General features: G+C 38.3%; 3 protein-coding genes and 1 long non-coding RNA gene across 6 annotated transcripts in view; 1 reads left to right on the top strand and 3 right to left on the bottom strand.

The window, feature by feature from the left end:
- Window positions 1-6,156: 6,156 nt before the first annotated feature.
- On the bottom strand, window positions 6,157-15,646 carry c17h14orf28 (chromosome 17 C14orf28 homolog). The gene is made up of 6 exons (XM_056477022.1): window positions 15,526-15,646; window positions 13,158-13,395; window positions 12,776-13,062; window positions 10,030-10,119; window positions 9,682-9,822; window positions 6,157-9,234 (listed from the first exon to the last, which is right to left on the bottom strand). Exons 1-6 carry the CDS (start codon window positions 15,591-15,593, stop codon window positions 9,051-9,053), a joined length of 1,008 nt encoding a protein of 335 aa, XP_056332997.1. The 5' UTR covers window positions 15,594-15,646; the 3' UTR covers window positions 6,157-9,050.
- Window positions 15,647-16,643: 997 nt separating this feature from the next.
- fsip1 (fibrous sheath interacting protein 1) lies at window positions 16,644-58,110 on the top strand. Of its 3 annotated transcripts, none has more exons than XM_056477029.1 (12): window positions 16,644-17,073; window positions 25,322-25,385; window positions 25,976-26,124; window positions 27,652-27,709; window positions 27,788-27,942; window positions 28,463-28,535; window positions 28,647-28,739; window positions 30,696-30,811; window positions 34,098-34,202; window positions 43,088-43,228; window positions 52,285-52,410; window positions 57,873-58,110. In XM_056477029.1, the coding sequence occupies exons 1-12, from the start codon at window positions 17,017-17,019 to the stop codon at window positions 57,960-57,962; spliced, it is 1,227 nt and encodes a 408-aa protein (XP_056333004.1). In that variant the 5' UTR covers window positions 16,644-17,016; the 3' UTR covers window positions 57,963-58,110. The 3 variants fall into 3 exon arrangements, with proteins under 3 accessions (XP_056333004.1, XP_056333003.1, XP_056333002.1); XM_056477028.1 differs by having other exon boundaries at window positions 25,958-26,124; XM_056477027.1 differs by lacking the exon at window positions 25,322-25,385 and having other exon boundaries at window positions 25,958-26,124.
- LOC130244079 (uncharacterized) lies at window positions 20,521-22,155 on the bottom strand. The gene is made up of 3 exons (XR_008839199.1): window positions 22,101-22,155; window positions 21,590-21,657; window positions 20,521-20,591 (listed from the first exon to the last, which is right to left on the bottom strand). It is a non-coding gene; the product is annotated as an uncharacterized LOC130244079 (long non-coding RNA).
- A 6,992-nt stretch (window positions 58,111-65,102) lies between the features above and the next one.
- The window catches only part of LOC130244060 (thrombospondin-1-like), a 29,789-nt gene continuing 28,154 nt past the window's right edge, over window positions 65,103-66,737 (bottom strand). Inside the window, exon 23 of the mRNA XM_056476342.1 lies at window positions 65,103-66,409. Within this exon, the coding sequence (XP_056332317.1) occupies window positions 66,402-66,409 (8 nt within the window). The 3' untranslated portion in view covers window positions 65,103-66,401. The remainder of the gene's footprint in view (window positions 66,410-66,737) is intronic.

Raw genomic sequence — 66,737 nt, 5'->3', positions numbered from 1 at the left:
CAAACCATTTTCTACTGTGTAAATAATGACCTTGCGTTCTTTGAGGCAATAAGACTCTGCGTGTGTGTGTGTGTGTGTGTGTGTGTGTGTGTTTGTCAGCAAACAGTCACTCACTCCAGCGTGTCTCTGATTAGCAATAACACACACACACACACACACACACACACGAGTGCTGCGTGTCTGTTCACACTGATCTCAGACCTGCATCTCAACTTCACCACCGCACACGTGAGGAGAGAGAGAGAGATCTCGGCTGCGTTCCAATCCAATTGGAACTCACTAACTTCCCTCTGATGTCCGGCATTGATTACGTCACACAAGTGTCCACTACTGGCGGAGGTTTAAATGAAACGCCCTAAACCCTTGAGCACTTGGGAACTACACTGTTGTGATGTTGCATTCTGGGACACACAGCGGCTGGAGTGGACATATGAAGCAGACTCGCTCCCTAGGTCAAAATCAAGGGATTGAGGTCATGTCAATGAAAACTTCCCTCGTTCCCTTGATGAAGTGGAACACTTAAAATGGCTTTAGGGATTCCCCCGAGGGAACGAGGTGTGTGTCTGAAAGTGAATTGGAACGCAGAGAGGACAGTGAGGAGGAGGAGGAAGATGATCATTATTAATATGATGAAGATTATAATCAGTGTTGGCTGTAATCATCATTTACAGATGATCTAATTATTAGCATTAAATGACTTCTGCTCTCAACAACTGAAGGAGGACTGTTTATCTCCCTCGTTTATCTGTTATTTATAGTGTACTGGTCTTAAATACTGCACATACGTTTAATTATAGGGCCACACAGTGGCTCAGTGGTTAGCGCTGTGGCCTCACAGCAAGAAGGTCACCGGTTTGAGTCTCGTCTGGGTCAGTTGGTGTTTCTGTGTGGAGTTTGCATGTTCTCCCTGTGTTGGTGTGGGTTTCCTCCGGGTGCTCCGGTTTCCCCCACAGTCCAAACACATGCGCTATAGGGGGATTGATCAACTAAACTGGCTGTAGTGCATGAGTGTGTGTGTGTGTGTGAGAGAATGAGTGTGTATGGGTGTTTCCCAATACTGGGTTGCAGCTGGAAGGGCATCCGCTGTGTAAAACATATGCTGGAGGAGTTGGTGGTTCATTCCACTGTGGCGACCCCTGATGAATAAAGGGACTAAGCTGAAGGAGAATGAATGAATGAGTTCATGTATAATAATAATAATAATCCTTTATTAATCAGAAGCAGAGGAGCAGATACATGTTGGAGAACACAATGCTTTTATTTATTCAGAGATTTGCATAGAGCTCTTCAGTGTGGTGATGTCACTGGGCCATGACCATTTCCTGCTTGTTGTCCCACTGTTTCATGACTGTAAAACAGGGAATTTAATGATAACTCGATGTTAAAGCTGCTGTTATTACAGTATTTCTCAATATGTGGGCCTTTTTGGATTCTACCAAACAATGGAAATGAATCATGTAAAACAGGAAATGCGTCAGGACCATTGTTATTGTTTACATCCCTCAAAATGGTTGAACCCAGTCAGGGGCGTGTTAAGTGTGTGCGGGATAGTTGAATAAGATCCTAAAGTTTGCGTTTATAATTATTAATCACCTGTTTCCACATGGTCTGTCTCTAAAAGTGAGGGGGACGGTTGCTACACCCCTGATCTCAGTCAAGCCTGAAATGATTGATACCCCTGGCCAACTCTGACCTAAAGTTACTTTAATTCATCCAGCAAGTTTGTTTCTTGACCCTAAATGACCCAGCTTTCTCCTGAAAGACAAGAGGATGATGTACAAGAGGCGTCACTGTGGAAAACAAACATTTCTCAGCTTTTATTTACATTTGAACTAAAAGTAACATGTGTGTGTGTGTGTGTGTGTGTGCGTGTGTGCGTGTGTGCGTGTGTGTGTGTGTGTGTGTGTGTGTATATATTCATTCATTCATTCATTCATTTTCTTTTCGGCTTAGTCCCTTTATTAATCCGGGGTCGCCTCAGCGGAATGAACCGCCAACTATTCCAGCAAATGTTTTACACAGCGGATGCCCTTCCTGCTGCAATAATTCTTCTAATTCTTAGTTTAGTTTTTAAATTTTTCACCTACAGCAGGTCAGATTCGACCAACAGTTGCACATGCTTATAAACGCGTGTCAATATGTGTTCTGTCTGAAGTGTGTGTGTTTTTATGAGTTGATATTTATGTGTATTTTTAGTTCTTTAAACTGTTAAAATGAAAGAGCTGAAATTACTTTTCAGACAAACTAATTAAAGAAGTCATTTAAATACAGCTGTAATGATTTAATTAATAATTCATCACTGATGTGAAGGGACTTACCCAACACTGACTATAATGAGGAAGAACACCAAATAATGATAATGTTTGTATTGGATATAATGTTTATAATGAGGATGATGATAAAGAAATGGAGTTTTATAATGATGATGAAGATTATATTCAATATAATGTTTATAATGAAGATATTCTATATTGTGTTTATAATAATAATGATGATGACTGAATACAGTAAGAATGCTGGGCTCCACATGATCGATTTGTGTTGAGACAACATCTATATATTACATTTTTTACACATGTTAGTGAATTGAACATAAAACACTGAGGCTGTCACAAGAAACAAACAACAAGAAATGTGTTGTTTCAGCTCATTTTAAATAAGGAAACAGAAAACATCATTTTTGAGTGTATTATAATGATGAAGATATTGATTATTATAATGATAATGAACATGAATAATATGGCGATGATGATCATGATGATTAAGATATTGATTATTATAATAATGATGATGAAGATATTGGATTATGATGATGATGAAGATATTAATTGTTATAATGACGATGATGAAGATATTGTATATGTTTATGACGATGATGAAGACTCCTCCTCCTCTTCCTCCTCATGCCTGTCTGCTCGTGTGTTTCTAATGACTGGGTATCTGGAGCGGTAACTGGAGCTCTGAGCACAGTGTTTGTTTTCCACGTGTTCTGGAGACGGTATAGCGAACTGTACTTCTGCAGATTATTTATGTGTGTCGCAGCTCAACAAATAAAGGCCTGGAAATGTTTCTGCACACCTGCTGTCTTTTATATTGGTGTTTTACAGGTGCCCTACGAAGACAATCTGAGTATATATCTAAACATAGTGGAATAATAAGAGATCAGATATGGAAATGGCCACACAGTGAGCCGCATTTCCTCATTCTCATGTTAATTCCACAAGAGTAAAACCCCAAGGCTGATCAGAACACAAAGCAGACTGCTGTGTGACTTACAGGCCACACCCTCATCATTTGCATGTACTTCGGGACCTGATCATAGACTGTAAAATATATGGACGGAGTATCCGTGACGTCACCCATAGGTTTCTGAAGAGCGCAAAAGAAGCCACAAGTAGGCGCGGCCAACCGTCGCCATTTTGTTCGCGCGTCATCGCACCCACGGCGGGATACCAAACAAGGGCAAAGAGGCGGAGAGTGGGCGGAGCTTGCTTAGACCTGGCAGACAGACTTTACTTTGGGAGAAACGCTTAATACTTTATTACCTGCGACTCGTTTGTGTTCTGACCACATGTGCTTGGCTGTACACTATATCAATAAAGTGTTTAGACTTTTAAAAACACTGTAGTAATACACTGAGCCAATAAACATTGCTCTTATGACGTTTTTCTACAGGAGGTAAACGCGAAATACTTCCAAACACTTCAGATGTGTGTGTGTTAGTAAATGCAAGACTATTGATAAAATCCAGCACAACACTGTATGATAACGCTTCAGATGACTGATCTAGAGCCTACAGCTAATCAATCTGTCACATTCTGGAGTGCTTTACGGGTCTAAAGAAAAATATTAATGATAAATGATCTTAAATCAAACAAATACATTTATAGAGATGGTATACAAGTATATAACTTTACTCACATGGGAAACGAGGCCACGTGAATGGTTTGTGAGCACAATTAAATGCACACAGCATCCCATATCATCTGATAATTGTAAGAAATAAGTCCAAAAGGCAGCTGACTGTGTAAAGCCACATAAAACAACACAAAAATACGATGAATATGCCGAGATCAGTGGCTAATCTGCCGGATTCAGCTGACGTGAAGTGACGGCGACCAGCGAGACCTAGCTGTCACTCAAGTGGCCACGCCCTTAATTATGCAAACTTAATATAACCTGATATAAAGGAAATGGATGAGTTCACGTGGAAAGATTCACCCCCCTCACAGTTGTCATGGAGGGTAATAATAGCTATATGAACCAAAATCGTTCTTTGTACCAGGCTGTAAACACCTTTTTTTCTGCTGTAAAGTTGGCCATTCTAACAGTGGGCTCAATTGCACTTTGCTCTATTATGGAGCCAGGACTAGCGGAATTTTGATGAATTGCAGTTTCAGTTACTTCCGTATTGGCCTCCTGAGGGAGAGCGGGAGGTTGCCGCTTGGACCTGATGAGCAGCCACATCATCAGAACAGCAACCATAACAGTCTCATATGTAGATCTGGGATAATTAATATGGACGCCTCAGGGTGTGTTTGGTGAGCCACGATGTCTCCTAGTGAGACAACAATGATCATTTTTCTCCTTTAGTCATTTTTAAGTGTATGTTTAACTTACTATGTAAGTTATGTGGGACTTTTATTCTGAAAACAGGAGGCTCAGATTGTTTACTATGCGTTATGATCTCACGAGACTCGTCAGGACGCCAAATGCAGGATTATGAGATTATATATTCATTCAGCTCCACTCTGAAGAGGCATAAGGTAGGTTTAAGTGTATCTTCTGCTAATTTACAGTGTTTATTGTTAAATTTGAAGCGTATGTTTGAACAATGCTGAATCGTGTCAAGAGGCTGATATTCATTCCTGCTTGTGTTTTCTTTGACATAGCTTACAAATACAACACATCTCTATCTGTCTTTTTTGTCAAGTTTAATTATAATTTAGCCATTATCCACAACAGATCTCATTAGCAAAATAGGTAAACGTTACCCTGAGGGCTTTATATTTGTCCGTGTTCAGCCTACGTCATGCTGTGGTGCTCAGTAGCTCATGAATATTTATGACCAATCCAAATATGGTCAACTATGGACTTTCTGATTAAAGGGGTATTTTATGGAGTAATAAATAAGCAAATAAAACAGATTATGGAGATTTTTTTAACTTCTCTACTATGTTTTAAGATCAAAAAATAATTTAGCTTGTTGAAGCAATGCAGCATGTGGCAGCTTTAACTGTCTGCCAGCGGGAGCGCTTTTGTTTACATCACTATATTGCAGTTAAATCCTAATCTAATCATGACAATCTATATGTCGTTGGAAAGATCTGAGTCCTCTGAATACATATTTTACAGCAGTTTTTTGTTTTATAGGAAGAGTAATAGATTAAAGCACATCTACTGTCACTCTACAACCTGTGGGTGCATTTGCATATATTTATCAACCATAATATATTATAGTACAAACATAAAGCAATCATAATAAACTATATATCATTTGAAAACTTAAAATGTCTAGTTTCTATATCTGGTAGCAGATTTTTGATAGATATTACTAAGCAACAGTTATTTATTCATTTGCAACAAGGACACTCATCAGAGTCGAAAAGCATTTCTTCGCTAGAGCAATCCACATGTGCAAAGTTTTTTAGAGGCTAAATTCAAATCAAACACCACCAAACTACCCATAATACTTTACAATTTGATGTCTACCTTACAAATATTGTCAAAAGGTTGAAAAAATCCAGTTATGTATTTGTATTCGCCCTTATATGACCGCCAGTGCAAACTGAATGTCACCTGGTGGTCATGTCTGGTACTGCAGCCAAACTACATACTACTGAAAGCTCATTTTTTGAGATGTCAACTTCAAATTCGGAATTTAATTACTTTGTGTTTTGTAAAACATATTTATGCATTAAAATAACATCTAAAGGTATTGTTTTATTATTTTCATAAACATAAAAGCATATAACTTCTGTTTTATTGAACTTTTCAGCTACAGTCCACAATCAAGTGTCTATAAATTGAGACCAAGCTCAAATCTGTGCAAGTGTTAAAGTTTGGCATTCACCTACACTGAACATGTCATTTTCATGTGTATGTTCAAAACGTTGCATTTTATTATTATATGAATATTACTCATTTTCTCCAGGCTTACAAACAAATATAAAGTTTTATTTGCAATGAAAACAAACAGCATCTGATTCTCCTCTGCTAGAAAGATCTTCATGTACACTGATGGAATGATTTCCACGAAGCATGTTTGTAATAATGTGCTTTTGACACTTGATCTTCAGGCTCTCTAACACAGATGAAGAACTGAATTAAACAACAATAATGCAGATTAAAAACTCAGATCACTTACAGTCATAAGGCCAGAGTCAGCAAAACATCTCTGATCAGCACTTTATCTGCAAAAAGTTGATTATTTATCATTATTTACAGACCTGTTTGAGTTTCTTTCCTCTGTTAATAAAGAAGATCGTTCATATAACTTTCAGACTATTATTATAAATGTTGAAGTGTTCATTTATTTACAGAAGAGGTAGATTGTTGGTTATTTAACACCTTTATTTAACCTGACGGATGCTATTGTTTCATGTATTAATCTCTTTATGGTGCTGATGGATTTTTGTGTGTTTATGTTTGTTACATTATGATACGAATGACAAAACATTTCTACATTTGGTAGAAATAAAGTAACTTAAACTACTGATTCACCCAGTCTTTGTGTTATCCTACTATGGGAGACAGTGGTTACAGGATTCCAACATTCTTCAAAATATCTCCTTTAGTGTTTAAAGGACAAAAAAGAAACGTAAACAGGTTTGGAAGCAGTGGATTGTGAGTAAACACTGAGTAAATGTTAATTTCTGTGTGAACTGTGACGAAATGTGGAGCCAGGAGCACAAAAGCAGTCATAAGTGTCAAATCTGGTATAAATGTACAGCAGGAGATCTGCTCAACATAGAAATGAAACATGATCCTCACTTAAAGGGACAGTTCACATTAAACCTTTACTCATCTGTCCTATTTGAGGGGCTTCCTGCTGTTGAACACAAAAGAAGATATCTTGAAGAATGATGGAAACCGGTAACCATTGACTTCCATATTCCATAGTATTTGCTTTTTTGTTTCTATAAAAGTCAATGGTTACCGGTTTTCAGCATTCTTTTAAAATGTCGCCCTTTGTGAGACTGTCATGAAACCTTTATAATCATGATAGGACACGATGTGAGTATTTGTGCATGCTTATGACAACTGTTATTAAGTGTCATTCGCTTAGTTATGCCATTTTAACTTGACATAAACGCATACATCACAACTAGGTTTTTGTTGTTGTCATGACAACTTGACATAAACGGATACATCACAACCGGTTTTTGTTGTTGTCATGACAACTTGACAAGCGCATACATCACAACTAGGTTTTTGTTGTTGTCATGACAACTTGACATAAACGCATACATCACAACCGGTTTTTGTTGTTGTCATGACAACTTGACATAAACGCATACATGACAACCGGTTTTTGTTGTTGTCATGACAACTTAACATAAATGCATACATGACAACCGGTTTTTGTTGTTGTCATGACAACTTGACATAAACGCATACATCACAACTAGGTTTTTGTTGTTGTCATGACAACTTGACATAAACGCATACATCACAACCGGTTTTTGTTGTTGTCATGACAACTTGACATAAACGCATACATCACAACCGGTTTTTGTTGTTGTCATGACAACTTGACATAAACGCATACATGACAACCGGTTTTTGTTGTTGTCATGACAACTTAACATAAATGCATACATGACAACCGGTTTTTGTTGTTGTCATGACAACTTGGCATAAACGCATACATGACAACCGGTTTTTGTTGTTGTCATGACAACTTAACATAAATGCATACATGACAACCATTTTTTGTTGTTGTCATGACAACTTGACAAACGCATACATCATCACCGGTTTTTGTTGTTGTCATGACAACGACATAAACGCATACATGACAACCGGTTTTTGTTGTTGTCATGACAACTTGACATAAACGGATACATACCAACCGGTTTTTGTTGTTGTCATGACAACTTGACATAAACGCATACATCACAACCGGTTTTTGTTGTTGTCATGACAACTTGACATAAATGCATACATGACAACCGGTTTTTGTTGTTGTCATGACAACTTGGCATAAACGCATACATCACAACCGGTTTTTGTTGTTGTCATGACAACTTGACATAAACACATACATCACAACCGGTTTTTGTTGTTGTCATGACAACTTGACATAAATGCATACATGACAACCGGTTTTTGTTGTTGTCATGACAACTTGACATTACCAGGACAGCAAAACTCCTCATAAATCTGTCTTAAAGGTGTAGTTACTCTGTCAGATCATTTATAATGATGTTGTTAATATTCAATGACTAATTCAGCTTGAACCACTGTAGTTGAGAACAAAACTAATATTAACGATGCCGTTATAAAATTCATGACATATTTATAATGGCTTCATGACAATCATGTTTATGACAGATCTATGACAATGTTTTGTTGTCTTGGTAACGTCACGTTGTCATGACAATGACAAAAACAGGTTGTGATGTATTTGTTTATGTCGTCATAACAACCAACGTCATCTTTGCATTTAAAATGGCATAACTGAAGGTACGACACTTAATAACAGTTGTCATAAGCATGCACAAAATCCCATTCCTATTCATGACGTGCCATATCCTGATTATAAAGGTTTCATGACAGTCTTATGAACACTCCTTTAAGTGGTACTGATATCTTTCAGAGTATGAGTAAATGTTGATTTGTGGGTGATCTGTCTCTTTAAGACGAGTGATGGATGTGTGCTGATTTCATGAAAGCACTTCTGCCTGTTCACACACACACACACACACACACACACACACACACTGATCCTGATATTCACTCAGAACTATTATAGTCCACGCACAGATTCTTGGATTCCAAGCAGAAAACAGTGTTGTAAAAGTCTAAAAGAGTGTGTGAAGTGTGTGTTATTTGTGTGTGTTTCTGGTGTAGACGAGTGAGGAGAGCAGCAGCAGCGCCGGCGGTTCACGCAGCAGCACCAGATTATCCGTGCGCAGACCGTCATAATGCAGCCAGCAGCCGTCCATCTGAAACACTGCAGAGTAATGATGATCGTCCCTGCTGAAGAGTGTAGCGCCTTCCAGAGAGTACCTGCACACACACACACACACACACACACACCTCATAATACACTCATTCTCAGATCTCATTCTGAGACGCACACATCTACTGTATATGAAACACTGTTTACTCCTGCTGTTAAAGAGGCAGTTCACGCAGACACTGATGTTCTGTCATTAAATACTCTCTGTGGCACGGTGGCTCAGTGGTTAGCACTGTGGCTGAGGACACATGGAGTGTTTGGAGGATGTTCCTGCTGTTTTCTGGACTCTTGCTGTCTGTGGAGGATCAGGAGCTCTCACACTTCAGCTAAGATATCTTCATCTGTGTCTGAAGATGAACGAGGAGCTCAGGAGACTGACACAACATGAGGGAGAGTCATTAATGACAGAATACTCATCTCTGTGTGAACTGAGCCTTTAAAAGGACACACACACACACACACACACACACACAGACTGAGGCTATAGCAGGTACCTCTGCTGGGAGAGCTCCAGGTGATAGGGCAGGTAGGACAGCTCCAGCTCCTCTGAGCTCCACATCTGCATGTTGAGGATCACGAACGGTGGAGGACCGTGACAGAAGAGCCTCGTGCTGAACTCACGCAGACCCTCACATCTGAACACACACACAGACACGCACACACACACACACACACACATACATGAGAGCAGGAGATTTAGCTTAAGGAGAATGCACACACACGTGCATGCACACATACACACAGGTACACACAAGCACACATACATGTGCATGCACGCGCATCCATGTACGCGCACACACACACACACACACACACATACACACACACGAGGAGGCACTCACTGGAGCTCCTGGCAGAGCTGTAGCCGCGGGCAGAAGAACTCGTCCAGAGCCCGCTGGATCAGGCCTTTATCTGGAAACTCATGAGGAGGCCTGAGGAGACCACACACACACACACACACACACACGCACACACACACACACACACACACACACACACACACACACACAAACACACACACACACAATAATACTGAGCACTGTGTTGACGAACTGACGGAGGGCTGAGGCCTTTTAAAATCAGCACAACAACATTTCACATCTGACACTGTGGAGAGCTGGAAACATGGAGAGATCTCAGTTATAAGAGCAACAGATAATAACTGGACTTCTAGATGATGTGTAAAAGTGTCAGAAGGTGGATTTCTTTGCTGAATCGTCACCAATACTGCAGAAGACCTACTGGAACCAGCATGGAGTCAAGATTCTCACAGAAATCAGTCAAGTTTGGTGAAGGAGAAATCATGGTTTGGGGTTATATTCAGTATGGGGGTGTGCGAGAGATCTGCAGAGTGGATGATCAACATCAACAGCCTGAGGTATCAAGACATCTGTGCTGCCCATTACATTACAAACCACAGGAGAGGGACAATTCTCCAGCAGGATAGCGCTCCTTCTCATACTTCAGCCTCCACATCAAAGCTCCTGAAAGCAAAGAAGGTCAAGCTGCTGCAGGATTGGCCAGCCCAGTCACCAAACATGAACATTATTGAGCATGTCTGGGGTAAGATGAAGGAGAAGGCGTTGAAGATGAACACAAAGACTCTTGATGAACTCTGGGAGTCCTGCAAGAAGGCTTTCTTCACCATTCCAGATGACTTTATTAATCAGTGATTTGAGTCATGTCAGAGATGTATGGATGCAGTCCTCCAAGCTCATGATGGAGTCAGACACAATATTCATTCTGTTTCCACTGCAGCATGAGCACATATTCTATACTGGACATTATTGAAGGTTCAGTGAGCAGACTTTAGTCTGAGCAGAGTCAGACCTTACTGTCCTAATCAAATCAGTCAACATCAAGACATGATCAGATTATATTGTGGGAAAATAAGCCTCATCTAGAGCAGCAGTTCCCAACAGGGGCCCACAAGGGGGCATCAGCGAGCTTTGTGGGGGGTCGCGTCATATTTTTAAAAAATATTAGCAGTGGACAATTAGGAGAAGGATCATGTTGCCTTGGTTCGTTTTGTCCCCTAGCTCAGTGGTCCTCAACCACCGGTCCGTGGATCACTTGGTTTTCAATGGTTAAAAAATGACCGTATTCTCTCGCTTACATCTCAGTCACTTGAGCACCAACATTTAACCCACAAGCAGCAAAATGAGTAAGAAAAACAGGCGTCTTTAGTAAGTTTCTTTGCTAAGGGAAAAAGGCCAAGTGAAGGACCCGCAAACTGCCAAGGTATGGATCTGCAGCCCAATTGTCAACAATAAGGTGAATCCACCATGGCTGTGCAAGAAGGTCAACTGATGGAGATTACAAATGACGGTGTCATATCGCGTATTTCTACAGTTTGCACAAGTTTGTTGTTTCCAATGGAGGTGCGTGACACGGTCGCACCAATGAACCCCGGGCCGCGACGCGAGCGCACCGCGAGTCACGTGACGAATTGAGCTTCAGGTTCAGCTTGTATGGAATGGCGGTAAGACTAATTTTCTCAGACAAACATAGAAAGACCCAAACACTGCGATGCTTTGTACTTTTCTCCATACATAAAACTTGTGTCAGAGTTACAGCAATGTTTTGTCAGTTTGTCGTCCTCTGAGAAAACGGTTGATGGACCGCAATGGCAACCTACGAAACCCATCCACCCCCCAAACTTATATGAGCGATTATATCATTACATGTGGAGGGGGGGGGCTCACAATATTTTCTAGGGTAAAAGGGGGTCTCAGTCAAAAAAAGGTTGGGAACCACTAATCTAGAGGCCTTTGCCTTTCATATAAGCCACTTCTGATACCAAATGATCAACTAGACGGCAAGATATTATTTGCTGTGCATGAAACTGGGATAGGCCACAAGACTTTAGTCAGGTAGTGTAGATTTCTGTGTGTTTAACACTTATGTTAAAGAGCCCCTATTATACACTAAAAAGGGTCATATTTTGGTTTTGGGGGTTTCCAACAACAGGCTGATCTGCATGGAAGGTCAAAATACTAATAATAATATAATCTGCGTTTATTTTTACCTAATTATCCCAGCGACTCCCATATGAATCGATCAGTGATTCATTTCTTCACAAACCCCACCTTTGCGGGAAGCTAATCTACGCTGATTGGACCGATGACAGCCTGTTGTGATTGGTCGACAGCGTTCAGTGTGAGACAGCTTGAAATGCCCACCACTGCTTATCAACAATATTGAAGTAGTCAGAGTGCAGAGGGTATGTGTGAGCATATCTGCCAACACTCCTGTTATTCCCGTATTTCAGACCCATCTCCCGCCACCCTCCCGTTTTGTTATTTATCCTGGAAAACTCCTGTAATTTCAAATGATCAACTAGTAGTCCAGTTATTATCTGCTGTTTCTAAAACTGAGATAGGCCACAAGACTTTTGTCAGGTATAGTGTACATCTGATCATCATCTGTCAAAACCTAAACCACAGCACATAGACTGATGCGCATAGACACAGCAAACAGACACAGCAAACAGACAAATACAAACACACACAAATACACACACAAACAAACATGCACACACAAACACACAGGCAAAAAACAACAACACACAAACACACACATGCAGACCTGATGCAGATGGTTTTTAACAGGTGCTCCTGGAAGCGGGACGGGCAGCTCCAGTTGGAGCACCAGCTTTCCTGCACGGTGGACATCAGGTTCTCCAGGTTCTTGGTGAAGTTCTCGTGCTCGTTCCCGAACAGGTCGATCTCCAGCGCCGTGTGGTGGATCTCGGAGCGGTACTGCCGCTTGGACATGCGGTCCCATATCCACAGCATCTTCACCGTGGTGTAGTCGCACGAGTCCATCAGGTACAGGAAGTGCTGCACGAAGCGTTTGCCCAGGAACAGCGCCACCTCCAGGTGTTCAAAAGTCAAAACATTCATAAATATCCACTAATGTCCAGTGAGTGACCAGGTGTGTGTGTGTGTGTGTAAGTGTGTGTGTGCACCTCTCTGGCGAAGCTGTGGTTGTCCCGCAGGATGACGTACAGCAGCATGAGGAAGCCGTCGATGGTGCAGGTGTTCTTCAGGCTGATCTCCACATACAGCGGTGTGCTGGCGATGGCTCTGCGTCCCGCCCGGATGCTGAACACACCGCCCCAGGGCAGCACGGGCCGCCAGAAGGAGCGCTCGCCCTCCACATTACTGCTGATGGAGGCGCGGATCTCCTCAAACAGAGTCTTGGTCCTGACAGGAGGACAACACAGTGTATATACAGGGACATTCAACACCTTTTCAGACCTTATTAACCCTTGTGTGCTGTTGGGTCATTTTCATCCACTCTGGGTTGATTTTGAGTCTTAATTTGGCATCTTTCTCTGTGTTTCAGCAAATGTGATGATTTCTGCTGATAAATCTGGTTTTGACACATATTTTGGGAAACTGCTTTGAAGGTTTTCATAAACTCATCAACACACTGTTCAGATTGACTCCACTTTGGTTCTGTTGGTGCTGTTTTTCCTCCATTGACTTCCATTATAATCACATTTATTGATTGTAAAGTCCTGACAGCAGATAATCATGCATTCTTGATTGATGCTGGTTTTCCCTGCTGGGATTAAGAGGGATAATGTGTCATTTTCACTGTTGATTATCAGTTGTAGTGCAAAAAAGCTTAGTTTCTGCCTTTTAAATGGAGTTATTTAGAGTAGTGTGTGTGTGTGTGTGTGTGTGTGTGTGTGTAAGACATTTGTACACTTACCTTGATATGTCTGAGAAACTCAGAATTATCCCCTCAGCTGTCAGAATACAGTAAACACAGTAAGTGTTTACACATTATCCCTCTTAAAACCAGCATCAATCAAGAATGCATGATTATCTGCTATCATGACTTTATAATCAATAAATGTGATTATAATGGAAGTCAATGGGGCAAAAATAGCACCAACAGAATCAAAGGGGAGTCAATCTGAACACTACACAAGGGTTAAGACTTTTTAAAGTACCTTTTAAGACCCCCTCGTCACTTTAGGTTTCAACCAGTAACATTAGCGACATTTTAATTTACAGTATGCTTACTAAATAAACCAAATAAACTAAATTAGAAAGCACAAGTAAAGAGTAACTCCTTATCAAAGCTCTATAATTCAGAAGTGTGGAAACAAAGAACTAGAATTATTTAACCCTATGAAAGGTTCTTAAGAGAGAGAAACACAAATCAATAATAAAATAAAATAAAAACACTTTGGTTTAGCAAACTCTCTGAGCTTTAAGCGAATATACAAATGTCATATCTAATTCTGACATTAGTAATATGCATCGCTCAGAATATGATCTGTTCCATTTAAAGGCAATTTTCATCAGTATTTACATTTAATTCCATTTAACTCATATAATTCCAGATATTTTAGGCAGCGGTGGCGCAGTTGGTAACACGATTGCCTCACGGCAAGAAGGTTGCTGGTTCGAGTCTGGGTCAGTGTGTGTTTCTGTGTGGAGTTTGCATGTTCTCCTCGTGTTGGTGTGGGTTTCCTCCGGGTGCTCCGGTTTCCCCCACAGTCCAAACACATGCGCTATAGAGGAACTGATGAACTGAATTGGCCGTAGTGTATGAGTGTGAATGCAAGAGTGTGTGGGTGTTTCCCAGTGATGGGTTGCAGCTGGAAGGGCATTCGCTGTGTAAAACATATGCTGGATAAGTTGGCGGTTCATTCCACTGTGGTGACCCCAGATTAATAAAGGGGCTAAGCCGAAAATGAATGAATGAACGAATATTTCAGACAGTTTCATCTCAGCCACATATTTTACTATGATAACAAACTAACTTCTACATCAGAGGAAAGATTATTTCTCCAGCTTTCAGAAAATGCTGTGATTTTGGTGACTAATATATGTTAACAAAATCAAACAAGAAAGATTTTTATATATGTAGAGTAGTGCATCTTAAATAATCAGCATATCTGAACAACCTTTCAGCTTAGATTTCTAAATATCTATCTATCTATCTATCTATCTATCTATCTATCTATCTATCTATCTCTCTCTCTCTTTGTGTATATATATATATATCTTTATATATAAAGGTTAGGGAGATAACTGGACGTTAAACATGTAATGTCTTGCTTTAAGTAAACAGTAAATAATACTTCACAACACAACTCTTACAGTCAATAATGGGCTAATTTTGATAGTTTGAAATGCTATTTCGATATCAAAAATCTGTCTGATTAAGTAAAAACTCCCTGTAGTGAATAAATAAATAAAAGCTGGTGTGTCGTGTAATAGTTCTGCTCCAGATATTCAGCATTACAGCATAATAAAGTACAGTAGTTCGCGATCTGATGATGTGTGTGTGTGTGTGTGTGTGTGTGTTCTTGCCTCTCGCTGTGTGTTATGAAGCTCTGCAGCTCCTCTGTGTCTGTTAATGAACAGAAATCTGCCTCCATGTTAATGTTTCTCTTGTTTTCATCTCGACGAAATAAACACGTCGAGCTCAGCGCCCCGCCCACCTCATATAAGAGCCTCATGACGTACACGTACGCAGCGTGCAACAAGCTCCGCCCACTCAAACGGCGCTACTGTACGTTGCGCTTGTAGCCACGCCTACTGAATAATGCGTTCAATATCTATGGAGAAATAAAATGTATTTAGGTTTTAGCTTTTATTGGACAATTGAAACTTAACAACATTTTACAAAGGTCAGAGGATGAAGACAACGAAATAGGCAATCATATAAAGACCTTGCATTGTAAATGCTTGCAGACATTAATATGTTTAACAGCTTTCTTGTTTGACAGATTATAGATTTTAAATAAAGCTAAAATTCCGATTTTAAAATGATAAATAATAGATTATAAGCACAGTACCGAGAATAATAGAATTCAGCTGCATATGTTTGCTCAATTTGTGCCTGTGAATAACTAATGAATGAATAAATAAGGAATTAAGCGTTATTTTTTATATACTTTTAATGATTCTATTGTTTTTGTAAAATGGCTAAAAGTTAAATAAATCATTCACGTCTGTGGATGTATGACTGTATTATTTTTAAGATAACAAATGCTATAAATCAAAATACGCTTAAAAAACTAAATTGTCAAACGTTATTACAATTGAACTGAATTTTCAGTATCATTACTCCAGTCTGTTGAAGAAAATACTTAATAAATGTAATTAACATGTGCATTTTTATTGTTAATTTCCTTTTACACTGATTTATGTATTGCTCTGTATGCCCATATCAATACAAAACGTACCCAAGTGTCACGTGATCCTTTGTCAATATATAATATGTAGTTAATAAGAGGATTTCATGATCGAGAAACATTAATATAATTGTAATTATTTCACACCTTTAAACAGTAGTGTAAATAATATATTTATTTGCAACTGAACAAGTGCTGTCACAGGCTCGTTCGCGCGCAGCTCGTGCCTCGTGCACGCGCTATGTTTTGGCGCGCTCTTGTGGCGTCAGTTTGTCACTACGGCTTGAAATTTGTTGTAAAAAAACTAATTTCTTCGGCTTCAGATAAAGTGTTTCTAACAGAAACCCAGTTTCGTCGTGCTGTTTTTCGGCTGAGGGAATCATGGAGGTATTCTGTCTGAAGTGAAGTTTGTAGAGTCGCTACTTCCGGTGAGACGCGCGTCCTTGGAAACCGGGAGTTCAGTGTAAACAAACGGGCAAAGAAACCGCGTATAAAGAAGCCGTTAGCGGAGAGACTGGCTTATGACACACCGTTTCTGAAAGAGATCCTCATGTTCTGTGATCAGATTCACAACCGCTGATGAATGAATGACAGCTGGAGATGAAGAAGATGGCGATGATGATGATGAAGATGTCCGAGTGAATGCGCTGCCGTTGATCATCATATGGAGGTTTATACCGGTCAGATGCACGAAAATCCTCATTCTCGAGGCTCAGAGATGGTCAGTGAACACACACACACACACGCACGCACGCACGCACACACACACACACACACACACACACACACACACACACACGCACGCACACACACACAGAGAGCTCTTATTCATGTGTACAGTACTGCATATTCAAACACACCGCTAAACCATTGAGGTAAAGTTGCTTTAATATTCACACATTCGTTCATTTGTGATCAGTAACAGCTTGAGACACGCTCTCTATATTGTTTAACACACTATACTTTCAATATTAGCTCTGAAATGGCATGTAAGAAGACTTTAAAACAACATCAGCACTATATAATCCACTGTAAACAGCTGTACTCTATAGTCATTGGCTGATAATATGATTTCCCTATTTATAATCTGCTAATAATACTTTTCTGAAATAATAGTATAACCCAACCCAGATAGCAAAATGATTCCGTAACGGATCCGCGGCGGAGGTATGACATGATCCGCGACGGATACGCAAAACGGGTCCGTAATGGAGTCCACTTGCACACCGCAACGGATCCGGAACGGATAAGAATTCCGGATCCGATCCGAACCCGTTTCAGACCTTACCCGTATCCGCTAATAAAGCTGTTCATCCGCCCCGGACCCGCTGATAGAGTAGCTCATCCGGCTCGGATCCGATCCGGACCCGCTGATACACTAGCTCATCCGGCTCGGATCCGATCCAGACCCGCTGATAGACTAGCTCATCCGGCCCGGATCCGATCTGGACCCGGACTCATTGATGAAGTAGCTTATCCGGATCTGATCCAGACCCGTTCATTAGTAGATAATTTGGTGCTGATACCTTGATACCTAATTCAAAACTAATCTGGGCAAAACTACCTAAAGAAATTTCTAAAATCTATAGAACATTAGACAATAAAAGCTTGCATATTTAAAATGTCTGTCTTAATCACTCAAAACGTCTAAATCTAAATGAATCCTTTTAGCCAATCACAAAAAACTATAAAAATAGTTAGTTAAATAGGGTAAATATGTCAGTAATGACCTACTATCAAAGTTGTACTATGTATACACTGAACAGAACAAATAAAACACAATGAAAAAATTGTACCGTTAACTGTTTTACTTCATAAAATCATTTTACTACATGAAAGAGTAAAAGGAGATTAAAAACAGAATTAATTATAGACTTTGCTGAACAGAATGTTACTATTTTAAATGACCATTTCAAAGAGTTCACTGTTGAGTCAAGGTGCTGACAGTGGGGCAACTCCTTGAGCTTCCCCTGTCTGCTGCCAGGTTGAACCATTGTATCACATGTTAAACAATGACATCATTAGTGGCGGCGACGCAGTAGGTAGTGCTGTCGTCTCACAGCAAGAAGGTCGCTGGTTCGAGCCCCGGCTGGGTCAGTTGGCATTTCTGTGTGGAGGGTACATGTTTTCCACATGTTTGTGTGGGTTTGCTCCGGGTGCTCTGGTTTCCCCCACAGTCCAAACACATGCATTACAGGTGAATTGGGTAGGCTAAATTGTCCGTAGTTTATGAGTGTGTATGGATGTTTCCCAGAGATGGGTTGTAGCTGGAGGGGCATCCGCTGTGTAAAACATATGCTGGATAAGTTGGTGGTTCATTCCGCTGTGGCGACCCCGGATTAATAAAGAGACTAAGCCGAAAAGAAAATGAATGAATAGATGAATCATCAGTGCGGCATGGGAGACATAGTTCTTTCTCACAGCACCTGTAACACACAAGCAGATATTCTTTAAAGGGGTGGTCCACTATGATATGATATTGTAAACTTTAGTTGATGTGTATTGTACATGTGTAAATGTTTTTTTAGCTTAGCAAGGCATACAGTGAATGAAGTTTAGGGACTACAAAAAAATACATCTGGGCTAGTGAGATCACAAGGGCGTCTGGTTACACACATTTGTCACACGGACACACCCTGCTCAGCAAAGGGGAATGGCCAGAGGCAATAAAACATTGCATTTAATTCTAAAAAAAGGTCAACATATCATACTGCTTTCACAATAGCCTACTCATTTATTTTATTACCTAGGCTATAATGTCCTTGACCACCAGCAAATCAGAATAATCAGCTGGACAGCATTTTAGTTTGGTGTTCAGAGTCGCTGCCTCAGTCAATCAAATAAAGCCTACAGCTCCGACTACAGGGGTTTTAGCCTGATTTTCACTTCAGGAGAGAAATAAGTTTACTACAGCCTGTGATAAACAAATAAACACTTAGTTTATGTTGTCATGTTTTCATTGTCAATTCTTTAGTTTCTAGCGTAATAAAGAAAAAAAAAATCATAACAATCATTTTAAAAGTATTATATTTATATATATTTTTACCGAATGATAGGGTATATTTTACATATTAGGCAACTAAATCACAACAACAGCCTGTTTACGTTCTTTAGATTTAATGTAATTTAAATTTTTAGTCAGTAAAAGTCAGGGAATTTATTAGTTCTGGCTTGAAGCCTGTGCATCTCTTTCTCCATTCACCATGCTGGAGAGGAACAGTCTGCGCAAAAGCAGCGCAGAGTCTGTGACATTGAAAACAGCTCTCACCTGATTGGCTGAAAGGTACGAGTTGCCTGCTTTTGCCAGAACAGTCTCAAAAATACAAATTTTTTTCCGCCAATTTCTGTTTAACGGAAAGCAGATTTTTTTTAACACATCTAAATATAATAGTTTTAATAACTAATTTCTAATAACTGATTTATGTTCTCTTTGTCATGATGACAGTAAATAATATTTGACTAGATATTCTTCAAGACACTAGTATTCGGCTTAAAGTGACATTTAAAAGCTTAACTAGGTTAATTGGGTAGGCAGGTTAGGGTAATTAGGCAAGTTATTGTATAACGATGGTTTGTTCTGTAGACTGATGGGGGAAAAAATGGCTTAAAGGGGCTAATAATTTTGACCCTAAATTGGTCTTAAAAAAGTAAAAACTGCTTTTATTCTAGCTGAAATAAAACAAACAAGACTTTATCCAGAAGAACAAATATTAACAGACATACTGTGAAAATGTCTTTGCTCTGCTAAACATCATTTGGAAAATATTTAAACAAGAAAAAAAAATTCTAAGGGGGCGAATAATTCTGACTTCAACTGTATATTTATGCCTTTTGGAGTCAAACACTTTGGACAACGTTTAAACAAAATTTTAGACCTCGTAAAAATGTGATTAAGACTTTTAAATACTTTTTAAGGGCCTTAATTTCATCTGAAAGTCAGTAAAATTTGTGCAGCCATCCCTAATTTGTTCAAGTCGTTTAACTACATCTATATGTGTTCTCCTACTTAAGGCAGAGCTAGAGACAAGAGCAGTTTTCCTATTCATTTCATCTAAAAGAAATTTTACAGGAACACAAAACAGATTACAACCAGTAAGTTATGGAAAAGAACCAAAACTTGCCTCTTTAGACTTAAAACTTTTAAAACTTACTTTACTCTAGCAGTTGAAATAGTAAGATGACTCCAACAACAATTATGAAATGGTCCAACAGACTGGCAACACCTGAATTAACTGTAAGCTGCAACAGAAAACACACATGCACACCGTATCTTAATATGATTTTGTATGATATAAAATAATAATGATTTGAAACATTACATAAGGAGGAGAAGCATATATGTAAAAATTTAGGCTTAAACCGAAATAAGCTGCAACAGAACACACACAGCATCTTCCTATGATTTAGTATAAAAAATAATGATGTAAAACATAACATGGGGAAAAGCATTAGGCCTGTCACGATATCTATTTTTTGTTGTACGATGTATTGCACCAAAATATATTGCAATGCTTATTTTATTGTCAATTGAAGATTATTTTAAGCCACTTATATGACAATAACAATACATGTACATACACACACATAAATACACACACACACGCACGCACGCACATACATACATATATGTATGCATAATGCAAGTACACTCTTTCAAAAAACAATTAATATTTTATTCTTTAGAATGTTTGATTTAATTAGTCATTTTAACAGTTTAATAATGATTCATTGGAACCAGAATGTGAAAACATATATCGTAAACAAATAAATAATAAATGTTAAAGAAGTGCAAGGTAAAAAGTAACAGAGGCTGCGATATCTGCAAGCAGATCTATTTTCAGCTGTCAGACACCCGCATAAAAATATACTTTTTAACCATACTGACACCTCGAGTAAAGATAGAGATGTTGCACAATCAGCTAAAATGTTGTTAGAATTGTTTTTATGTATGGGCAATATATATTGCATCATCAAAGATTATTGAGATCATGTGTTGTGCGATAAATCAAGTATTGATTATTGTGACAGGCCTAAGAAGCATGTAAAAATGTAGGCATAAACCAAAATAAACTCAAACTAGTATCCTATACCAGAACCAAAGAATTGTGATAAAAGTGGGTTTTCTAAACTCAAAATATTGGAATGAATCTTTTTTAATTGCACATTTATTACATGTTAAAAGTTGTAGTATATACCATTGCCATTATTTAACAAAATAGCTGGCTTTCAAAACTTACATTACTCAAATGGTTGATAAAGGTGAAATGGCCCCCAAGAGACTGGCAGCACTTGAACGAACTGTAAGCTGCAACAGAAAACACACACACACACACACACACACACGCACACACACAGAGTATCTCAATATGACTTTATTATGATATGAAATAATGATCTGAAATGCAACATAGGGAGGAGCAGCATACATGTAAAAAATATAGGCTTAAACTAAAATAAACTGCAACAGAACACACACAGCATCTTGTTATGATTTAGTATAAGAAAGAATTATGTAAAACATAACATGGGGAGAAGCATGTAAAAATGTAGGCATAAACCGAAATAAACTCAAACTAGTTTCCTGTACAATATCCAAAGAATTGTGATAAAAGTGTGTTTTCTAAACTAACGTATTGGAATGAATCTTTTTCAATTGCACATTTATTACATGTTAAAAGTTGTAGTATATACCATTGCCATTATTTAACAAAATAGCTGGCTTTCAAAACTGTTTTAATCTTACATTACCCAAATGGTTGAAAAAGGTGAAATGGCCTCCAAGGGACTTGGATGAACTGTAAGCTGCACACATACAGAGAAAGAGAGAGAAACACAAAATTATCATTTGAAATAATTATCTAATAGAATATATTTGTCAAAATATAGACAAAACTAGTCTCAAACTAAATGGAGGTGGGTGCAAAAAGTAACTTCAGGCCTAAACGTTAGGCCAGGGCTATTCAATTAGTTTGTCACGGGGGCCAGTTCATGAAAAGCATCCCAACTAGGGGCCGGAGAGATATGACTTGCAATATGAATGATGAAACAACAGCATAAGAGCTCATATGCTGTATTTCAGCTCCTTAAGACACCCACGTTAGCTTTTTCTACATTAAAATGTTAATATGCTGTATTTTAAAACTAAATAATATCAGTGCATTGTACAATATGCTTTTTTTTACAAACATATTCAAATATTTTATTTTAAAGCACAACAAAAGCAGTGTATAAGTGGGATTATTTTACATTCAGACACATTCTTATGTTATGTTTTAAACTGCGTAACAATTAGGGAGGCAACTATAATAGATATTATATATAGTCTGAAGAATAATCATGGTTTCACTGTTATCACGTCTAATGTATATGTAAACTTTATATTTGGTAGGTATTTAAATGAACGGTTATCATCTGCTTCATACATACATAATAATTTTAATAATTTGTAATTATCCGTCTGTACCTTTTGTTTATATTGCACTGAAAGCCACGCACAACTCTCACAGCAATGGTGTGACACGTGTTCTACTGGGTGCGCCTGTATATTGGCATATATTCGTACATAGGAAATAAACTTGCGCGCGGAAAAGACGTATTGAGGTAAAGTTGGTTGTATATTCGCACATTTTGACTTTCTCCTTAATAATCTTATTAAAGAATTCTTTGCAAATTCTAAATGGTGAAACAATATTAGCAGCCAATAAAAATCAGGATACAACATTGTTCAGTCAAATAAACAGTGCTAATGTTGTTTTAAAGTCATCTTTACATGTGATTTCAGACCGAACATTCAAAGTACTATAGTAAACAATAAAGTGAGCTCGTCAAAAGTTGTCATTGAAAGAATGTGGAATATAAAACCAACTTTACCTCAATGCAATATGTGAACGGCCCGCTGCTATAGTTAAACCAGTGTGTGTGCGTGTTAGCCTTGGTGTAAGTTATAAATTCGGCCCGCGCGCCGCCAATTGAATAGCCCTGCGTTAGGCCTTGTCTCGCTATTTTGCTGGAAAGGGGTGATAAAATACGATAAAATAGGCGCTTACTACTGCATTAAAAACCAAATAGGTTATTCAATCTCCTCCACACTAATAAATCCCGTCCTAATAGCTTTAACGTTACTCAAAGTTATTTACTAAAGCTATTTTTAATGTTACTCAAATGTAGCGATATGCTAAATACAAATGAACAGCTAACTTTAGCTTATCTTGGCGTAATTTTGAAATATGAATCATTTCAGGATAAAAAAAATATCAAACAAAGCAATAATGATTACATGAGTGCACAGATAAAACATATTTACCGTTTTCCGATCTGCGGGCTCCTGCTGCTTCATTCTGGCGACTACACTCTGTGACCGCGACCGTTGAAATGGGCGCGTTAGATCAGCGCATCCGCCCAGGGTCTGTTGCGAGCCCACGAACTGACAGTCCGCCGTCCGGAGGCGGGGCATATTGTTTGCGAATAGCCAAACTGATTCTGACAGCATAGCGGAGCTGGCGACTAGAGGGCGGATCCGCCCTGGAGTCTTTTGCTATCAGGGAAGCCACACAGGAAACTGCATCTGCATTTTTCTAAATACCTCATTCTGTCTGATTTATTCCGATAGTATCTGGATGTAGCTTTTATGATGCAAGCTGAGAATGCATCTCTCAGAGCATCTCTCACTGTGAGGTTTAGGGGTGGGGTTAGGAGAGCCCATTAAAGGGCACCTGTGATGAAAACCATCTTCTGTGCGCTGTTTGGACAGAACTGTGTGTAGTATAGTGTGTCCACAGTCATGTTGGGGTGATAGAAACACAGTAAGTCTCTTTTTGGAAATTTCCTGATGTTAAAATAGGATCCAAATTCCCTCTCGTTTTGAGGCTGACCGCAACGTGGCATAGGAGTGCGGTTTCCCCGCCCACCGAGTTGATTGACAGCTGCGTATTAACATATACACAAGACAGGACGTGCACAAAGCAACTGGGATTAAAGGATCTGTTCAGCGCTCTGTGATCATCAGTCATCATCAAATGTGATCAAGAATGAGTTTCACAAGTTTAACGTGTTTTTAAAACAGTGCATGTGTGGAATGAATTACAGCCATTTTACCGTCTTCATCACCACAGCCGCACGTCTGTACAATTATAAAAGAAGATGCTTCAGTCCTGGTTTGTGGTTTATTTTGTACAGTAACAAAACAGATATCAATACAGCAGTGGATATTAACGAGTATCCTGTCACATTTGTAAATAGTGCAAAGTTAAACACGTGCGCTGTGTGTGTGTGTGTGTGTGTGTGTGTGTGCGTGTGTGCGTGCGTGTGCGTGTGCGTGTGTGTGTGTGTGTGTGTGTGTGTGTGTGAACTTTGTAACGACATTGTGTGTGACTCTTCGTTGCAACTACACAACAAACACATCAAATAATCATTGGTTAGTTCTTCCTGAAGAATTTCTCAAAGACGTCGCGTGAGATCTGCTTCCTTCATGTCTGTCACTGTGCTGTTTATCTGAAACAGCTGGAGATTGAGGCACACTCTGACAGGCAGGTGGGAACGGTGGGCGGGGAGAAGTAGCTCATTTGCATTAAAGGCACAGGCCACAAAAACACCAACAAGATGTTCAGAGCTGAAAATCCCACCTATCTGAAAGCTATAATCAATAATCTGATGGGTGTTTTGAGCTGAAACTTTACAGACACAATCTGGAGACACAAAAGACTCATCTTACATCTTGAGAAAGGGGTAAAATAGGTGCCCTTTAAAAAGCATTACATGCAGCTCAGATTGCACTGCACCAGGTGTGCATCCAGACCTCTCTCCATTCCATTTATGAGCCGTTTTCTTCACAGACACCAAAAAATGTCACACATGACTGGGATTGCTGTATTTGTTGGGACATTTGGTCCCCAAAATGTGAGAAGTACTAGTTATACACTCTCTCTCTCTCTCTCTCTCTCTCTCTCTCTCTCTCTCTCTCTCTCGTTCAGGATCCAGAAAGTTCTCGTGAGAAATCCATTGTGTCTCCAAGAGAAAACCTGCTCACCGATCAAGGTCTGACTGTGTATAAGAGCACATTTTAGACTATTTAGATCAGCTTTATATGTATTTTCAACATGTTTTTAAAAAAATGAATGAGAAATTCTCTGAAATATCACAGTAACCGAGTTGACAATTAAGCTATTATTGAAGAATCCTAAACATTTGTATTAATGAGAGAAGACTCACCTTAATGCTTTCCAGAGTTTCCTGCCAGAGGAAGTGACATCACTTGGAGCAAGTCACATGGTTTTTCTATCAGGGCTTTACAGATTGTTCTGCCACTTTATAACTGGTGTAACAGAGCTGACCAGAACACAGAGACACACACTAAATGTGTTTTATTCATCACTGAAATTACAAATCATTTACAAAATATATGTTCAGGCAAATGTTTATTCGTAATGATGAAAGTTAGACGTAATTATTTGATGATAATTGAAGCTGAATGTATTATTTAGGAGGCGGAGACTGTCAAAAATAGCTATAGAGGGTGTCAGATTAAATTCCCTAAATACACACACACACACACACACACACATTCTTTTCAATATAATTTGTGTTATTATTAAAGCCGTTTCATTAAGGTCTGATGGTGATTCCAGTGTCGGTGGACTGTATGGACATCATCAAGGGCAGTCTGGATGAAATCTCTCGTCCGGCCTCCAGTTCATCTCTGTCTGAGAACAGACGGAAGAGTGCAGAAGGCCACAGATCTCTGGAGGTGCTCAGTCCTGATCTCAACCACACACTGGTACAGTATCTCTGAACGTCTGTGATTTGGCTGTAATCTGAGCGTGTTCTGACTGTGATACTGTGTTCTGACTGTGTTCTGACTGTGTTCTGACTGTAATCTAAGTGCATTCTGACTGTGATCTGACTGTGATCTAACGGTGTTCTGACTGTGTTCTGTCTGTAATCTAAGTGAATTCTGACTGTGATCTGACTGTGATCTAACGGTGTTCTGACTGTGTTCTGTCTGTAATCTAAGTGAATTCTGACTGTGATCTGACTGTGATCTAACTGTGTTCTGACTGTGTTCTGTCTGTAATCTAAGTGAATTCTGACTGTGATCTGACTGTGATCTAACTGTGTTCTGACTGTGTTCTGTCTGTAATCTAAGTGAATTCTGACTGTGATCTGACTGTGATCTAACTGTGTTCTGACTGTGTTCTGTCTGTAATCTAAGTGAATTCTGACTGTGATCTAACGGTGTTGTGACTGTGATCTGACTGTGATCTAACTGTTTTAACAGTGTTCTGACTCTGATTTGACTTTATTCTTACTGTGATCTGAATGTATTCGGACTGTGTTGTGACTGTGATCTAACTGTGTTCTGACTGTTCTCACTGTAATCTAGGTGAAATCTGACTGTGATCTAACTGTGTTCTGACTGTGTTCTGACTGTAATCTAAGTGAATTCTGACTGTAATCTGACTGTGTTCTGACAGTTCTTACTGTGTTCTGACTGTTCTAACAGTGTTCTGACTCTGATTTGACTTTATTCTTACTGTGATCTGAATGTATTCGGACTGTGTTTTGACTGTGATCTAACTGTGTTTTGACTGTGTTCTGACTGTTCTTACTGTGTTCTAACAGTGTTCTGACTCTGATCTGACTTTTTTCTGACTGTGATCTGAATGTATTCGGACTGTGTTGTGAATGTGATCTGACTGATCTTACTGTGATACTCTGTTCTGACTGTAATCTAAGTGAATTCTGACAGTGTTCTGACTGCGATCTGTGTTATGACTGTGATCTGACTTTATTCTGACTGTGATCTGAATGTATTCGGACTGTATTCTGATTGTGTTTTGACTGCAATCTAACTGTGTTATGACTGTGATCTGACTGCAATCTGACTGTGATACTGTGTTCTGACTGTGTTCTGACTGTGTTTTGACTGCGTTCTGACTGCGTTCTGACTGTGTTCTAACTGTTATGACTGTGATCTGACTTTATTCTGACTGATCTGAATGTGTTCAGACTGTGATTTGATTGTGATCTGACTGTATTCTGATTGTGTATTGACTGCAATCTAACTGTGTTATGACTGTGATCTGACTGTTCTAACTGCGTTCTGACTGATCTGACTGTGTTCTGACTGCGTTCTGACTGCGTTCTGACTGTAATCTGACTGTGTTCTGACTGTGATCTGACTGTATTCTGACTGTGTTCTGACTATGATCTGTCTGTGTTCTGACTGTGTTCTGACTGTGATCTGACTGTATTATAACTGTCTGCAGACCACATGAACTCAAGCTTTTTGTCTGTATATTAGTTCCAGCGCATCACACATGAGATGACGGATCTGACTACAGAAACCAGCTCTGACCATGGTAAAATAGGATCTGGACAGTCAGAAACACATGTTTGTATGGTCATCTGTTTCTGAAGTGTTTTCTGATTGTTTACAGAAGAGTCCGATGAGGAGAATGAAGATCCAGAGATGAGGAAGGCCATCAGGAGGATGAAGAAGCTGGACCGGATTCTGGCCCTCAAGGCGTCAGCAGAGAGAGAGGTGAAGCAGAGGGGCAGAGAGTTACACCAGAGACTGTGGCAGGAGCTACAGGTGAGTCACACACACCTCACATGCTCATACATACACACACTCACACACCTCACATACACATATGCACAAACACTCGTACTAACACACTTTTACACATACAGACATGCCTCACACACACTCACACAGAAACACTCACTCTTACACACGCATACATACCCATTCTCACACACACACACACACACACACACACACACACACACACACACAATTACACACACACACACACACACACACACACACACATCTGACTGTATTCACTCATACATATACAATCACTCACTCACACACCCACGCACATATGAAATTATTCACACACATACACACACATTCAATTACTCACACACATGCTAACTCACTCACTCACTGACTCACTCACACACTCATCCATATACATACACACATATACAATTATTGACACACACACATATAGTCACTCACACACAAATAGACTCAAACATATACAACAATTCACACACACACAGATGCACACACGTCCTCATTCTGCTGATGTTCTCCACAGGCTGAGAGTCTCCACATCAGCAGCACTGAGGCTGAAAACACCAGACGCTTTCTGTCTCTGACGCCCAGTGACTGTGAGTCTGCTGATCTGATCACACACACACACACACTGTCATCGCTCACACACACAGTTAATCAGGAGGAGCAGAATGATGTTATTGATGAGCAGATTCATCTCTCCGCAGGTCTGGAATGTGAAGAAGAGGATTTTGTGCCGGTGTTTGAGACGGAGGTTGTAGATCTGAAGACTGAAATAAACTCCAGACCCGAGACAGAAGGTAGAGGAGTAAAACACTGGTGTAAAACCTCAATAATAGTCTCAGCCTCTCTGGACTTTCCATTACTGATGCTGAGACGCTTTTGTTAATACAGTGAAATTAAACCTGGGGTGAATTTTACAAGACTTACTTTAGGAACAGGGTTGATATAACTAACACTAAATCATATACATTATTATTAAGTGGTAATAAAACATTATATAAAATAAATGCATTTTGAAAGCATGTGTAAAAGGTGCTGTAGATGATCAGCCAAAACGCTAAACATTAGCATAATGTCTTTGAAAAACAATCCCGCCTCTGTTGTCCAAAGCCACGCCTCCTGAAATCATGAATGTGCACCTTAAAGATGACAGAGACCCACTACTAGATCATGTCATTCGCCAGTTAGAAACCTTTATAGTACTTTATAACTTTACAGAAACTGTATTATATCCAGCATGTTTCAGTTGTGTAGCAAGCAGAACTCGTCATAATGTGCAATAATTTCACGCATGCAAGGATCGCTGCTCTCACTCTCTCACACTTTGTCCTAAAGCCACTACTGTATGCTGAGTGTTTGGCCGGCGGGTGCAGGAGTTCCACTTATTACTGAGCCATACTGACATGCTATTTCAGAGGGAATATTCAGAGTAGCGGTGAACAATATAGAGAGTGTGTCACAGTGTTCAGAAATGACCCAATGTGAATATAAAAGCATCTTCAGCTCAGTAAAGCAGGCGGAATAGCGCTATTTACTGATGTTTTGTTGGTAAGCTATATAGATTCTACATTATCAATGCTGTAAAAGGACATTATGAAACAGTCGCATCAATGAATAGTCACATCAATCTATCACTGGAAGATTTCAGTGGCTGAACAACACTTCTGTGCATATAACCCATTCATAACAACACAATCTACATCAGCTCTGCGTGACTAAAAGAGTTTAAAACAGAACATTACTTGTCTAACAGAAACACTTCAGCCATGGTGTCGTCCTTCCTCCAGCATCAAAAACTAACTCCAATATTCATTCAGGAGTTTAAAGTTTTGATTCAGCATTTGTTTATGTCTCTCTCTCTCTCTCTCTCTCTCTCTCTCCCTCTCTCTCTCTCTCTAATAATATTGACCACAGCAAGTTTTACATTTTATTTAAAAATACATGTGAGGAAACAGGAAAATGTTGTGGAAAATTGTCTTGCTCTGTTAAACAGCACTTGGGAAATGTTTGAAAAGGAATACAGATTTCACAGGAGTGTGAATAGCGCTATCTTCAGCTGTATCTCTTTTGTTTTGTTTGTCGTGACACTAGAGGGCGTCCTGATGTTAAGAATGACCTTTACATGACCTCATCTGCTTATTCAGTCATGCTTTACTGCTTCTGTCGGTGCTTTAGACTTAAAATGGCATTTATACACACACACACACACGCACGCACGCACGCGCACACACACACACGCACACACAGTGAAACTCACACACTTGCACAAACAGAAACACTCTAATGCAGACACTCTCTCACACACACACAATCTCATAATAAGCTCTCATAATACACTCATAATAAGCTCTCTCTCTCTCGCTCACACACACACACACAAACAGACACACATTCTCTCTCACACATTGGCTCAAACAAATATACACACACACTCACACACACAATCAAATACACACACACACACACACACACACACACACACACACCAGCATTTTCAGAATTTCCTGTGTTTGTCAATATAACCATAAATAATTTATGAGTCCCTCCCTATCATTCACTGTGTGTGTGTGTGTACGTGTGTGTGTGTGTATTTGTGTGTCTGTGTGCATGTGTGTGTGTGTGTATGTGGGTGTCTGTGTGTATGTATACATGTTTTGTGTGTGTGTATACGTCTGTCTATCTGTGTATGTGTGTCTGTGAGATTATGTGTACATGTCTGCGTGTGTGTGTGTGTGTGTGTGTGTTTTCCACAGAGTGTGTGGAGGCCGCGGGCCATGCTGAAGCGGGTCAGGAGGTGACGGAGGATCGCAGACACACAGCAGCATCACACAGCAAGAGCAGACACGACTTTGTCAAGAAAAATATTGAGGTATGTGGAGGTCAGTCAGGCTGATCAGAGCCATATGACTGAACACACACACACACACACACACACATACACACACTTTCTGAACCAGACAGATGCAATTACCTGGAGTTCACGTCACCCGAACATCATAATGACAGGCGGAGTCAGCTACCCTCAGTGGGAGGGGCTTCTCTCTTGCAGAGCATCTGATTGGATGAATGTGCAGATGAGAGTAAGATGATGTCAGCTAGAGTTTTAGTTTACTGTCCCACTGAATAATGTTGATCTGCTTGTGTTTGATCTCCTCATATTCCAGCATATACAGCTGAAGACTCAGTTATTAGATTATTTATCAAATATTTCTCAAGTGCTGTTTGATGTTTAACAACACATTTCTAAACATAATAGTTGAAATAACTCATTTATTTTATCTTTGCCATTATGACAGTACATAACAGTTTATTTATTTGTTTATTTATTTGTTTGTTTATTTGGCAGGAATAGTGTACATTAATTAGTAGGGATGCTCTCAGCTGGAGATCTGTATCAGTTGGTCAGTACTCGCAGATCTTATGAACCGACTGCAGGTGTTTGTTTATGACAGGGCTATTCAGTTAGTTTCTCATGGGGCCAGTTCATGAAAAGCATCCCAAATTAGGGGTCGCAGAGATATGACTTGCAATATAAGTGATGACACTACAGCAAGATAATATTTTTGTCGGCTTTTTCTACATTGAAACTTTAATATATTGTATTTTGAAACTACACAACATCAGTGCATTGTACAGTGTGGCTCTTTTCACAAACATAGTTAAATGTTGTTGAAGCACAACAACATCAGTGTGTTGCTCAAGTAGGCTTCTTCTACGTTCAGACACATTCATATGTTGTGTTTTGAACTGTATAACAATTAGGGATGCAGTGATTATAGATTTTGGTTGTATGATTATATAGTCTGAAGAATAATCATGGTTTCACGGTTATCAGGATTATCATGCATTTATTAAATTCAAAACACTACTAGTTTAGAAAATCACAAGAAAACTGCTTATTTTAAAGTGTTGTTCATTGCTGCTCAGTAACCAAATACAGCACAAAATATTAATAAAAACAAACAATAGTCCATTTCTTTCTCTGGACTTAAATGAAAAAGTTTTTGATTTAAATATGAGTGATAATTTTACACTGAAAATAAATGACTGAACAGTGAATAAAGAAATAAAAATAAGAATAGAAAGAAAATAGTATTTGTCTAATGTTAATTTGAGCTATATATTAGCTAAGAATTTAAATGAACTGTTGTTATTATCTGTGTTCATACATACATAATCATTTTAATTATTTGTAATAATTCGTCTAACGAAGTAAAGTGTATTTATAAACAGATTTGGAGAGGATCACGTGTTTATGATTGTTCACAGCTGTTCCAACATCAGCTCATGACTAATTATCCTATCAGACAATTCTTAACTCACTATAAATAACCAGACTTTTCTCATCTCAATATCTTCGTCTTGAAGATACCCCCCCACCTAACCCTACTTTCCCTCCTATTCAAACGGGCGACACGGTGGCCAGTGATTAGCGCTGTTGCCTCACAGCAAGAATGCCCCTGGTTAATTCCTTTCCAAACCAGGCGACATTTCTGTGCGGAGTTTTGCTCGTTCTCCCCGTGCTCGCGTGGGTTTTCCCCGGGTCCTCCGGTTTCTTCCCACAGTTCAAAAACAAGCACCCTAAACAATTAATCCAAAATATTTTAGCCAAGCTCCGAGTACACCTCAGCATCCATATCTGACACTAAGCAGGAGGGGGAGTCATCAAGATCTACCTGAGCTCAAACTCCCCTCTTTCTCTGCAACGGGAGGGAGCCCAGGGCTCGAGGATCTTATAAGCTCAGGGCTCTCTCCCGGGACAGCATGCCAAACAAGCTTTATTATCAATCATCAGCTGAGTGTGAACTTTTGAAAGGGACTACGCCAAAAAGAAAATGAATGAATAATTCTCTGATTAAAACGCATTATTTGCTCTTCAGTGTTTGGACTTTCAGTAGTGAGTATTAAACCACACTGAACTGAGCTAAACTGAACTGAATTTAAACACTGAAAACTGAACTACACTGTTTTAATTCACGATGATCTTCTATGTGAAGCTGCTTTGACACAGTCTACATTGTATAAGCGCTGTACTAATAAAGGAGAATTGAATTGAATAATTCGTCAAACATATCTTGTTTACATTGCACTGAAAGCTCCGCACAACACTCATGACTATAGCGTGAGATAATTTCTACTGTGTGCGCCTGGAGGTCCGCTTGCGAGCCGTGCACGCACCGCTCCCACTATGCGCACGTCTCCATTGGAAATAATGAACTTGCGTGCGGAAAAGACGCAATATGTGAACGACCTGCTGCTAGTTAATTCAATGTGCGTGCGTATCAACCACGGTAGAAGATCGGAACTTTAAACTAGCACACAGTTGGCATAACTATGTTTAGTTGCAGCAGTTTTGTTCCGTTCAACAGAAACGGGGCCTTTATGATTAACCGTAATGTGGCTAAAAGTGAAATCGGCTAATCATTGCATCCCTATCAACGATATCAGTGCATTGTAGAAAAGTGCATTGTACAAAACGATATCTATGTATTGTACAAAACTGCGCCGTAGCATAGTATAAATCAGCCTTTAGTCATTCAGATGGTTGAAAAATCTGCACACAGCGCTTGGCATAAATGAGTTCACTCTCTTATGAAAATTAATATTCTTATCTATTCTTCAGTCAAAACTGACAATATATTTATGGTGCATTTAAACAGATCAGTTTTATTAAACAGTTATGTTCATTAAAATAAGTTTGGACACCGAATATCTTCAGGAATAGAAAGATCATACATTTATATTCAAACCAGTTATTACACAAATAAATTACAAACTACAAAAGGTCAAATAAATTGTGTATTTTTAATGTTTCTTTTTAATGCTTCTTTAATCATCCTGGAGAGAATATTGGATCTTTGAGGGACAACTTGTTTGTGTATATGGCTATTTTTGCAATATTCACACACACACACACACACACATATATATATATATATATATATATATATATATATATATATATATATATATATATATATATATATATATATATATATATATATATATATATATATATATATATATATATTTATATATGTATATGTGTATATGTGTGTGTGTGTAGTGTTGCGTATATGACATTATTCATATACGCAAAATCCGAGCATTACCTTGTCTGTGATTTGCATAAGTGTGTGTTTGTGTTTGTTCAGCTGGCAGGGGCGTCAGGAAGCTCAGTTTTTCTCACGCAGCAGGAGAAAGAGAGAATCGAGGATCTGCTGAAAGATCTGGAGGAAGAGCTTCTGGAGGAACCTCAGGTACAGCTCTGATTATAGCGCATGTAGAGTCATTCATTCCTTCATTTTCCTTTGGCTTATTTATCAAGGGTCGCCACAGCGGAATGAACCGCCAACTATTCCAGCATATGTTTTACACAGTGGATGCCCTTCCAGCTGCAACCCAGTACTGGGAAACACCCATACACACTCATTCACACACACACACACTCATATACTACTGCCAATTTAGTCCATCAATTCCCCTATAGCGCATGTGTTTGGACTGTGGGGGAAACCGGAGCACCCGGAGGAAACCCACACCAACACGAGGAGAACATGCAAACTCCACACAGAAACACCAACTGAACCAGCCGGGACTCAAACCGGCGATCTTTTTGTTGTGAATCCACAGTGCTAACCACTGAGCTGAGGCCAATAATATTGACCTTAAAAATAGTTTTAAAAATATACATGTTTTTTTATTTCAGCCAAACTTAAAGAAATAAGACTTTCTAAAGAAGAAAAAAATATTATTGGAAATACTGTGAAATTTCTTTTGCTCTGTTAAACAGCACGTGGGAAATATTTCAAAAATTTCACAGCAGGGCGAATAATTCAGCCTTCAACAGTATGTGTGCTGTTGATCCAGAAAACACACGAGCAGCTTCTGTTTCATGCTGACTTTAAGAGAGAGTTCGTCATATGAAAGTGTCAAATAAACCCACCATTGACCAGTGAATGAACACATCTTCTGCTCTGTTTGCTCTGGCTTTCACTGTTGAACATCCTTCAGGTGTTGTGGGGTATGTTGGTCTTTGGTTTTCTGCTGTTTATGAGCTCTTTTCATCTGATTCTGATCTCTCCGCCACATGAATTGGCCTCTACGTTTATAACATCCCTCTTTTCCCTGCAAACCGTTTTCTGTAATTATGCACGGAAGCCGAACAGAACCGCAGATGCTTGGATCCTCCTCTGGGTCCGACGGGGACTTCCTGTTATTGCAGGAAGCTGTGGACGGTCAGGAGATGTTTGATGTGTTTTGGACTCATAATGAAGTTTTTCTCTGCGTGTGTTTGACTCTTTGACCCTTCAGACTGAGGCTCGCGGTGGGATCAGACTCAAGTATGTCAGTTTGATAGTGAATGTTTTAGCAGAGTGACTTCTAGCAGACAGTGAGCTTTCTGTCAACACTGAAGTCATTTTTATTTTAACAGCACTGTGTACTACAGAATGTCTATGATAAATAAGTTGATGGTAGCGCAGTTGACGGTAACAGAGTTGATGATAAGAGTTGACGATAATAGATTTGACGGTAACAAAGCTGACAATAAAAGAGTTGATGATAAAATAGTTGACGGTAACAGAGTTGACGGTAGTGGAGTGGATGGTAAGAGATTTGATAATAACTGAGTTGACAATAACAGAGTTGACAGTAACAGAGATCACGGTAACAAAGTTGACTGTAAGGAAGTTGATGATAACAGAGTTGACAGTACCAGAGTTGATGGTAAGTGTGCATGGTAAAAGAGTTGACAAAGAAAAGAGTTGACAGTAACAGAGTTGACGGTAGTGGAGTGGATGGTAAGAGATTTGATAGTAACTGAGTTGACAATAACAGAGTTGACAGTAACAGAGATCACGGTAACAAAGTTGGCTGTAAGGGAGTTGATGATAACAGAGACAGTAACAGAGTTGACGGTGGCACAGTTGACAATAGCAGAGTTGATGATAAGAGTTGACGATAATAGATTTGATTAAAAAAAAGTTGACGGTAACAGAGTTGATGATAGTGGAGTGGATGGTAAAAGAGTTGATGATTAGAGTTTAAGAAAAAAAATAATTGACTGTATCAGAGTTGACGGTAGTGGAGTGGATGGTAAGAGATTTGACAGTAACTGAGTTGACAATAACAAAGTTGACAGTAACAGATCATGGTAAGAGAGATCACGGTAACAAAGTTGACGGTAAGGGAGTTGACGGTAACAGAGTTGACGATAAGAGTGTGTGGTAATAGAGTTGACAAAGAAAATAGTTGACGGTAACAGAGTTGATTGACGGTAATAGTTGATGAAAAAAAAGGTTTGACTGTAGCAGAGTTGACAATAATAGATTTGATGAAAAAAATATTTGACTGTAACAGAGTTGACGGTAGCGGAGTGGATGGTAAGAAATTTGACAGTAACTCAGTTAATAATAACAAAGTTGACAGTAACAGAGATCACGGTAGGAGAGATCATGGTAACAAAGTTGGGGGTAAGGGAGTTGATGATAACAGAGTTGACAGTAACAAAGTTGACGATAAGAGTGCATGGTAAAAGAGTTGATGAAGAAAAGAGTTGACAGTAGCAGGGTTGACAGTAGCAGAGTTGACAGTAGCAGAGTTGATGAAAAAAAATTGTTGACGGTAACAGAGTTGACGGTAACAGAGTTGACGGTAGCGGAGTGGAGATGGTAAGAGATTTGACAGTAACTGAGTTGACAATAACAAAGTTGACAGTAACAGATCACAGTAAGCGAGATCACGGTAACAGAGTTGACGGTAAGGGAGTTGATGATAAGAGTGTATGGTAATAGAGTTGACGAAGAAAAGAGCTGACGGTAACAGAATTTGATGAAAAGAGTTGACGATACTAGATTTGACGAAAAAAAATAGTTGACGGTAACAGTTGTTGGTAGCGGAGTGGATGGTAAGAGATTTGATAGTAACTGAGTTGACAATAACAGAGTTGACAGTAACAGATCACGGTAACAAAGTTGACTGTAAGGGAGTTGAGGGTAACAGAATTGACGGGAACAGAGTTGACGATAAGAGTGCATGGTAATAGAGTTGATGAAGAAAAGAGTTGACGGTAACAGAGTTGATGATTGATGGTAAGAGTTGACTATTTTCCAGTATTTCGTGCTTTAGGTCCAGATGCTAATCTCAAACCGAACTCCTCATGGCAACACAATTTTATGCATTTTCATCATATTATTGTTTTTTAAAGAGTGGATGAGAAATTGACTGAAATATCGCAGTAACAGAGTTAACATAATTAATCTACTATTGATGAATCCTGAACATTTTGCACACATTAATGAGGGAAGAATAACGACACGCCTCAATGCCTTCCAGAGTTTCTCACTAGAGGAAATGACATCATTTGCTTTACAGATTGTTCTGCCTTTATATAACTGATTTAACAGCGTTGACCAGAATGCAGAGACACACACTAAATGTGTTTTTTTATCACTGAAATTGCAAATAATACTGAAATTATATTTGTCATGCAAATGTTTTTTATATTAGTGAAGTAAACACACAAAAAAGATGAAAATTAGACTTAAATATTTGTCATTTGCATGAAAGTTGTAATCTCTTATGGAGCAATATGCTTGTGAATGTAATTAGTGGAATTCTGCATTAAGCATTATGGGTAATGTAGTTTTTGGACACAGATTCAGCCCTCAAGCAGGAGTTTTTAGAAATATTTAGAAATAATGTGAATTTTGACAGAAGCAAGAAAGAGTTTAAACTCTCCAGACATGCTGATCCTCGACAGTTATAAAAGCAAAAGCTTCTCTGTGATGATGTTAGTAATCTCTAAAGTGTTTCTAAGGTGTGTTTAGTGAATAAACTGAGTCAGGGTTTCCCCTTTCTGCTCATTGTAAGTGTCTTCAGAGGGTCTATAAGTGCACAGAGAAGGTGCAGATGGTGATTTTGGCAGTATTTCTAGAATCACTTATGCTTGTCAGATATCTTCACTCCACATCACGTCATTATCAGCCACTTTCGCTCTTCTAATCCAGCGATGTGTAAACTGTTTATTTTTCCCATGTTTGTTCAGAGCTGGTTGATTGTTTTTCTAGCAAAACTCTGATTGCTGTGTATCAACAGTTCAACAGTACCATATACAGTCATTATTGGAAATGATCAACTAGATACTGAGTTCTGAAACCCTTTATGCAGCAATAAATATGCTTCATTTGAAGAACTAATAAATATTACACAACAATTTACACTCCATGCTTTCTTATTATATAATGTCCAGTTGTGCTTCATCTAAAACTCCACATCTATAATCCTCTTAGTCTATGCTGACATTATCTTCAGCAGCTCAAACACTCTAATGGCTAATGGACAGACAGCTGCTTCTCACTCAGGGCTGCTGTTTATGCTAATGAGATGGAGAGATGGGCACTAGTGGGCGGGGCTTTCCCCCTCTGATGACACGTACAAAGGGAGAATGTCAATCAAAGTGTTTCATTCATCAAGTCTGATTAGAACAAACACAATTCATTCATGTTGAGCATTAGAGGCTGCTGGAGAGATTCACACACACACCTGGGTTTAAAGCCCACATTAAGGTCATTTGGTCATAATAGGTGCTCTTTAATATCATTGTGTTTTTCTGGTAAATGTATCTTGATTTGAGAATCTGTAGATTTTTGTTCTGGATGTACTATCTGACTGAAAGACTGAGAGATTTCTGTGTTTGAGATATGCAGATCCTCTGACCACATGCTGCTCTTCTCATTCTTCTGTCCGAGAGCCTCCACTCTCTCATAATGTGCACGTTCAGCCCACAAAATGTGCAGTTGAACAAACAATATACATATACAAAGACAGTTCACTGGCGTTACTGTAAATGCGGAAAAGTGCACGCTCTGTATGGCTGCAGTTGAAATAACCAATCTTTATAGTGGCGGCACAGTGGCTCAATGGTTAACACTGTGGCCTCACAGCAAGAAGGTTCGAGTCCCGGCTGGGTCAGTTGGTGTTTCTGTGTGGAGTTTGCATGTTCTCCCCGTGTTGGTGTGAGTTTCCTCTGGGTGCTCCGGTTTCCCCCACAGTCCAAACACATGCGCTATAGGGGAACTGATGAACTGAATTAGCTGTAGTGTATGAGTGTGTGTGAATGAGAGTGTATGGCTGTTTCCCAGTATTGGGTTGCGGCTGAAAGGGCATCCGCTGTGTAAAACATATGCTGGAATAGTTGGCGGTTCATTCCGCTGTAGCGACTCCTGATAAATAAGGGACTAAGACGAAGGGAAATGATTGAAATGATTCTTTATGGCCAGGCAGTTCAGTGAGGGTGGGGTTTTTTAATATTAACTTGTTGGTTACGGTAAGCCCTGTCGTTTAGTGAATACTGTGTGTCTGCATTGATTTTTATTATTTTTTATAATATTTTTTAAGGGTTTTTTCACCTTTATTATAATAGGACAGTAGAGATTTCAGACAGGAAAGCATTGAGAACAGATAGAGTTGAAGGATCGGCAAAGGACCTCGAGCCAGGAATCGAACTCTGGTCACCGTGTTATACGTCAGCGGTGTTATATGTCGGCGCACATTACTACTAGGCTATTGGCGCCGACATCTGCATTGGTTTTGACTGGAGAAAAAACATCACACACATCCATCCAACCCAGGCTCATTGGAAATATGATTGCAAAATGAATGACTTGCCTAATTACCCTAATTTGCCTAATTGACCTAGTTACACCTTTACATGTCACTTTAAGCTGAATATCTTACAAAATAAGTAGTGAAATAGTATGTACTGTCATCATCAAAGACATAAGAAACTGGTTATTAAAAATTAGTAAAAGCTATTATGTTTACCCCGTGTGTGCTGTTGGGTTGTTTTCATCCACTTTGGGTTGATTAATTAATTTGGCCACATCTTTCTCTGTGTTTCAGCAAATGTGATGATTTCTGCTGACAAATCTGATTTTGACACATATTTTGGGAAAATGCTTTGAAGGTGTTCATAAACTCATCAACACACTGTTCAGATTGACTCCCCTTTGGTTCTGTTGGTGCTGGTTTTCCTCCATTGACTTCCATTATAATCACATTTATTGATTATAAAGTCATGACAGCAGATAATCATGCATTCTTGATTGATGCTGGTTTTCCTTGCTGGGATTAAGAGGAACAGAGTGTCATTTTCACTGTTGATCATCAGTTATAGTGCTAAAAAAGCTTAGTTTCTGCCTTTTAAATTAAGTTATTTGGAGTAGTGTGTGTGTGTGTGTGTGGATGTGTGAGACCTTTGTACACTTACCTTGATGTGTCTGAGAAACTCAGAATCATCCCCTCAGCTGTCAGAACGCAGTAAGTGTATTTCTGCACACACTATAATCTGCTGTTTTACTCCACTGAACTCCATATAAAAGACAGAAACTCTTCAGCACAGGCCGATCTAAAGCCTTAATGCTGATAACTGATAATCAACAGTGAAAATGACACTCTGTTCCTCTTAATCCCAGCAGGAAAAACCAGCATCAATCAAGAATGCATGATTATCTGCTGTCATGACTTTACAATCAATAAATGTGATTATGATGGAAGTCAATGGAGGAAAAACAGCACCAACAGAACCAAAGGGGAGTCAATCTGAACACTACACAAGGGTTAATAATGTGTTGAAACCTCTCCATTAAACAGCACTTGGGTAACAGAAGCCTTATAGTTTTGTGTTGATCTGTAAATGTATTCGTCATCAGCGTTCAGCAGTGTGTGTTATTGCTATAAGCTCAGATTCTGCTCGGCTCGGCCTGATCTATGAGCTCACCGTCATTATATTGAGTCTTTAATCAGAAATGTGGGCGTCGGGACAGAGTTTACCTCACCCCGGCGAACCTCTGACCTCACGCTCGCCGCTCGGCCTGATGGGAGATTCGCTCATTGGGAAACAGAAGGATATTAGTCAACACTTAGATATTTGGCTTTAGAGGCTCGTTGGACTGAGCAGAAATCAGAAGATTGTGTGACGTCCAAAAGCAAATACCAGGTGCAGGAAAACCGCTGGGCTTTATTTCCATGCGAACGCTTCTGAAAAACAGCATCAGATCTGGGACAAATCTGTGTTTTTATGCTCAGAGGCAGAATATCAAGGTTATTGGGAAATCTGTATATGATGCCAACTGAATTCCTGAAGGCTCTAAATGATCATATTTATGCTGATAAACCTGTCACACACACACACACACACACACACATCTACGACGTGTTGTGTTGTGTGTAAAATACTACAGTTGTTACTGCACTTAGTATTGTTTTTGTGGATTTTTTTTGTACTTTAAGAACTTTTTCAACTACTAACGGGGCGACATGGTGGCTCAGTGGTGTCACACTGTGGCCTTACAGCAAGAAGGTCTCTGGTTCGAGTCCCGGCTGGGTCAGTTGGTGTTTCTGTGTGGAGTTTGCATGTTCTCCCAGTGTTGGTGTGGGTTTCCTCCGGGTGCTCCGGTTTCCCCCACAGTCCAAACACATGCGCTATAGGGGAACTGATGAACCGTAGTGTATGAGTGTGTGTGTGTGTGAATGAGTGTGTATGGGTGTTTCCCAGTACTGGTGTGCAGCTAGAAGGGCATCCGTTGTGTAAAACATATGCTTGGTGGTTTATTCTGCTGTGGCGACCCCTGATAAATAAAGGGACTAAGCTGAAGGAGAATCAATGAATGAATAAACTACTGACTAATTTTATGCATATTAAATATTTTAAATAGACAAAAATACACACCTGCTTAAAATATAAGATCAATTAATGTTTAATTGTATTTAGCATTGTTTCAGCTTTATAGAACAATATGACGAGATCACTTTCCAGATTTCCAGTTTCTCTGTATTTATGATTTATAGTTATGTGTTTGAGTAAAGCATCATTATTGTGTTATTCTGTAAACTATTGATGACATTTATGCCAAATTTTAAATAGAAATATTGTCATTTACAGCATTTATTATGCATAAAATAGCAAAAAGCTGTTTTGATTTTAAGCCAATAAATAAACACTTAACTTGAAGGGGAGGTTTATAAGCTAAAGAATCATTATAATCATGACATGGCGCATGATGGATTTATTTTATTTAGTTTTTATTTTTCATGCAAACGCTTCTGGAAGATCAGCATGAAATCGGTGACAGAGGCTGACGCGGTTTTTATGCTCCGATATTGAAATCAGATCATAAAAGTTATTGAGAAATCTTTATATAAAGGCTGTTGAATTCCTAAAGGCTTTAAATGATCATTGTTTTGCTGATAAACATCTTTTTACACAATCATGAACTGATGCACATGAATGAGAGTTTATCCATTGAGGGTCATTCACTCAGTTATGTCATTTTAAATGCAAAGATGAGTGTTGGAATATGTAGGAATATGAAAAACAAGATTTTGTTTCAGATTTAAAGGACACCTATTATGCATAAATCACTTCTGTAGGTGGTTTAAGCAGTACTGTGTGTGTGAGCAGTGTGTGAATCTCTCCAGCAGCCTCTAATGCTCAACATGAATGAATTGTGTTTGTTCTAATCAGACTTGATGAATGAAACACTTTGATTGACATTCTCCCTTTGTACGTGTCATCAGAGGGGGAAAGCCCCGCCCACTAGTGCCCATCTCTCCATCTCATTAGCATAAACAGCAGCCCTGAGTGAGAAGCAGCCGTCTGTCCATTAGCCATTAGAGTGTTTGAGCTGCTGAAGATAATGTCAGCATAGACTAAGAGGATTATAGATGTGGAGTTTTAGATCAACAGAGACAGGAGCGACATAGACTGACAGAAGCACACACACACTCACACACTGAAGCACACATGCACACCTGACCAGCACTGACAACACACACACTGCTGTTTTACATCTGTCGCCATGGCCGTCTGTAGCTCCGCCCTCTTCTGAAAAGAGCACAATCTCATTTGCATTTAAAGCGACAGTCCCCAAAACACCACAGTTAGGATCAGCCTGAAAGGGTCAGTTTCAGAGAGGTAGAGGACATTATCTGTGTGCTATTCTCAGCTCAAACACACACACACACACACACACACTCTAGACACAGCAGAGATGCATCTTACAGCTTGTATAAGGGGGCAGAAAAGATTTCATTATGATATTTCAGGCTTCTCGGTTTGTAATTCAGCTCTTCTGGTTTTCAGCTGGTCTTGCCATCCCTTTCGGCCGGTGAAGGTTTCAGTCCAGAACCTTCTGAACGCCACACTCTATACAACATCGACTCCAGACTGCAGCTGCTACTTCCTGTACAGGACTTCCTGTCTGTGCGGAGCTCCAGTTCTCAGGTACTGCAGCTGATTTCATCCAAAAGAGGAATCATTTATTAAGAGTTTATGAAGAAGTTTTGCACAAATGCTTCCTGTGAGTTGTTCAGAATTAATCAAGTCTGCTTTGATATTATTTTGTATAATTATAATAATAATAATAATAGCATTTTTTAGTACTACCACCACTACTACTACTACTAATAATAATACATCTTATGTGGCGCGGTGGCTCAGTGGTTAGCACAGCAAGAAGGTCTCTGGTTTGAGTCTCAGCTGGGTCAGTTGGTGTTTCTGTGTGGAGTTTGCATGTTCTCCCCGTGTTGGTGTGGGTTTCCTCCGGGTGCTCCGGTTTCCCCCACAGTCCAAACACATGCGCTATAGGGGAATTGATCAACTAAATTGGCCGTAGTGTATGAGTGTGTATGGGTGTTTCCCAGCCCTGGGTTGCAGCTGGAAGGGCATCCGCTGCGTAAAACATATGGTGGAATAGTTGGCGGTTCATTCCGCTGTGGCGACCTCTGAAATAGAGACTAAGATGACTAAGTTTACACTATTAAATTAAATAAACATTTACAAGAATCCTCTATTTTCTGTATTGTTCGTAATTTCAGTGATTAATAAAACACATTTAGTGTGTGTCTCTGCATTTGGGTCAGCTCTGTTACACCAGTTATAAAGTGGCAGAACAATCTGTAAAGCACTGATTGACAAAGCATGTGACTTGCTCCAAGTGATGTCACTTCCTGTGGAGGGAAACTGTGAAAGGCATGTGGTTATTCTGCTCTCATTAATTTGTGCAAAATGTTCAGGATTCATCAATTGTAGATTAATTATATCAACCCTGTTACTGCGATATTTTGGTCAGTTCACTTTTTACAAACAACAATATGATGAAAATACTTACAATTGTGTTGTAGACATGCCACGTGGAGTCTGGTGTGAGGTTAGCATCTGGAGCTAAAGCACAACATGATGGAAGTCTGTTATCGTCACCTCTGTTATGGGTTAAAAGTTTGAACAGTAAGTTAAAAACAATAGTAATTCTCCTATAAATACTGCTGAAATAGTAATAGAAACACAATCAAATGTTCCCTATATCATATTTCACAGGGTGTAGGTTGATCCTTAAAAAGTCTTAAATTCCATACTATAAAAACAATTCAATTCAATTCTCCTTTATTAGTATAGCGCGTTTACAATGGAGATTGTGTTAAAGCAGCTTCACATAGAAGATTATAGTGAATAGGAACAGTGTAGTTCAGTTTTCAGTGTTTAGGTTCAGTTCAGTTTAGCTCAGTTCAGTGTGGTTTAATAATCACTACTGAGAGTCCAAACACTGAAGAGTAATCCATCGATGCAAAAATAAGGCCTTAATTAGTCTTAATTCTTCTTAAATCTGCAGTTCAAAAGGTCTTAACAATGAGATTGAACTGATCCTGCAAAGAAGATTTTGTTTTCGTTCTGAAATCTGCTGAAATCTCTGTCTATATGTAACCTGGATCAAAACAGGTGTAACCCAATAAAATACACGCTCGCTGGGGTTTTGGTTATGCAAGCAGATTTCATGGGGATTTTGCCCTATATTATCTTATGACAGCTGCATCCACCAGTACATTAGCAAATATTGAACTAGAGATGAACCAATCGACAGGCCAGGGACCAGAATCAGACAATTTTTAACCTAACCGGTGATTTTGCTGCATCCCAATTATTCATTCATTCATTCATTTTCCTTCAGCTTAGTCCCTTATTTATAGGGGACCACCACAGCAAGATGAACCGCCAACTATTCCAGCATATTTTTTTTCCACAGCAGCTGCCCTTCCAGCTGCAACCCAGTACTGGGAAACACCCATACACGCTCTTTCATATACACACACTCTCATACACTACAGCCAATTTAGTTCATCAATTCCTCTATAGCCATGTGTTTGGACTGTGGGGGAAACTGGAGCACCTGGAGGAAACCCACACCAACACTGGGAGAACATGCAAACTCCACACAGAACCACCAGCTGACCCAGCTGGGACTCAAACCAGCAACCCTCTTGCTGTGAGGACACAGTGCTAACCTCTGAGCCACCATGCCGCACACCTTTATATTATTCCAGTTTAAGGAAAATGAATGGAAAAATACATGAAATGTTTCCGCAATTCTGAAATGGGTCAGACATAGGCAGTCAGTTAGTATTCCCAGTATCGTAGTTTTTGTGCTGATATTAATTTGGGGATATGATTTCTAATAACCTGTCCTAGAGGGAGCATCTAAATACTCAAAGTTTGTAGGACCTAAGACAGAATCCTGGGGAACACCATGACAGAACTGTCCGACAATAGATTTATTGTGAACTAAAACAACTGGAAACTGGAAGCAATCAAGAGAGATAAGACTCCTCTTTTTATTCCTCCAGCTGTGATGAGTTTCGTTCTGCGTATGTTTTTAATGTTCTCATTATGCGTGTCTGTAACAGTAGCTCACGTCTCCGTCAGGCCAACAGGCTGGAAAAGTGTCATAAATGATGAATTATTGAGCTTGGTTTCTCTTTTTATTGGCCTGGGAGATGTTTGAGACTCTTTCCCAGTGACGCTCGTTCTGGCTGGAGGTCTGTGTGAGGGATTTCAGCAGTATTTATAGAAGAATGTGAGGTTTGAGGACTGAGGACAGGGAGTTTTCATCTGTCACTTTACTCCACAATTAGCAAACAGTAGTTGAGAAAACACCACAACAGCACTGTCTTTCTCTTCTGCATCTCAATCTGCTTTTCCAGCACAAACAAGAGCAAAATATATGTTCTCCTCGAGGAGTTTGACTTGTTTTCCAGCACAAATATCTAAGCATCCTTAAATCAAGACACATTTACTGGAGAAGAAAAATAAATGCAGATAATATGTGCTGTTTTCTGAAAATGTACCAGTAGTAAGTGAATTTGGGCTTTAATTGAGAACCAAATATATGCTAGTGAGGTTAGAATATTTATTTATTTATTTATTTATTTATTTATTTATTTATTTATTTATTGTTATCTGTATATTGATTTTTGTTAAAGATTTATTCAAGATCTTTTTGGAATTTTATTGAATATTAAGCAATAATATTAAACAAAAAGCAACAGCAAATTTAGAACCACTAGACTTCAAACAATCACAAAATAAATAAATAAATAAATAAATAAATAAAGAAAGAAAGAAATAAAGAAATAAAGAAATAAATATGCAAACCCTAAAAAATAAAAAATAAATAATAATAAAAAATAAATTTTTAATAATAGAAAATAAATAAAAGTAAATTATTTTTCATAAAAATTATGAAAAGATGACATATTATTAAAAAGATAAAAAACTCAAATAAAAGATTAATATGAATAAAACATAAATAGAAAAGTGCTATGCAGACCTTAAAAATAAATAAAAAATATAAATAAATTATTATAATAAATAAATAAATATGCAGACCTTAAAAAAATTATAATGAATAAATAAATATGCAGACCTTTAAAAATAAATAATAAATAAATAAATAAATAAATAAATAAATAAATAAATAAATAAATAAATAAATAAATAAATAAATAAATAAATAAATAAATAAATAAATAAATAAATAAATAAATGACATAATATTACAAAGAATAAAAAAGCTAAAATATATACAAAATAAAAACTGCAATACAGACCTTTTATTATAATTTATAATAATTATAAAATTATAATAATTTTCATAAATAAGTGCATAATAGTAGAAAAATAAATAACAATAAATGCATTTTTCACAATGATTTAAAAAACACAACACAATGTTTAAAATAGATATTTAATTAAAAAAGAACAAAAAGAAGAGAGAGTCTATTGGCAGAAGTTTGTTTTTGCTTTATTCATAATTTATCTCCCTTCATAATCATCACTGAGATTTACAGTCTGATTAAAATCATTTGTTAGTGAAGCCATGCCCTCTAATCCCTCTCTGAGTTCAGGATTTGGCCTTTATTTGGCCTTGCTTGAGGCTGAAATATTAATACATGTAAGTCAGATTTATGATCAAGACACTTCTAGACAGTCTCAGACTTAAAATACGCTTGCAAATGAAGCTGTGTTTGAAGCTAATAGTCAAAAATCAGCATCAGTTGTTGAATAATCCTGATTATTATTGAATATTGGAGGTTTTAGGTCTTTGATTTATTTATTTATTAAATTTGCAAAGGACACTAAAGTCTAACTTATAAATGGAATCAAAATCTGGGTAACTTTACAATAAAAAACATGTATTTTATAATGTTATTCTTATTAAAAACTTTTTATTGTGCATTAGTATATGGCATTCATTATTATTATTATTACATTATTATTATTATTATTATTATTATTATTATTGTTATTATTATTATTATTTTTTTTTAAATATTTTATTTTATTTTATAACAATTAAAAATTATAATAATATAATAATTTTATCATGCAATAATTAATTAAGCAAAAAGTTGATGTCATTTGTAAGGGACTTACAAAGCATATATAGTCCTCAAATAGGTCTCAAAACTATTACTAGAGTGACTATTACTAAATGCCTGAATAATAGGACATATAAACTTTAATTTGAATAGTTTATTAATCATTTCACTCATTCTGAATGAATAAAACACCAACTATTCTTAAATATCTGCGTTATATTATAATGCAATACTTCATTTAGTAGTGAAAACTTCATCATAAACATGTTTAATATGCTGAATTGTATATTTTCATACTTTATTAATAAGTCAAGAATACAGCCTTTGTGGCTTTAGTTATAAGCTGCTTATGAATGTCTTATAATGTAGAGTTGATGCTTAATAAATGATTTATAGTGTGTGCAGTTATTATAAAGTGTTACTGAAGATTTGAAGATCAGAAGTTCAGGGATGGAGAGATGTAGATCAGAGATGATGGAGCGTTCAGGATCCTCTTTCTTTATCGCTGTGTTCTGCCATATTTCCTTCAGGATGTTGTTGTGTTCGATTCGGTTCACTGGGCTGATTCCTGAACCTGACGCCACTCGATTCACTGAACACTGAATCATTTACACTGGAATGATTCTCTGGAATTGGACTTTAAAGTGGAGCTGTAACTTTGATTCATGAGCTTCTGTTCTGCAGGTTCTGCTCGAATGCTGCAGGAAAGGGTGTGTGTGTGTGTGTGTGTGTCTCAGTTTTATTTTTATTTGTGTTGTGTTTGGTCTAAGCTAATTTGATCTGGACTGGTGTGTGTGTGTGTGTGTGTGTTAGTCCAGGTGTAATCTGGTGTGTGTGTGTGAGTGTGTGTGTTTATCCAGGTCTAATCTGGTGTGTGTGTCTGTGTGAGTATATAAGTGTATGAATGTGTGTATGTCTGTGTGAGTATATATGTGTATGTGTGTGTTTATGTGTGTAAATATATGTATATGTTTGTACAGCAAATATGTGTTTGTGTCTGTTAATCCAGGTCTGATGTGTGTGTGTGTGTGTGTGTGTGTGTTTGTCTTGGTGTAATCTGGTGTATATGTGTGTGTGTTCATCCAGATCAAATCCGGTGTGTGTGCGTATGCCTGTGTGTGCGTGTGTGTGTATGCGTGTGTGTGTGTCTGTGTTAGTGCAGGTCTGGTATGCTGTGTGTGTGTAAGTACGTGTGTGTGTGTGTGTGTGTGTGTGTGTGTGTGTGCGTGTGCGTGTGCGTGTGTGTGTTTCCGCTGCAGTAGTTGTGGTCCTGCTCAGGGAACCTCTGGCTCTGCTCCTGCTTCCACGTGGCACTGAGTGAACAGTCATCCAGAGCTGCTTCAGTCTCTCTCTCTGACTCACTCCGGCTCTGTGTTTTCATAAGAGAGACGCCAGTTTCCAGATCAGTGTTTCACAGTGAGCAGACACACAGCAGCTGCAGCTACACATCACTGCTGCTCTACAAGCTGTACTTTCAGGATTAACAACACCGCTCTTCTTTTTAAATTACTAATATACTTAGTTTTTATTGATTTTTTGAGGAATGTATAGCCAGTGGGAACAAAACAAACAAGTAATAAATAATAATACACACTGTATATACATACATACATACATATATACGTATATACACACGTACATCCATTCCACACGTGTGTATCTCTATACATACATATATCAAAACATTAAATTAACCTCAAGGAAATAAATAAATAAATAAATAAATAAATAAATAAATAAATAAAATAAGTATAAAATACAATAAATGGTTGTCAAACATATTGCAATGATGCATAACCTCTAAATTTATGTTAATGTTAAATTATAGATGATTATATTGTCGTTGTGGAGAAAGCCAGCCATTACTCCATTTCTTTTCAAAGATCTCTCTTTGTAATCGAAGTGCATAACAACACTGCTTCATATTCAAATACATATATACATATGGACAATCATATTCAGAAGTGTGTTTCTTCCATTAGGTGTTTAATATTAAAGCTCTTGATTCTGATATGGTGGTATTTAACCAGTGGTGGAAAGAGAACTGGAAAATCACACTCTAGTAAAAGTACCATTACTTTCCTAAAAATGTAGTGCAGTAGAGTAAAAGTATCTGTTGTAAATATTACTCAAAGTATGAGTAAAGAGTAGCCCTTTCAATAGTACTCAAGAGTAGTGAGTATGACGCTGTTAAAACTGATGCATATACATGTAGTTAGGGGATGTTTGTAAACGTAATATTCTGTAGTGCCTTAATTATTGCCCAACAGACACACAACATCATAAGACGTTAATATTAGGTTGGATTTAGTTAGATGTCAGGTGACCAAAATTCAATGTCTAGCCAGTGTCTAAGGAAAATATTATTTTGATGTCCAATAATGGCGTCAATTGACGTTGATATTTGGTTGATTTTAAGTTGTGTTGGAAAGTGACCAAAATCCAATGTCGAGCCAACATCTTAAACCAGCGCCATATTGACGACAAATACTGACATTTATTCGTCAGGTATGTCCATCAAAATCCAAAGTCTGATAGACATCATATTGGTAATGTCCACACGACGTCATTAGATGTTGATATTTGGTTGATTTTAGGTTGGACGTTGGACATTGACGTCGGCCTGACATTGGGTTCTGACGTCAACACAATTTACATTTCCAAATGAAATGCAATGTCCCCACGACGTTGGGGTGCAACTTCAATCAGACATTATGTTGAGATCTTGTGCTGCTGGGTGTTTAAGGCCATTTCGGTCATCACACAGTAAACATCCGTCATCTTTTCATCAGTGACATCATCTAAACAGTCTGGGTCAATGCGTGTAAAGATTTTGGACATCTTCTTGGACACTTTTATTGCCTCCAAACAGTTTGCTGCAATTATAAATCGCACATGTCTTGAGGTAGTTCATTATTTACCTTATATATGCAATTTGATTGGACAGAAATCACAGGACTGATTTCTCTAATCCCCATAGACAAGTGAAAAAATAAAGTAGTGATGCAGGTTGAAGGAAAGTAGTGGAGTAAAAGTACAGATACTGCACTAAACATATACTCAAGGGAAAGTAAAAGTACACATTTTTAACACTACTTATTCAATTACAATTCCTGAGAAAAACTACTCAGTTACAGTAATTTGAGTGTTTGTAATTAGTTACCTTACACCACTGTATTTAACCCTCCTGTTGACCTACAGGTCACTGTTTTAACTGCTAAAAACCCTAAACAATGATGTTTTAAATCTTTTTATCATCCACTATATTTTGGTCAAGCTGTGATGTTTAGTTAATTGTGCATTAAAAGGGCATCTATTATGCAAAAATGACTTTCATACGAGGTTTAACCCCAGCTGTGTGTGTGTGAGCAGTGTGTGAATCTCTCCAGCAGCCTCTAATGCTCAACATGAATGAATTGTGTTTGTTCTAATCAGACTTGATGAATGAAACACTTTGATTGACATTCTCTCTTTGTACGTGTCATCAGAGGGGGAAAGCCCCGCCCACTAGTGCCCATCTCTCCATCTCATTAGCATAAACAGCAGCCCTGAGTGAGAAGCAGCCGTCTGTCCATTAGCCATTAGAGTGTTTGAGCTGCTGAAGATAATGTCACCATAGACTAAGAGGATTATAGATGTGGAGTTTTAGATCAACAGAGACAGGAGCGACATAGACTGACAGAAGCACACACTCACACTGAAGCACACATGCACACCTGACCAGCACTGACAACACACACACTGCTGTTTTACATCTGTCACTATGGTGACTTTGTAGCTCCGCCCTCTTCTGAAAAGAGTACAATCTCATTTGCATTTAAAGCGACAGTCACCAAAACACCACAATTAGGATCAAAGCCTGAAAGGGTCAGTATCAGAGAGGTAGAGGACATTATCTGTGTGTTATTCTCAGCTCAAAATCAGACACACACGCTCTAGACACTGCAGAGACGCATTTTACAGCTTGGAAAAAGGGGCAGAATAGGTCTCCTTTATGTGTCTGCTATATGATGCACACCGTCTGGAATGTATAACTTTACAATCAAGCCATGCACTGTGGTTGTTTGTTTCTGATGGTCAGTGGTGGAAACGTGATGTGAGAATACTGGAAAACCCATTCGTTTTAGCTACACACCTGTGTTTAGTGGTTCTGAGGGTCAGTAAAGATGCATTTAGCTTGATGGAAATGTGTGAGAACAATGTGGGATCTGTAGATCTGCGGTCTCTGTGAATTCAGCATGAAGAGTTCTGTATATGTGCTGTTTTTATTGCTTTTCACAGTTTTACACAGAGCAGAAACTTCAGTGTTGTTAATGTTCAACTGTTTGAGTTACATAAAAGCTTAAGAAAATTCACTAGTTTCTGCTGCTCCTCATATCTCATGATTTGTTTTCAACATTTGACTTGGAATTGCATTTGTGTTTGCACATATCTTTGATTTATCTCCCCTAGAGGGTGTTTCAGCATGTCTCATCTTATTTATGCGATTCCAGATTTCAAAATCTCTCCACTTCTCTTAACCTTTTGCAACATGTGACCACCCCAAAACAGCCCTAAACGTTATCGGTTCTGTTTCTACACATTCATTGTCTGTTGATTCAGAAATGAAACCTCTTGGCTGTGTTTTAGACGAGTCTGGAGGAGAGGACAGGAGATCACAGGCTGTGGGCCATGAGAGAGAGACGAGAGGATGAGAGACGTCTGAGAGAAATACAGGAGCAGCTGCAGATCCTGGAAGAGACTCAGGAGAGCAGCGTGAGTTCATACCACTCATTCACAACCAATCAGACTCATTCAGACTAACTCCGATTCAAACCGACTCTTTCAGTCTCACTCAGATTATCCAGACTCAGACTTATCCAGACTCAGACTCACTTGTTCAGACTCACTCGGGCTCAAGCTTATTCAGACTCAGACCTATCCAGACTTAATCACTCAGACTCAGATTTATCTAGACTCAGACTCACTCATTCAGACTCAGTCAGGCTCATGCTTATTCAGACTCAGACTTATCCAGATTTACTCAATCAGACTCAGACTTATCCAGACTCAGACTCACTTGTTCAGACTCACTCGGGCTCAAGCTTGTTCAGACTCAGACTTACTCATTCAGACTCACTCAGACTCAGACTTTTCCAGACTTAATCACTCAAACTCAGATTTATCCAGACTCAGACTCACTCATTCAGACTCAGTCAGGCTCATGCTTATTCAGACTCAGACTTATCCAGACTTACTCAATCAGACTCAGATTTATCCAGACTCAGACTCATTCATTCATACTCAGTCAGGCTCAGGCTTATTCAGACTCAGACTTATCCAGATTTACTCAATCAGACTCAGATTTATCCAGACTCAGACTCACTCATTCAGACTCACTCAGGTTCAGGCTTATTCAGACTCACTCAGGCTCAGGCTTATTCAGACTCAGACTTATCCAAACTTACTCACTCAGACTCAGATTTATCCAGACTCAGACTCACTCATTCAGACTAATTCAGACTCAGGGTTATTCAGACTCAGACCGATCCAGACTCACTCAGACTTATTCAGACTCACTCAGATATATTCAGACACACTTATCCAGACTCATACTCACTCATTCAGACTCAGTCAGGCTCAGGCTTATTCAGACTCAGACTTATCCAGACTTACTCACTCAGACTCAGATTTGCCCAGACTCAGACTCACTCATTCAGACTAACTCAGACTCGGTTATTCAGACTCAGACCGATCCAGACTCACTCAGACTTATTCAGACTCAGACTCATTCAGACTCACTCAGATTTATCCAGACACACTTATCCAGACTCATACTCACTCATTCAGACTCAGTCAGGCTCAGGCTTATTCAGGCTTATTCAGACTCAGACTTATCCAGATTTACTCAATCAGACTCAGATTTATTCAGACTCAGACTCCCTCATTCAGACTCAGTCAGGCTCATGCTTATTCAGACTCAGACTTATCCAGACTTACTCAATCAGACTCAGATTTATCCAGACTCAGACTCATTCATTCAGACTCAGTCAGGCTCAGGCTTATTCAGACTCAGACTTATCCAGATTTACTCAATCAGACTCAGATTTATCCAGACTCAGACTCACTCATTCAGACTCACTCAGGTTCAGGCTTATTCAGACTCACTCAGGCTCAGGCTTATTCAGACTGAGACTTATCCAGACTTACTCACTCAGACTCAGATTTATCCAGACTCAGACTCACTCATTCAGACTAACTCAGACTCAGGGTTATTCAGACTCAGACCAATCCAGACTCACTCAGACTTATTCAGACTCACTCAGATATATTCAGACACACTTATCCAGACTCATACTCACTCATTCAGACTCAGTCAGGCTCAGGCTTATTCAGACTGAGACTTATCCAGACTTACTCAGACTTATTCAGACTCAGACTCATTCAGACTCACTCAGATTTATCCAGACACACTTATCCAGACTCATACTCACTCATTCAGACTCAGTCAGGCTCAGGCTTATTCAGACTCAGACTTATCCAGACTTACTCACTCAGACTCAGATTTGTCCAGACTCAGACTCACTCATTCAGACTAACTCAGACTCAGGCTTATCCACACTCAGACTTATCCAGACTCAGACTCACTCATTCAGACTCACCCAGACTTATTCAGACTCAAATTATTTAAACTTAGTCTCACTCATTCAGACTCACTCAGACTTATTCAGACTCACTCAGATTTATTCAGACTCAGACTTATCCATCATTCAAAAACTCAGTCAGATTTAGTCAAAGTTATGTAGACTCAAAATTATTCATAATGTAGTGTGTCATAGGGATTCATAAACAACAAATGGACGTCGTGACACGCAATTCAATTGTTTCTTCTTGTGTAATATGGCATAGTTCACGACAACCAATACCATGCCTGCGACGCTTCTCGACACCATCGCAGAAAGTCTAGCATGAGTTCTGTCACTGGGCAATAGGAGAACATAATTTCTCAGTTATATCCGCGAGTGCTGCATATTTACTTATGGGTGGGCCATGGGTAGATAAGATCAATCATTGGTTATGCAAACTTTAACTACCTTTTCTAAAATATTAAGGTGTGTTAAGCAACTTTATCTCACAGTTAATTTATCTATAAATAATTTATTTATTTTATTTGTAATAATAAATTTATCTGTCTCATTTGTGGCAAATTCAGGCAAGGGAGTGTTTAGTAAGCAACATTGGCAGGAAAAATATGCATTTAGATTTCTATTTATGTCATGAGTGGTCAGCAAGCATCAGTGTTTATTGAGATTGAAATAAGATAAACTAACATAAACTAATATAAGAAAAATTGTTATAGCAACACTTGTGACTGCTTTGGGAAATAACGTTCGTCGTAGACGTCACAGGATGACTGATCGTGAAGCAATGTGTAGTCTGGGACACTTGGTTCCCAAGACAAGTCAAGATTTTGTCAAGACAAAATCACATAATCTGATTTAGTGACTTTCTGACCGGGGCTTAAATAAAAATTACTCCGATTCATTCAGACTAACTCAGACTCACCCAAACTCAGTCAGACTTACTCAGACTCAGGCTGCGTTCAAAACCGCATACTTCTCTACTGTATAGTATGTGGAAAACAGTATGTGAGCAGAGTAGTATGTCTCACTCAGACTTACTCAGATAAGACTCACTCAGACCTATTCAGACTTACTCAGATCAGACTCACAAAGACTCATTCAAACTCAGACTTACTCATTCAGACTTGGTCAGATTTATCCAGACTCAGACTCACTCTTACTTACTTCGACTCAGTCAAACATACTCAGACTTATTCAGACTCATTCAGACTCACTGTGACTAATTTAGATGAGAATAGAGATGACACTCACGAGAATCATACAAATTCAGTCAGACTTAATCTGATTTCATCAGACTTACCCAGACTAATTCAGACTCAAACTTACTCAGACTTATCCAGACTCAGACTTACTCAGACTCAGACTTCATCACTTGTCCACACTCAGACTCACTCAGACTTATCCAGACTCAGACTTATTCAGACTCAGATTTATTCAGACTCAGACTTCCTCATTTGCACAGACTCAGACTCACTCAGACCTGTCCAGACTCAGACTTATTCAGACTCAGACTTATCCAGACTCAGACTTACTCAGACTCAGACTTCATCACTTGTCCACACTCAGACTCACTCAGACTTATCCAGACTCAGACTTATTCAGACTCAGATTTATTCAGACTCAGACTTCCTCATTTACCCAGACTCAGACTCACTCAGACCTATCCAGACTCAGACCTATCCAGACTCAGACTTATTCAGACTCAGACTTATTCAGACTCAGACTTACTCAGATTCAGACTTCATCACTTGTCCACACTCAGACTCACTCAGACTTATCCAGACTCAGACTCACTCAAATGAGTTTTACTGAAACTCATTTAGATGAGTATAGAGATGAGACTTATGAGAATCATACAGACTCAGTCAGATTTAATTAGACTTATTAAGACTTACTCAGACTCAGTAAAACTTGTACTCATTCAGACTCAAATCAGGCTTAATTAGGCTCAGTTTGACTTACAGACACATTTATACTCATTCAGTCTCAATCAGACTTACTGGTTTCAGTTGAATGGAGTATAATATGATGAACTGAAAGTCTTGAACTGAAATTACTGATTTCTACAGTCATTGATCACGTTGAACTGATGGCTGAATTAAAAAATCTTGACGTTTGAAGGTTCGCAGGCCACAATGCACTGAGTGACTTCTTTCTTTATTGTTTTTCTCTGTCTCTCACTGGTTCTGTTAGCTGTTTCTCTGCTCTCTCAGTGTTTAGTCTGAGTCTCAGAGTTTCTGTCAACAGTTTTGAGGAGCTCTGAGATGTTAAAAGCTTCCCGGAGTCTGTTTGATGTAAACGATTGATTAATGAACAGAAGAACCGCAGTATTTCACTGCATTCTGATGTGTTGAGCTTTTAAATGCCTGAGACAAACCCCTCTCAGAAAGAGATCAGACATTATTGTTGGACATTAATAACTGTCTTTCCTACTGTGTGTTACACTGTCAATCCTTCATTTGACACCATCTAAATGAACGTTGACACAGAATTGTTTCTTCTGTCTTCATTTTCAAAGCTTTGAAATATTCAAGCTATGAACACAAACAAATGGGATTCAGTGCTGTTTCAGAGTATTCTAATGTAGTAAGATTCAATAATCTAATCAATTACGTTACTGATTACTATTTAACCCTCCTCTGGTCTCTGCACATTCACAGAATTTGTGATGAAGATGAAGATGAGCTTATTTGTTAATGTAAAATATATTTGAAGATTGAAATGAAATCGCCCTATCTTAGAGGTTTAGTGAAGGCAGATCCTTTTTGACCCAATGATGCATGCAGAAATGATTATTAAGTCAGCAGGGTGGTTAAAGCATGTAAATTGGAAATTGTATTGATATACATTTTTAAAGTAACCTTCCCAGGCCTGAACATTGCACCCTATTGAGCTTTATTAAATGAACAAAAGACACTGGGTAAGTCTTCAAGGGTTTTAGTGCCACAACAGTGAGATAACGAAGACAGAATAAATGTTGGATCTCTGTAAGCGTGAAAAGATTCAGTCGATTTCTCCGTCTGTCGTATGAATCGAGCTCCAGCTCTGAATGATGTAAGTCTGCTTATTATAAATGATGAGAATGAATCATCTGAGTCGTGAATCCTCTGCTGGTGATTCCTGAGCGAATCTTTTCACATTGGCCTCCAGTATTTCACACACATCCGTAAATGTTGTAAACACTGATCTCGTGAACACACTCCGTCAAGAAGACCAAATCAGCTGAAAAATCAACCTTTAGCATTAATCATTCTCACACACTGCAAACATATACAAGAACATTCGTCTATTATAGCTAAATCACATATGACATTTAAAGGCATAACTTAGATTATTAGGTTAATTAGGGAAGTCAGTGGATGACAGTGGTTTGTTCTGTAGACAATTGAGAAATAATAAATTCTTAAGGGCTGATAATATTGACTATAACATTAACATAGTGAAGCCTTTAAATGACACTTTAGGCTGAATACTAGTATCTTACAAAATAACTAGTCAAATATTATGTGCTGTCATCATGCAAAGACATGAGAAATTTGTTAATAAAATAATTCTGTTTAAAATGTGTTAAAAAATTGTGTTTTCCTCTTCCAGACGGTCTGTTTGTCTGCTGAGCAGCTGAAGAATCTGCTGCTGGACTGTGAAGCAGAAATAATGCCGGCTGTTCAGCAAACACTAAACTAAAGAAGAAGAAGAAGAGGAAGAGCAGAGATGCGTCTGCGTGACACCAGCGTCTGTTCGTCATTCAGGCTCTGATGTGTTTGCCAGACTGGAGAACATCTGAAGCTGAACGTAAGAGGACAAAATAAAATGTTCCTTTTCTAAAATCAAACCAATATGCCTTTTATTCATGTCATCAGCTTTTGATTAAGCACAAAAAATATATGTGGATCAAATCCATCTGAACAGTCTGACCTGATTCTCCTGCTCATATGGCTTTGACTTTTATTATAACTCATTAATGGGGTTACTGCTTTCTTTGGAGGAAATTAATTCCCTTATTTATTTATGGAATTCAAAACGACAGCATATTCACTTGAATAATTCTGAAACATGTAAATCAGTTTTCTCAAACAACAGGTTTACTCACTTTTCCAAGTCAACTAATCGCTTCGAGAACAACAGGTTTACTCACTTTTCTAAGACAACTAATCGCTTCGAGAACAACAGGTTTACTCACTTTTCTAAGACAACTAATCGCTTCGAAAACAACAGGTTTACTCACTTTTCTAAGACAACTAATCGCTTCGAGAACAACAGGTTTACTCACTTTTCTAAGACAACTAATCGCTTCGAAAACAACAGGTTTACTCACTTTTCCAAGACAACTAATCGCTTCGAAAACAACAGGTTTACTCACTTTTCTAAGTCAACTAATCGCTTCGAGAACAACAGGTTTACTCACTTTTCTAAGACAACTAATCGCTTCGAGAACAACAGGTTTACTCACTTTTCTAAGTCAACTAATCGCTTCGAAAACAACAGGTTTACTCACTTTTCTAAGACAACTAATCGCTTCGAAAACAACAGGTTTACTCACTTTTCTAAGACAACTAATCGCTTCGAAAACAACAGGTTTACTCACTTTTCTAAGTCAACTAATCGCTTCGAAAACAACAGGTTTACTCACTTTTCTAAGACAACTAATCGCTTCGAGAACAACAGGTTTACTCACTTTTCTAAGACAACTAATCGCTTCGAGAACAACAGGTTTACTCACTTTTCTAAGACAACTAATCGCTTCAAAAACAACAGGTTTACTCACTTTTCCAAGACAACTAATCGCTTCGAAAACAACAGGTTTACTCACTTTTCTAAGTCAACTAATCGCTTCGAGAACAACAGGTTTACTCACTTTTCTAAGTCAACTAATCGCTTCGAGAACAACAGGTTTACTCACTTTTCTAAGACAACTAATCGCTTCGAAAACAACAGGTTTACTCACTTTTCTAAGACAACTAATCGCTTCGAGAACAACAGGTTTACTCACTTTTCTAAGACAACTAATCGCTTCGAAAACAACAGGTTTACTCACTTTTCCAAGACAACTAATCGCTTCGAAAACAACAGGTTTACTCACTTTTCTAAGTCAACTAATCGCTTCGAGAACAACAGGTTTACTCACTTTTCTAAGACAACTAATCGCTTCGAGAACAACAGGTTTACTCACTTTTCTAAGTCAACTAATCGCTTCGAAAACAACAGGTTTACTCACTTTTCTAAGACAACTAATCGCTTCGAAAACAACAGGTTTACTCACTTTTCTAAGACAACTAATCGCTTCGAAAACAACAGGTTTACTCACTTTTCTAAGTCAACTAATCGCTTCGAAAACAACAGGTTTACTCACTTTTCTAAGACAACTAATCGCTTCGAGAACAACAGGTTTACTCACTTTTCTAAGACAACTAATCGCTTCGAGAACAACAGGTTTACTCACTTTTCTAAGACAACTAATCGCTTCAAAAACAACAGGTTTACTCACTTTTCCAAGACAACTAATCGCTTCGAAAACAACAGGTTTACTCACTTTTCTAAGACAACTAATCGCTTCGAGAACAACAGGTTTACTCACTTTTCTAAGACAACTAATCGCTTCGAGAACAACAGGTTTACTCACTTTTCTAAGTCAACTAATCGCTTCGAGAACAACAGGTTTACTCACTTTTCTAAGACAACTAATCGCTTCGAAAACAACAGGTTTACTCACTTTTCTAAGACAACTAATCGCTTCGAAAACAACAGGTTTACTCACTTTTCTAAGACAACTAATCGCTTCGAAAACAACAGGTTTACTCACTTTTCTAAGACAACTAATCGCTTCGAGAACAACAGGTTTACTCACTTTTCTAAGTCAACTAATCGCTTCGAGAACAACAGGTTTACTCACTTTTCTAAGACAACTAATCGCTTCGAGAACAACAGGTTTACTCACTTTTCTAAGACAACTAATCGCTTCGAGAACAACAGGTTTACTCACTTTTCTAAGTCAACTAATCGCTTCGAGAACAACAGGTTTACTCACTTTTCTAAGACAACTAATCGCTTCGAGAACAACAGGTTTACTCACTTTTCTAAGACAACTAATCGCTTCGAGAACAACAGGTTTACTCACTTTTCTAAGACAACTAATCGCTTCGAGAACAACAGGTTTACTCACTTTTCTAAGACAACTAATCGCTTCGAGAACAACAGGTTTACTCACTTTTCTAAGACAACTAATCGCTTCGAGAACAACAGGTTTACTCACTTTTCTAAGACAACTAATCGCTTCGAAAACAACAGGTTTACTCACTTTTCTAAGTCAACTAATCGCTTCGAAAACAACAGGTTTACTCACTTTTCTAAGACAACTAATCGCTTCGAGAACAACAGGTTTACTCACTTTTCTAAGACAACTAATCGCTTCGAGAACAACAGGTTTACTCACTTTTCTAAGACAACTAATCGCTTCAAAAACAACAGGTTTACTCACTTTTCCAAGACAACTAATCGCTTCGAAAACAACAGGTTTACTCACTTTTCTAAGACAACTAATCGCTTCGAGAACAACAGGTTTACTCACTTTTCTAAGACAACTAATCGCTTCGAGAACAACAGGTTTACTCACTTTTCTAAGACAACTAATCGCTTCGAAAACAACAGGTTTACTCACTTTTCTAAGACAACTAATCGCTTCGAAAACAACAGGTTTACTCACTTTTCTAAGACAACTAATCGCTTCGAGAACAACAGGTTTACTCACTTTTCTAAGTCAACTAATCGCTTCGAGAACAACAGGTTTACTCACTTTTCTAAGACAACTAATCGCTTCGAGAACAACAGGTTTACTCACTTTTCTAAGACAACTAATCGCTTCGAGAACAACAGGTTTACTCACTTTTCTAAGTCAACTAATCGCTTCGAGAACAACAGGTTTACTCACTTTTCTAAGACAACTAATCGCTTCGAGAACAACAGGTTTACTCACTTTTCTAAGACAACTAATCGCTTCGAGAACAACAGGTTTACTCACTTTTCTAAGACAACTAATCGCTTCGAGAACAACAGGTTTACTCACTTTTCTAAGACAACTAATCGCTTCGAGAACAACAGGTTTACTCACTTTTCTAAGACAACTAATCGCTTCGAGAACAACAGGTTTACTCACTTTTCTAAGACAACTAATCGCTTCGAGAACAACAGGTTTACTCACTTTTCTAAGTCAACTAATCGCTTCAAGAACAACAGGTTTACTCACTTTTCTAAGACAACTAATCGCTTCGAAAACAACAGGTTTACTCACTTTTCTAAGTCAACTAATCGCTTCGAGAACAACAGGTTTACTCACTTTTCTAAGTCAACTAATCGCTTCGAGAACAACAGGTTTACTCACTTTTCTAAGACAACTAATCGCTTCGAGAACAACAGGTTTACTCACTTTTCTAAGACAACTAATCGCTTCGAGAACAACAGGTTTACTCACTTTTCTAAGACAACTAATCGCTTCGAGAACAACAGGTTTACTCACTTTTCTAAGACAACTAATCGCTTCGAGAACAACAGGTTTACTCACTTTTCTAAGACAACTAATCGCTTCGAGAACAACAGGTTTACTCACTTTTCTAAGACAACTAATCGCTTCGAGAACAACAGGTTTACTCACTTTTCTAAGACAACTAATCGCTTCGAGAACAACAGGTTTACTCACTTTTCTAAGTCAACTAATCGCTTCAAGAACAACAGGTTTACTCACTTTTCTAAGTCAACTAATCGCTTCGAGAACAACAGGTTTACTCACTTTTCTAAGACAACTAATCGCTTCAAGAACAACAGGTTTACTCACTTTTCTAAGTCAACTAATCGCTTCGAGAACAACAGGTTTACTCACTTTTCTAAGACAACTAATCGCTTCAAGAACAACAGGTTTACTCACTTTTCTAAGTCAACTAATCGCTTCGAGAACAACAGGTTTACTCACTTTTCTAAGTCAACTAATCGCTTCAAGAACAACAGGTTTACTCACTTTTCTAAGTCAACTAATCGCTTCGAGAACAACAGGTTTACTCACTTTTCTAAGACAACTAATCGCTTCGAAAACAACAGGTTTACTCACTTTTCTAAGTCAACTAATCGCTTCGAGAACAACAGGTTTACTCACTTTTCTAAGTCAACTAATCGCTTCGAGAACAACGGGTTTACTCACTTTTCTAAGACAACTAATCGCTTCGAGAACAACGGGTTTACTCACTTTTCTAAGACAACTAATCGCTTCGAGAACAACAGGTTTACTCACTTTTCTAAGACAACTAATCGCTTCGAGAACAACAGGTTTACTCACTTTTCTAAGTCAACTAATCGCTTCGAGAACAACAGGTTTACTCACTTTTCTAAGTCAACTAATCGCTTCGAGAACAACAGGTTTACTCACTTTTCTAAGTCAACTAATCGCTTCGAGAACAACAGGTTTACTCACTTTTCCAAGTCAACTAATCGCTTCGAGAACAACAGGTTTACTCACTTTTCCAAGTCAACTAATCGCTTCGAGAACAACAGGTTTACTCACTTTTCCAAGTCAACTAATCGCTTCGAGAACAACAGGTTTACTCACTTTTCTAAGTCAACTAATCGCTTCGAGAACAACAGGTTTACTCACTTTTCTAAGTCAACTAATCGCTTCGAGAACAACAGGTTTACTCACTTTTCCAAGTCAACTAATCGCTTTGAGAACAACAGGTTTACTCACTTTTCTAAGTCAACTAATCGCTTCGAGAACAACAGGTTTACTCACTTTTCCAAGTCAACTAATCGCTTCGAGAACAACAGGTTTACTCACTTTTCTAAGTCAACTAATCGCTTCGAAAACAACAGGTTTACTCACTTTTCCAAGTCAACTAATCGCTTCGAGAACAACAGGTTTACTCACTTTTCTAAGACAACTAATCGCTTCGAGAACAACATGTTTACTCACTTTTCTAAGTCAACTAATCGCTTCGAGAACAACAGGTTTACTCACTTTTCTAAGTCAACTAATCGCTTCGAGAACAACAGGTTTACTCACTTTTCCAAGTCAACTAATCGCTTCGAGAACAACAGGTTTACTCACTTTTCTAAGTCAACTAATCGCTTCGAGAACAACAGGTTTACTCACTTTTCTAAGTCAACTAATCGCTTCGAGAACAACAGGTTTACTCACTTTTCTAAGTCAACTAATCGCTTCGAAAACAACAGGTTTACTCACTTTTCTAAGTCAACTAATCGCTTCGAGAACAACAGGTTTACTCACTTTTCTAAGTCAACTAATCGCTTCGAGAACAACAGGTTTACTCACTTTTCTAAGTCAACTAATCGCTTCGAGAACAACAGGTTTACTCACTTTTCCAAGACAACTAATCGCTTCGAGAACAACAGGTTTACTCACTTTTCTAAGTCAACTAATCGCTTCGAGAACAACAGGTTTACTCACTTTTCTAAGTCAACTAATCGCTTCGAGAACAACAGGTTTACTCACTTTTCTAAGTCAACTAATCGCTTCGAGAACAACAGGTTTACTCACTTTTCTAAGTCAACTAATCGCTTCGAGAACAACAGGTTTACTCACTTTTCTAAGTCAACTAATCGCTTCGAGAACAACAGGTTTACTCACTTTTCTAAGACAACTAATCGCTTCGAAAACAACAGGTTTACTCACTTTTCTAAGACAACTAATCGCTTCGAGAACAACAGGTTTACTCACTTTTCTAAGACAACTAATCGCTTCGAGAACAACAGGTTTACTCACTTTTCCACCCTAGCTTTGGTGAGCAGAAAACTTGATTGCTCATGTAAAATATTATGGACAAGTGTGTAAAGTTCTTGAAATAATATTGAATCTAAATAAATAGATATAATTATGTTTTATAATTGATATTATGTGTTGGTCAGACTTCTGCCTAAATTAATTTATATTCTGCTATATATTCACATATTCACTGTAATGTTACAGAGTTTGTGAGCAGAAGATCCTTTTTTTAAGCAGATAAAATGAATGAATCCCAGCGTTTGATGAGTAGATATAGGAGTGAATCCAAAGCAAAACCATCTGAGCTTCTCTTGAGAGCATGTGTGTATTATTGAGCACTGTGGTCTGCTGAACGCGGTGTCGTGTTCATGTGGACGTGTTTCAGCGACTCCGACATTCCCAGGATTCCTGACCTTGAAGGTGATCCGTGTGTTTGCTGATAAATGAACCCTGGGTTTGGTGAGAAAGCACAGGCTTTTCTCAATCCTCAGTTTGGAGCACATTAGCTTTTATTGCAGCAGTAAACATCAGTCATTTACCCATAAACCAAACCTCAGACATAGATGGCTAAATTAAAGCATCCACCAATGACAGCGGTTTATTTATGGACTGTATTTCTTGGTGAAATCTTGCTGAGGTTTATTGTGTAAATTTAGGCTGAGCACATGTCATCCGTCAACAGAGGATGTAATTTAGAGATATAAAAAAACACAGAGATATAAAAATAAAACCATAATGGAGAAACTATTTTAAGGTGTTTAAAGATAAAGGGGAAAACGAATTATTGTGTCTGTTTTACACACGTTTGATTTGTCCCTTCATTTATATACATATATACTTTATTTATAGGTGTATAAGTGTATTAGATGTAATGTTTTTTCTGTCCCATATTATTATTAACCAAAGTGTACTCATTGCATTGTCAATGTTAAAATATAGTGTTGTAATCATTGGTAATATAACCGTAATTACTAAAAACACAATAATGTTGGTCAAAAAATACAAATAAAATAAAAAGATAAACAAAAAACAGCACTTAAAGAAAGCCACATTATTTTACACTGTTTTTACTCAAAAGTATTTATTGTTCATGTGATTTTACAAAAGAATTGATAATTAAACAACAATATTGTGTAAAACTAGTAACAAAACTGACACTGAAGCATCCTTAAACATCATAAAAAACTAAGAATATCCTCATCAGTGTGCAAACAGTTTATATAAACACTTCCAATGTCAGGTTACAGTTCATTATAAATTATTTAAATAGCAGATATCTACACATATGACATGACAACAGGAAACTTAAACCAATAACTTACTTTAACAACAACATTATGCATAAACTATTTATATCAATAATTTCCATTCATATTCTGCACTGGGGGGGGGGGGGGGGGGGGGGGTCTCTTCCGAAACAAAAATAGATTGTATTATTTACAGAAGTGGCTCAAAAATAAACTCGAATTTAATTATTCATATATTTTTTCTTAAACATCAGTGAGGTAATAATTGTATACATTTATGTATATATATATCTATAGTCCTCAGTCTGAAATACTCTCCAGTTGTTTATTTGTGAGATGAGTCCACATGCATCCATCTCCTCTCAACACAATAAATAAATTAAACAAGTGCGCCTCCAATTCCTGCTCCTTAACAAACATACAGAAGTTATGTTTGCATGTTGAAGGTCCTTCTAGCCCTGAGAAACACACACTGGTGAACATCGATCTGATCAAAAGGAATCAAAATGATCCTTCAGATCTGGACGTCTCAATGGCAAGCAGAAGAGCTCAGAGTCAAATGTGCATCATTCCTGGACGTTCCTACAGTCAGATCCCCAAGCTTTACTTCATTTCTGTGCTCAAGTCCACACAGATCAGACGTTACTGAAGAGCTTCCCTTATTCCGCTGATTTCAGCTTTGTTTTCCACTCAGGACTTCACGTTTGGATCCTCGGTTCCACCACAGAAGACTTTTATAACACAACATATTTAAGCTAGTGCTGTCAAACCATTAATCCTGAAACCTGAATAAAATTCATATTTACTAAATATATTTGTGTGTAAAGTGTTTATATTGTATATAATATATTCAATAAAATGTTTGTTTATATTTATATAATTCAAATTATATGTAAATATATTCCTCTTGTATATTTATTAATTTTATGTACAGTATGTGTGTATATTTATACATAAATATACAAAGCACGCACACACACACACACACACACACACACACACACACATATATATAAAAATGTAAATACAAACTTTTATCTTGGGTGTGGATAATCATTTGACAGCACTAATTTAAACTGCAGAAAACAACAGAAAGGTCCGTCGGGGAATCCTCCATTATACATCTGAAATAAAAGAAACATCATGAGTTTCTGCAAGACTGATATTAAACACTAAAGATTATAAACCCTTATACAGACTTTGAGCAGTTCCATACAAAATGTCAAGCTTTCTCTAAAAAAATAAGTGTTTTTTGTAGGCTTGTATTTTACAGTACTGAAAAAATACTCCAAAATATCTCTGTCGATGTATTCAGACTATTTTATTTATTTTAGCCAGAAATCAATAGTCACAAATGCTAATTCCACTTCTGTCACACTCATACATTTTTGGGAAAGAGATCATGTGTGAACAGTGCCTTTATTAAAAATATCGGTAAACTCATTCAGACAA

This window comes from Danio aesculapii, chromosome 17 (assembly GCF_903798145.1).
Source record: "Danio aesculapii chromosome 17, fDanAes4.1, whole genome shotgun sequence".
In the NCBI taxonomy this organism is placed as follows: Eukaryota; Metazoa; Chordata; class Actinopteri; order Cypriniformes; family Danionidae; genus Danio; species Danio aesculapii.
The sequence above is the reverse complement of the archived record's forward strand: the minus strand, read 5'-3'. Positions and strand labels throughout refer to the sequence as shown.

Coding starts and splice junctions, on each gene's coding strand:
- c17h14orf28 (XM_056477022.1), bottom strand. CDS start 15,593: ATGGAGGCAGATTTCTGTTCATTAACAGACACAGAGGAGCTGCAGAGC. Junction 13,396..15,525: donor TTCATAACACACAGCGAGAG/GCAAGAACACAC, acceptor TCCTCCTGTCAG/GACCAAGACTCTGTTTGAGG. Junction 9,235..9,681: donor CTGGAGCTCTCCCAGCAGAG/GTACCTGCTATA, acceptor GTGTGTGTGCAG/GTACTCTCTGGAAGGCGCTA.
- fsip1 (XM_056477028.1), top strand. CDS start 17,017: ATGGAGGTTTATACCGGTCAGATGCACGAAAATCCTCATTCTCGAGGC. Junction 17,074..25,321: donor ATTCTCGAGGCTCAGAGATG/GTCAGTGAACAC, acceptor TCTCTCGTTCAG/GATCCAGAAAGTTCTCGTGA. Junction 25,386..25,957: donor AAACCTGCTCACCGATCAAG/GTCTGACTGTGT, acceptor CGTTTCATTAAG/GTCTGATGGTGATTCCAGTG.